Genomic DNA, 69,763 nt, shown 5'->3' on the forward strand with positions numbered 1-69,763 from the left:
ATGTTCTTGTCTCCTTAAGGTCTGTGTGTTGAGAAGAGGGCCTTCTACCGCCTCATTTCCGGACTTCATGCCAGCATCAACATCCATCTCAGTGCAAGATATCTGCTGCAAGGTAAAGATCCTATAAGTTGTGTATGATCGCATTGTACCAGATCCTTTCCTGGTGGAATATTATGCTGATTTATAATTGCTCTTTTTGACGTTCTTGTTCAGACACGTGGATGAATAAAATCTGGGGTCACAATATCACAGAATTTCAGATCCGCTTTGATGCTGCTCAGACCCAGAACGAAGGCCCGAGAAGACTGAAAAACCTATATTTTATCTATTTAATTGGAGCTTCGAGCAATTTCCAAGGTGCTGCCCTTCTTCGAGCGGCAATCTTATTTACTGTATACAGGAAACAAAACGCAGGACCTGCAGACCAAGAACCTTCTTCTGGATATCTCTGCGGGACACCAGGTATGGCTGCCGCCGCGCTCCGGGGCTTTCTAATGATATATATTGTGTTGTCACATCCATTAATGACACTTTCCCATTTATTGTAGAGATTTTCCTCTGCACTTTGATGAAAACTCCCTGTTTGCTGGAGATAAGAAGCAAGCCGACAGATTAAAGGTAACTGAGCAGCGAGCTTATCAGATGGCGACCTGTGCAAGTGACCGGGCTGCCGCCGGTATGATCACACGAATGCGGTCCTGTGCATGTGCTGTAAATGCACCTGCAGATCCTGTCACTCCATTCATTGCACAAACCACAGGCTGCATGAATCCGGACCTAGCTGCACAATTGCACACGTATTTTACTCTGGAAAGTCTCAGTATTATCAGTACAAAAAATAATTAAGGATCTGGACCTTAGGGAGAGACCACACTGCTGCCATCCGTGGACTTGTGTGGGTAAATTTTGATTTGCGACATGGATCAAAAATGCACCGATCACCAGGTGGTTTTTTTTTGTGTTTTGTTTTTTTATCTTTGGACACAAGGTGAACAGCACCATTAATTTTTAAAGGACGTGTGCATGAAAAATATGGCTAACATGTGTATGTGAAAAAAGCTGATGCCTAAATTATCACTAAATGGATTGTCTATTCTAAGACTTTTGTAGTGCTTTAAATGACCTATGTAAGCATTGCTACCCTATGGAGACCCCTGCGCTCCAGTGTCACCTCCTCACCTTTACCTGTGATGTGCTATATGTTGTCCGTTTTCTCTCTTGCAGGAGGACTTCCGACAACACTTCCGGAACATCTCTAGGATAATGGACTGTGTCGGCTGCTTTAAATGTCGACTATGGGGGAAGCTGCAGGTGGGTGGTCTGATATAAGGTGCTATGTTTTGGAGTGTGTGTGTGTGTGTGTGTGTGTATCTTCCCTGTTTTGGGGGTTTATATTATTATTTATTATTATAGACCCATTTTTCTTTGTCGCTCCATTGGGAGACCCAGACAATTGGGTGTATAGCTTCTGCCTCCGGAGGCCACACAAAGTATTACACTTTAAAAAGTGTAACCCCTCCCCTCTGCCTATACACCCTCCCGTGCATCACGGGCTCCTCAGTTTTATGCTTTGTGTGGAAGGAGGCACACATGCACTCATGCTCCCATTTTAGTCAGCAGCAGCTGCTGATTGTATCGGATGGAAGAAAAGAGGGCCCCCCACAGGGCCCCCGCATGCTCCTTCTCACCCCACTACGTCGGCAGTGCTGTTAAGGTTGTGGTACCCATTGCGGGTACAGAGGCTGGAGCCACATGCCGTTTTCCTTCACCATCCCTTAGAGGCTCTGGGAGAAGTGGGATCCTGACCGCTCATACATTCACTGGGACCGGGCTCCCTCCGCAGCCCCTGTGGGAATCTGCCGGACAGGAGTCTATGTATCCTCAGGGACAGGGCCCTGCATCTAAAGGTACTCTGTGTCCCCATGGGGACTGTGCATGGAGCGCTTGTTTCACAGACGCTGCAGCAGCTGCTGGTTTGTGAAGACCGGGACTTCCGCGCCGACCGAGCCTGTTTGTCGGCCGCGGTATTAAATTTAGTCCCCGCTTCATTGCGGCCTAGTACCATAACTCCCGCCCCCCGGGCCTGCCAGTCAGGGGTAAGGGCGGGACGGTCGACCTGACGTCGGCAGTGAGGGCTGGAGCATACTTTAGGTTTCCTCCCCCCCCTCACTGATCACTGTGGGGGCCCCAGATTCCCGCACTTTACTAGTCGCCGCCCACGGCTCCCCTCCTCCCCTGAGAGCTCCGGCAGCCATTTTTACACACATTCTGCCGGTGGAGGATTTCAGGAACGAGCTCTGCAGCTCTGGGAGACCTAAGGCAGGGAATCTGGTGGACACACACTCCGCTTTGAGCGGTCGGTAAGCCACACCGGTCACCCGGTGCTGGTCCCCCTAGGGTGCCGGAGTATATATATTTGTATATTTCTTTGTCGCTCCATTGGGAGACCCAGACAATTGGGTGTATAGCTTCTGCCTCCGGAGGCCACACAAAGTATTACAATTTAAAAAGTGTAACCCCTCCCCTCTGCCCTATACACCCTCCCGTGCATCACGGGCTCCTCAGTTTTATGCTTTGTGTGGAAGGAGGCACACATCCACTCAAGCTCCCATTTTAGTCAGCAGCAGCTGCTGATTGTATCGGATGGAAGAAAAGAGGGCCCTAACAGGGCCCCCGGCATGCTCCCTTCTCACCCCACTAAGTCGGCGGTGCTGTTAAGGTTGAGGTACCCATTGCGGGTACAAAGGCTGGAGCCACATGCCGTTTTTCCTTCCCCATCCCTTAGAGGCTCTGGGAGAAGTGGGATCCTAACCGGTCACCATTCACTGGGACCGGGCTCCCTCCGCAGCCCCTGGGGGAATCTGACGGACAGGAGACTGAGTATCATCAGGGACAGGCCCTGCATCTATAAGGTACTCTGTGTCCCCTTGGGGACGGTGCATGGAGCGCCTGTGTTACAGACGCTGCAGCGGCTGCTGTTTTTTTGTGACGACCGGGACTACCGCGCCGACCGCGCCTGTTTGCCGGCCGCGTTATTAAATTTAGTCCCCGGCTTCTGCGGCCTAGTACCATAACTCCCGCCCCCGGGCCTGCCAGTCAGGGGTAAGGGCGGGACGGTCGACTGGACGTCGGCAGTGAGGGCTGGAGCATACTTAGGTGTTCTCCTCCCCCCTCACTGAGCACTGTGGGGCACCAGATTCCCGCACTTTATTAGTCACGCCCACGGCTCCCTCCTCCCCTGAGAACGCTGGCAGCCATATTTACAATCACTTCTGCCGGTGGAGGATTTCAGAACGAGCTCTACAGCTCTGGGAGGCCCAGGCAGGGAATCTGGTGGACACACTCTCCGCTTTGGGCGGTCGGTAAGCCACACCGGTTACCCGGTGCTGGCCCCCCTTGGGTGCCGAAGTGTATATATATATATATTTGTATACATTTTCTCTGTTCGGCCGCATTGTTTTGCTTTTGGCTATATACCCTCAGTGATCACTCTCAGAGGAGACTACAGCATGTCGTCCGCAAAGAGCAAGGGTGCCAAGGCACAGGCTTATTTTGCAACCTGTACCTCTTGTGCGGCTATGTTACCTGCAGGTTCCACCTACCCTCACTGTGTGCAATGCTCGGCCCCTGTGGCACTCACTCAGCCGGAGCCTCGGGCACTGGTGGGACCCTCGGCTCAGGTAGAACCGCCGGGTTCCACTGTCCAGGTGACAGGGACAGAGTTTGCAGTTTTGGCTGAGAAACTCTGAGTCGCTTTCACAATCCATGGCTCAGTCTATGGACAGATGGTCTGCTAAGATACTAGAAGCCTTGCAGTCCAGATCGGTAACACAGGCCCAGGGCACTGTGAGTTCATCGCCCCCAGGCCCCTCTCTGTCGGTGCAGCAGAGTGCTCCTGGGGTGACACCTAGGTCCCACGGGGAGGACTCCGACACGGACCGCAGTCCCAGACCGGCTAAGCGGGCTCGCTGGGAACCTTCCCCGGCTTCATCACGCTGTTCGGGGTCGCAGCTTGAGGACTCTCTGGAGGATGAGGCGGAGGTCGCAGCTCAGGGCTCTGACCCTGACGTTGCTCTCAATCTTGATACACCTGAAGGGGACGCCATAGTAAATGACCTTATAGCGTCCATCAACCAGGTGCTAGATCTTTCTCCCCCAACTCCACCTATAGAGGAGTCGGCTTCACAGCAGGAGAAACACCAGTTTAGGTTTCCCAAACGTACACGGAGTGCGTTTTTCGATCACTCTAATTTCAGAGATGCTGTCCAGAAGCACAGAGCATTTCCGGACAAGCGCTTTACTAAGCGCCTTAATGACACACGTTACCTTTTCCCCCCTGACGTAGTTAAGGGTTGGGCTCAATGTCCCAAGGTGGATCCTCCAGTCTCTAGACTGGCGGCTAGATCCGTAGTATCAGTGGCAGATGGTTCATCGCTCAAGGATGCCACTGACAGGCAAATAGAGCTCCTGATGAAATCCATCTATGAAGCCATAGGCGCGTCTTTTGCTCCGGCCTTTGCAGCCGTGTGGGCACTCCAAGCTATCTCAGCTTGTCTGTCTGAGATTAATGCAGTCACACGTACCTCTGCTCCGCAAGTTGTGTCTTTGACTTCTCAGGCATCGGCCTTTTCGTCCTACGCCATGAACGCCATCCTGGACTCAGCGAGCCGTACAGCAGTAGCGTCCGCCAATTCGGTGGCAGTCCGCAGGGCCATGTGGCTACGTGAATGGAAGGCAGACTCTGCTTCCAAGAAGTTCTTAACCGGTTTGCCATTTTCTGGCGACCGTTTGTTTGGCGAGCAATTGGATGAAATTATTAAACAATCCAAGGGAAAGGACTCGTCCTTACCCCAGTCCAAACCAAACAGACCTCAGCAACGAAAAATTCAATCGAGGTTTCGGTCCTTTCGGCCCTCAGCCAGGTCCCAATCTTCCTCCAAAGACCGCCGGAGGAACCGCCTCCAAGGCGGCCTCCTCATGACTTTCGGCCTCCCCAAACCGCATCCTCGGTCGGTGGCAGGCTCTCCCGCTTTTGCGACGCCTGGTGGCCACATGTCCAAGACCGATGGGTGAGAGACATTCTGTCGCACGGTTACAGGATAGAGCTCAGCTCTCGTCCTCCGACTCGTTTCTTCAGAACATCTCCGCCCCCCCGAGCGAGCCGATGCACTTTTTCAGGCGGTGAACACTCTGAAGGCAGAAGGAGTTGTGATTCCCGTTCCCATTCAAGAACGTGGTCGCGGTTTTTACTCCAACTTGTTCGTGGTGCCAAAAAAGGACGGATCATTCCGCCCCGTTCTGGACCTCAAACTGCTCAACAGACACGTGAGAACCAGACTGTTCCGGATGGAATCTCTCCGTTCTGTCATCGCCTCGATGTCCCAAGGAGACTTCCTAGCCTCAATCGACATCAGGGATGCTTATCTCCATGTGCCGATTGCACCAGAGCATCAACGCTTCCTGCGTTTCGCCATCAGGGACGAACACCTTCAGTTTGTGGCACTGCCTTTCGGCCTGGCGACAGCCCCACGGGTCTTCACCAAGATCATGGCATCCGTGGTGGCGGTCCTACACTCTCAGGGCCACTCGGTGATCCCTTACTTAGACGATCTCCTAGTCAAGGCACCCTCCCGGGTGGCATGTCAACACAGCCTGACCATTGCTCTGGAGACTCTCCAGAGGTTCGGGTGGATCATCAATTTCCCAAAGTCAAAATTGACACCGAACCAATCACTGACTTACCTCGGGATGGAGTTTCATACTCTCTCAGCGATAGTGAAGCTTCCGCTGGACAAACAGCGTTCGCTGCAGACAGGGGTGCACGCTCTCCTTCGGGCCCAGTCACACCCCTTGAGGCGCCTCATGCACTTCCTAGGGAAGATGGTGGCAGCAATGGAGGCAGTTCCCTTTGCGCAGTTTCATCTGCGTCCACTTCAATGGGACATTCTCCGCAAATGGGACAGGAGGTCGACGTCCCTAGACAGGAACGTCTCTCTTTCACTGGCAGCCAAAACCTCTCTTCAGTGGTGGCTTCTTCCCACTTCCTTGTCGAAGGGAAAATCATTCCTGCCCCCATCCTGGGCTGTGGTCACGACGGACGCGAGTCTGTCAGGGAGGGGAGCGGTCTTCCTCCACCACAGGGCTCAGGGAACCTGGACTCCGACAGAGTCCTCCCTTCAGATCAATGTTCTGGAGATAAGGGCAGTGTATCTAGCCCTAAAGGCGTTCCATCGGTGGCTGGGAGGGCAGACAGATCCGCATACAGTCGGACAACGCCACGGCGGTCGCGTACATCAACCACCAGGGCGGCACACGCAGTCGTCAGGCCTTCCAAGAAGTTCGGCGGATTCTGCTGTGGGCGGAAGCCACAGCCTCCACCATCTCCGCAGTTCACATCCCGGGCGTAGAAAACTGGGAAGCAGACTTTCTCAGTCGCCAGGGCATGGACGCAGGGGAATGGTCTCTTCACCCGGACGTGTTTCAAGAGATCTGTTGCCGCTGGGGAACGCCGGACGTCGACCTCATGGCGTCTCGGCACAACAATTGGCTCCTAGCGTCCTCAGGGTTATCTCAAGATGTCATTGCCACTGTGAGACAAGCCAGGAAACCAACGTCCGCCAAGATCTATCACAGGGCTTGGAGGATCTTCTTATCCTGGTGCTCTGATCAGGGTTTTTCTCCCTGGCCGTTTGCCTTACCCACTTTTCTTTCTTTCCTTCAATCCGGAATGGATAAGGGTTTGTCTCTCGGCTCTCTCAAGGGACAAGTATCGGCGCCTTCCGTGTTTTTTCAAAAGCGTCTAGCCAGGCTTCCGCAGGTCCGCACGTTCCTGCAGGGAGTTTGCCACATAGTCCCTCCTTACAAGCGTCCGCTGGAACCCTGGGATCTTAACAGGGTGCTAACGGCTCTTCAGAAACCACCTTTCGAGCCGATGCGGGATGTCTCTCTATCACGCCTTTCGCAGAAGGTGGCCTTCCTAGTGGCAGTCACATCACTTCGGAGAGTGTCTGAGCTAGCAGCGCTGTCAGGCAAAGCCCCCTTCCTGGTGTTTCACCAGGATAAGGTGGTTCTGCGTCCGGTCCCGGAATTTCTCCCTAAGGTGGTATCCCCTTTTCATCTCAATCAGGATATCTCCTTACCTTCCTTTTGCCCTCATCCAGTTCACCAATGTGAAAAGGATTTGCACTTGTTAGATCTCGTGAGAGCACTCCGGCTCTACATTTCTCGCACGGCGCCCCTGCGCCGTTCGGATGCGCTCTTTGTCCTTGTCGCTGGCCAGCGTAAGGGGTCGCAGGCTTCCAAGTCAACCTTGGCTCGGTGGATCAAGGAACCGATTCTTGAAGCCTACCGTTCTTCTGGGCTTCCGATTCCTTCAGGGCTGAAGGCCCATTCTACCAGAGCCGTGGGTGCATCCTGGGCATTGCGGCACCAGGCTACGGCTCAGCAGGTGTGTCAGGCGGCTACCTGGTCGAGTCTGCACACTTTCACGAAACACTATCAGGTGCATGCCTATGCTTCGGCAGATGCCAGTCTAGGTAGGCGAGTCCTTCAGGCGGCGGTCGCCCACCTGTAAGAGGGGGCCGTTTTTCGGCTCTTTTTATCGAGGTATTCTTTTACCCACCCAGGGACTGCTTTTGGACGTCCCAATTGTCTGGGTCTCCCAATGGAGCGACAAAGAAGAAGGGAATTTTGTTTACTTACCGTAAATTCCTTTTCTTCTAGCTCCTATTGGGAGACCCAGCTCCCGCCCCTGTTCCCTTCGGGCTGGTTGTTCTTTTGTGTACACATGTTGTTCATGTTGAATTGTTCTTTTGGTTCATGGTTTCAGTTCTCCGAACATCCTTCGGATTGAATTTACCTTAGACCAATTTATAAGTTTCCTCCTTCCTGCTTTTGCGCCAAAACTGAGGAGCCCGTGATGCACGGGAGGATGTATAGGCAGAGGGGAGGGGTTACACTTTTTAAAGTGTAATACTTTGTGTGGCCTCCGGAGGCAGAAGCTATACACCCAATTGTCTGGGTCTCCCAATAGGAGCTAGAAGAAAAGGAATTTACGGTAAGTAAACAAAATTCCCTTCATTTTCTCTGTTCGGCCGGGTTGTTTACTTTTGGCTATATACCCTCAGTGATCACTCTCCTAGGAGACAACAGCATGTCGTCCACAAGGAGCAAGGGCTCTAAGGCAAAGGGTTTTTTTGCAACCTGTACCTCTTGTTGGGCTATGTTACCTGCGGGTTCCACCTACCCTCACTGTGAGCAATGCTCGACCCCTGTTGCACTTGCTCAGCCGGAGCCTCGGTCACTAGTGGGCCCCCTCGGCTCAGGCAGACCCTCCTGCTTCCACTGTCCAGGCGGCAGGGACAGAGTTTGCAGTTTTTGGTGAGAAACTCTGAGTCGCTTTCACAATCCATGGCTCAGTCTATGGACAAATGGTCTGCCAAGCTACTAGAAGCCTTGCAGTCCAGACCGGTCCTTACACAGGCCCCGGGCACTGTTGGATCATCGCCTCCAGGCCCCTCTCGGTCTGCGCCGCAGAGTGCTCCTGGGGTGGCCCCTAGGTCTCACGTGGAGGACTCCTGCACGGACCACAGTCCCAGACCGGCTAAGCGGGCTCGCTGGGAATCTTCCCCGACTTCCTCACGCTGCTCGGGATCTCAGCTTGAGGACTCTCTGGAGGACGAGGCGGACGTCGCAGCTCAGGGCTCTGACCCTGACGTTGCCCTCAATCTTGATACACCTGAGGGGGACGCCTTAGTAAATGATCTTATATCGTCCATTAACCAGGTGCTAGATCTTTCTCCCCCACCTCCACCTATAGAGGAGTCGGCTTCGCAGCAGGAGAAACACCAGTTTCGGTTTCCCAAACGTACACGGAGTGCGTTTTTCGATCACTCTAATTTCAGAGATGCTGTCCAGAAGCACAGAGCATTTCCGGACAAGCGCTTTACTAAGCGCCTTACTGACACACGTTACCCCTTCCCCTCTGACGTAGTTAAGGGTTGGGCTCAATGTCCCAAGGTGGATCCTCCAGTCTCTAGACTGGCGGCTAGATCTGTAGTATCAGTTGCAGATGGCTCAAGGATGCCACTGACAGGCAGATAGAGCTCCTGGTGAAATCCATCTATGAAGCCACAGGCGCGTCTTTTGCCCCGGCCTTTGCAGCCGTGTGGGCACTCCAAGCTATCTCAGCTTGTCTGTCTGAGATTAATGCGGTCACACGTACCTCTGCTCCGCAAGTTGCGTCCTTGACTTCTCAGGCGTCGGCTTTTTCGTCCTACGCCATGAACGCCGTCCTGGACTCTGCTAGCCGTACAGCGGTAGCATCCGCTAATTCGGTGGCAGTCCGCAGGGCCATGTGGCTACGCGAATGGAAGGCAGACTCTGCTTCCAAGAAGTTCTTAACCGGTTTGCCGTTTTCTGGCGACCGATTGTTTGGCGAACGATTGGATGAAATTATTATGGAATCCAAGGGAAAGGACTCGTCCTTACCCCAGTCCAAACCGAAGAGACCTCAGCAACGGAAAATACAACCGAGGTTTCGGTCCTTTCGGCCCTCAGCCAAGTCCCAATCCTCCTCGTCCAACAGGCCGGAGAAGGGCCAGAGGAACTCCTATGCGTGGCGGTCCAAGTCACGCCCCCAAAAACCCGCCGGAGGCACTGCCTCCAAGGCGGCCTCCTCATGACTTTCGGCCTCCCCGAACCGCATCCTCGGTCGGTGGCAGGCTCTCCCGCTTTTGCGACGCCTGGTGGCCACATGTCCAAGACCGATGGGTGAGAGACATTCTGTCTCACGGTTACAGGATAGAGTTCAGCTCTCGTCCTCCGACTCGTTTCTTCAGAACATCTCCGCCCCCATCTCGGGCCGGCGCACTTTTTCAGGCTGTGGGCGTTCTGAAGACAGAAGGAGTTGTGATCCCTGTTCCCCCTCAGGAACATGGTCACGTCTTCTACTCCAACTTGTTCGTGGTGCCAAAGAAGGACGGATCATTCCGTCCCGTTCTGGACCTCAAACTGCTCAACAGGCATGTGAGCACCAGAAGGTTTCGGATGGAATCTCTCCGCTCGGTCATCGCTTCGATGTCACAAGGAGACTTCCTAGCATCAATCGACATCAAGGATGCTTATCTCCATGTGCCGATCGCACCCGAACATCAACGCTTCCTGCGTTTCGCCATCGGGGACGAACACCTTCAGTTCGTGGCACTGCCTTTCGGCCTGGCGACAGCCGCACGGGTCTTCACCAAGGTCATGGCATCCGTTGTGGCGGTCCTACACTCTCAGGGACACTCGGTGATCCCTTACTTAGACGATCTCCTAGTCAGGGCACCCTCCCGGGTGGCGTGTCAACACAGCCTGACCGTCGCTCTGGCGACTCTCCAGCAGTTCGGGTGGCTCATCAACTTCCCAAAGTCCAAGTTGACACCGACCCAATCACTGACTTACCTCGGGATGGAGTTTCATACTCTCTCAGCGATAGTCAAGCTACCGCTGGACAAACAGCTTTCGCTGCAGACAGGGGTGCAATCTCTTCTTCGGGGTCAGTCACACCCCTTGAGGCGCCTCATGCACTTCCTGGGGAAGATGGTGGCAGCAATGGAGGCAGTGCCCTTCGCGCAGTTCCATCTGCGCCCACTCCAATGGGACATTCTCCGCAAATGGGACAGGAGGTCGGCTTCCCTCGACAGGAACGTCTCTCTTTCCCTTGCAACCAAGACGTCACTTCAGTGGTGGCTCCTTCCCAACTCTCTGTCGCAGGGAAAATCCTTCCTACCCCCAACCTGGGCTGTGGTCACGACGGACGCGAGCCTGTCAGGGTGGGGAGCGGTTTTTCTCCACCACAGGGCTCAGGGAACCTGGACTCCGATAGTCTTCCCTTCAGATCAATGTTCTGGAGATAAGGGCAGTGTATCTAGCCCTAAAGGCGTTCCATCGGTGGCTGGAGGGCAGGCAGATCCGCATACAGTCGGACAACGCCACGGCGGTCGCGTACATCAACCACCAGGGCGGCACGCGCAGCCGTCAAGCCTTCCAGGAAGTCCGACGGATTCTGCTGTGGGCGGAAGCCACAGCCTCCACCATCTCCGCAGTTCACATCCCGGGCGTAGAAAACTGGGAAGCAGATTTTCTCAGTCGTCAGGGCATGGATGCGGGGGAATGGTCTCTTCACCCAGACGTGTTTCGAGAGATCTGTCGCCGCTGGGGAACGCCGGACGTCGATCTCATGGCGTCACGGCACAACAACAAGGTCCCGGCCTTCATGGCACGGTCTCAAGATCACAGAGCTCTGGCAGCGGACGCGTTAGTTCAGGATTGGTCGCAGTTTCGACTCCCTTAGGTGTTTCCTCCTCTGGCGATGTTGCCCAGAGTGTTACGCAAGATCAGATCCGACTGTCGTCGCGCCATTCTCGTCGCTCCAGATTGGCCGAGGCGGTCGTGGTACCCGGATCTGTGGCATCTCACGGTGGGTCAGCCGTGGGCGCTTCCAGACCGCACAGACCTGCTATCACAAGGGCCGTTTTTCCATCTGAATTCTGCGGCCCTCAACCTGACTGTGTGGCCATTGAGTCCTGGCTCCTAGCGTCGTCTGGTTTATCTCAATTACCTCACTCCGAAGAGTGTCGGAGCTTGCAGCGCTGTCATGCAAATCCCCTTTCCTGGTTTTTCACCAGGATAAGGTGGTTCTGCGTCCTGTCCCGAAGTTTCTCCCTAAGGTGGTATCTCCTTTTCTTCTCAATCAGGATATCTCCTTACCGTCATTTTGCCCTCATCCAGTTCACCAGTGTGAAAAGGATTTGCACTCCTTAGATCTAGTGAGAGCACTCCGGTACTACATGTCTCGCACGGCGCCCCTGCGTCGTTCAGATGCGCTCTTTGTCCTTGTCGCTGGCCAGCGTAAGGGTTCGCAGGCTTCCAAGTCAACCTTGGCTCGGTGGATCAAGGAACCGATTCTTGAAGCCTACCGTTCTTCGGAGCTTCCTCTTCCTTCGGGCCTGAAAGCCCATTCTACCAGAGCCGTGGGTGCGTCCTGGGCATTGCGACACCGGGCTACGGCTCAGCAGGTGTGTCAGGCAGCTACCTGGTCTAGTCTGCACACCTTCACAAAACACTATCAAGTGCATACCTATGCTTCGGCAGACGCCAGTCTAGGTAGGCGAGTTCTTCAGGCGGCGGTTGCCCACCTGTAAGAGGAGGGTCGTTTTTCGGCTCTTTTATTGAGGTATTCTTTTACCCACCCAGGGACTGCTTTTGGACGTCCCAATTGTCTGGGTCTCCCAATGGAGCGACAAAGAAGGGAATTTTGTTTACTTACCGTAAATTCCTTTTCTTCTAGCTCCTATTGGGAGACCCAGCACCCGCCCCTGTGCCCTTCGGGCTGTTGTTCTTTTGTGTACACATGTTGTTCATGTTGAATTGTTCTTTTGGTTATGGTTTCAGTTCTCCGAACATCCTTCGGATTGAATTTACCCCAGACCAATTTATAAGTTTCCTCCTTCCTGCTTTTGCACCAAAACTGAGGAGCCCGTGATGCACGGGAGGGTGTATAGCAGAGGGGAGGGGTTACACTTTTCAGTGTAATACTTTGTGTGGCCTCCGGAGGAAGAAGCTATACACCCAATTGTCTGGGTCTCCCAATAGGAGCTAGAAGAAAAGGAATTTACGGTAAGTAAACAAAATTCCCTTCATTCCATGGCGCTTTACCTAATAAATAATAAAGTGCAATAATCATGGACACAATAGAAGGCACAGACTGGTACAGGAGGAGAGCGGACCCTGCCTGCGAGGACTCGGTGTATAGGGGATGAGTGTATCTATATAGTGTACATTTCTTATAAGTCTAGAATTTAATGTATAAATGACTGAGCAGTCTTGTATCTCGGTCAGGTGAACCCAGTTAGTCAATCTCCCGACATCCTTGGCTACCGCAGGGCAGGTTTCTGGTCCAATATCCCCTTGTCTAGACTGGCCAGATGAACCCGCGTCACCTCTTACCCATCTTAGTAAGAGGTGACGTGGGTTCATCTGGCCAGCGCTTGCGCAGAACGGTGGAGGCAGAGGGGAAAGCGCGGGCACGCGATTATGGGCGGGTACTTGCTGATGACAATCACAGCGCCGCCCATAATCTCACGCCTGCGAAACATGTCACCAGCGGTCACACTGTGCACAGTGCTCAGTCCCGCGAGAGTGGCACAGCGCATGCGCGAGACCTCTGGAGCACTGGGCGGCGTCCTCAGGTAAGAAATTGTGAAATTGAGCAATGGGGGACGGCGTAAAGCGGCAGGAGGCAGAATAACGGACACCAGACAGCCCGCCCCGTGTACAAATAAGATTTGCATACAAAAAGGTACCACTTTATGAAGTGTTTATTTTGGTTTAAAAGGGGGCGCAATAACAATAGGAACCTTGCTAGAATGCAGCCCAGGAGCTGCAGAGGGGGAATCTTTTAGGTTTAGTGCAAATTTTCTGCTGACAGGTTCCCTTTAAACAAAGGAACTGGTGGCAGTCTACCCAGTAACCAGAAATAAATCACCCGTACCGAGTGATCAGTTCTGGCTCCCATTCAGGGTCTTGGGAGAGAGGGGTGGCCCTAAGGTTAGCGTGCACCGGACTCCACCATTTCCCTGGTCCCTGTGACTGTTCTGGGTCACTCAGCCGCCTTCCGCATTGGCGCCCCTCTACCTTGATCAGGTGGTGCGGCTATTGAGAGGATTCTGCCTGAAAAGGGGGTGTCTGTTGAACCCCAAGAATAAGGGTAAGTCACATATATCAGGTTGTTGCTCTGGAGTCGTGCACAGATGGATCTGTTGGCAGATGCGGCCCCCACCTTTGTCACTGACCTCCTCCAGTCTCCGTTCCGTCCTCTCCTATCGTCCCTCCAGCAGCGCTGCGGTCAGGTTATGGTTCACTAATCATTTCCATTTCCTTCCCACAGACTCAGGGCTTGGGTACAGCACTCAAAATCCTTTTCTCAGAAAAACAACTGAGGCGCATGCCTGAGACCGGACCTTGGTATGGATTCCACCTAAAGCGGCAGGAAATCGTGGCTCTTCTCAATGCGTTTGGCAGGTTGGTGCTCCACAGTGTCCAAGGGGAAACGTTAGTAAACGGTGTATGAGAGCTGTTGTATCGGCCCTGAATCTGGGGGAGAATCAAAGCCGATGGATAACATTCACTGATGGCAAGCAGAGATCCTAAAAATAAGACGGCTAATCACTAAGAAGCCTATTTATCAGCACTGGCACCGCTCATGGTGACGCTCTGCCAGTCTTGGGGGCTTTAATGAATTTCTCTCCTTTATCTGAGTGACGTTTGCTCCTGAAATGCTCCGTACATATAAAACTCCTCCTGCAAAAATAAATAAAACAATCTCTTGTACAGCAGCGCCACCCAAAAAAAAATGCTATGCCTCCTGGAAAGTAATGGAAAAAGTGTCCAAAAAGCCCAAAATGAGCGAAGGGCTAGACACACATTACCTTATATTATGTTACACCTCGTTCATTTATCTCACGGTTTTATTTTATGTACTGTATATACCCAAGTACAAGCAGAGCCCCTAATGTTACCGCAAAAAACTGAGAAAACCTATTGACTCCAGTATAAGCCTTGGATTCAAATTTAGAGAAGGAAGATTGGAAAAAATAATTTTTAATGTTAAAATAGGAGTTTATTTTATAATCCTAGTGCGTCTTATATTAGGTCCCCGGTGGGAGCGACGGTGGAGGTTGAGCAGCTCAGGAGGCTGGGTTGGCGATGCTGTGGGTTCGGAGGACAGGGGTGTCCACGGCTCAGGAGGGTCACAGGATGGAAGCTCGGCCATACTTCAGGCCTGGGGGTGTTGCGGGTCGGCGATACTGCGGCTCGGGTGTTGCAGCTGGCTGCAGGCTCCATTGAGCCCGGTGGCGGTAGATGCAATAGACTTTAAGAAAATGGCCACGGAGCCAGCGCATCCGCAGATCGAGGTCTTGGAGAGCCAAGATGTCAATCTGCGCACGTGCCGTTTTTGCGACCATTTCCTTGAGGTCTATCAATGCAACTGCTGGTGGGCGCACAGACGGCCACTGCCAGCCGGCAGGCTCAATGGCGTCCGCCATGACTCCGCTGAGCCCCCAATATCACAAGCCTCCTGAGCCGCGACACCTCCGAGCCAGAGTATTGCCCTCCTTCCACCCTGTGACTCCCGCCGTGCTGACCTGGTAAGCTTTATTCGGATCGTAAGATGCAACCCCTTTTTTTTTTTCCCCAGGGTTTTTTTTTTTTTGGGGGGGGGATGCATGTTATAATCCAGAAGTGGGGCCCTATAAGCAGAGGGGGGCTTTTTTCAGCATAAAAAATGTGCTGAAAAAGTCAGCGTATATACGGTGCATTGATCTCCTTTTATTTTTTTTCCCTTTTTCTGCAGGATTTCTACAAGTATAAAGGAATTGGAAAACTTTAAAAGACTCCTCCAGAACGTGTGACGAGAAAGGGACGAGGATTCGGGAGGACAGAACTTTTTTGCACTATTGAGGCCCCTACATGTTTGACAATAACTCTTGGTCAAAGTCTGAGAATTTTTACAGTCTCGCTGTGAACACTGGTCCTTGAGGGACCTTCCTGTGTATATTGTAAAATAAAAGCTTCAGATTTTCTATTCCGCGTGACTTTCAGCGGCACTTCTACTCCTCCTGATAAAGCGCTAATCGCTTTTTTTTTTTTTTTTAAAAAAAAAGGTCGGGATAGGTTTTTCTATCCTAAGATGTTGCGCCCCGTATACTTTGCCCTTCTTGTCTGCACCCAATATTTTATATATTGGTCCTAAATTCTGCTGCTTAGTGATACATTAGGGGGCAAAAAATAACAAATACCCCTGAAAAAAAACTACCCATGTATTTTAATAGCGGTAGTGATTATCCTTCTCTATCCGATCCAATGCAACCAACTGGTAAAATACAGAGCCGCCCTATTAAATGCAATTGTAGATGTAAGTACTTGTTGTTTTTTTTTTTTTTTATTTTTTTTGTGAATCTGTTCTCCCAGTGGAGGTTTAGGGAGAGATTGAAGGTGTTGTACATATTACTGGTAACTCAGGGACCACTAACAGTTCAGATTCTTCTTGTTCTTCTTCAGTTTCCGTGCAGTCTAAAAGGAAGAGAGAAAGAAAAGTATATACCGTATATATCTATCCGCATGATTTTGCAATGTCTCGCTTACCAAGCATAGGATTGTGCTAATGCTGTCATCTGGTGGAAAATCGCTGAAACTGCATTCCTAAAGTGCTTTTGTTTATATGCACTAGATGGCAGTAGAACTTGAAACCAAACTTAAAAAAAATAATTCCTATTAGTGTCTGCATGTAACTGTCTTGTTTCCTTTTTTAGTTTTCAACCGCCACCCCATCTTCCTTTCTTTTTTTTTTTATCCATTCCATTTGTTTTTACGCTGGGCTTTCTATTAAGATCTCTGAACACATAATTATCTGTATATTATGCCATTTATTACTTGAATTTCTAGCAGTTAATACTTACCACTTTATCTGACGAACAAGCAATGAGAAACAGGGTAACGTTAGTGTAAATTCTCGTGGAGCTGAGACGCTGCAGATTGCCGTAGCCGCGTTGCGTATACAAAAAAAAAATGGAAATTGACCCTTTAGTGCAGATTTTTGATCAATCAAAGGTCAGTTCAAGCAGATTTCACCTTTTTGCATCAAAAACCTCTTGATCTGGTGCGGAAGGGTCCAACATGGACATACCATTTCACCTTTTGCAGTGCATTTCTACACCCAAAAGCTCCTAGTCTGGTGCGGAAAGGGAAAGTGGACATACCAGTGAGGTAAAGGGTATACATTAGGCTAATTACATATTTATTGTGATCACTAGGAAACTCATTGAGCTTTCTTTTTATTATATTATATATAGGATAAGGATGCAGGTAAGGGTACCGTCACACTTTAGCGACGCAGCAGCGATCCCACCAGCGAGCTGACCTGGTCAGGATCGCTGCTGCGTCGCTACATGGTCGCTGGTGAGCTGTTAAACAGGCAGATCTCACCAGTGACCAGCCCCCAGCCAGCAGCGACGTGTAAGCGACGCTGCGCTTGCAGGGAGCCGGCGTCTGGAAGCTGCAGACACTGGTAACTAAGGTAAACATCGGGTATGGTTACCCGATGTTTACCTTAGTTACCAGCGCACACCGCTTAGCGCTGGCTCCCTGCACTCGTAGCCACAGCACACATCGGGTTAATAAGCAAACCTTTGCTTATTTACCCGATGTGTCCTCCGGCTACGTGTGCAGGGAGCAGGAGCCGGTACCTTCAGCGTGAAAGCTACAGACGCTGGTAACTAAGGTAAATATCGGGTAACCACCTTGGTTACCCGATGTTTACCTTGGTTACAGCTTACCACAGGCTGTCAGACGCCGGCTCCTGCTCCCTTCACATTCAGGATTGTTGCTCTCTCGCTGTAACACACAGCGATGTGTGCTTATCAGCGGGAGAGCAACAATAAAAAAAACTGAACCAGCACTGTGTGTAACGAGCAGCGATCTCACAGCAGGGGCCAGATCACTGCTCAGTGTCACACACAGCGAGATCACTAATGAGGTCACAAAAAACGTGACTCAGCAGCGATCTCAGTAGCGATCTCGCTGTGTGTGAAGCACCCCTAAGGGCTCATATTAAGTGTCCGTTTGCAAAACTGATAGCAGACCAATGAGGGCTTGTAGTAAGCATCTGTTTGCAAAACTGATAGCAGATCAATGCAAGTTAATGTGGTTATAACACAGACTGATGCTCTGCATGTGATGCACTCACTATGTATCAGGCTCGCCCAATAGGCGCACAAAAAGCGATCACAGACAGGCTGCCATCCATATGTCATGTGTTTTTCACAAAGGCATTAGTCGATAAAATATATTTGACCTTTTATTAAATTGTTCATATCAAATACAGATGCCCTATGCATGTACAAAGCAGAAATATGGATGGCGTACAGATAAAAAAAATCATTAGTTTGACTATTTTTCATACATTAATGTAAATCCGGCCTTAGTTGCAGTCTTTAAACGTCTCATTTTTACGATGTGACCCCCAAAGACATTGAACTCTGCTGCATCTGTAGGGATGAGGTCTGGTGTGAATGAGTTTATGAATAAACTTTTTTTTTTTTTTTATAATCCTAAAATATTGGATTTTATTCATATTGTCGTCTGTTTTATGCTATAGTATATAAGATATTGTCCAATGTTCAAAATTATCTAGTAGTTTTTAGTTTTCGTCACTTTTTTCCATGTGAATAAAATCACTTATCGGAATAGCTTCACCCAATATTAAGCGTGTATAGGATATTCGCTCCCCACAAAGGCCAGACTAGGGGTAAACCCCATATTGGATTTCACCAGTAATCCTATAGAAAGTTTCTGGCCCTTTACAGTACCTTGTATGTTCATCTGTGGGCTTCGATCAGATTTGCCCCCATGCTTTATACTGCAGCACTAAGTGTCAGATGCCTTGGTCACTGGATTAGTTTTGTGCACTGAAATACTTCAGGAGTACACAATGCTAGAACAGTCCTTATCGTATAGCCATAGTCTGCACCCAGCTGTTGTAAAACTACAACTCCCAGCATGCATCGTATACATCCGAGTAAGATAGAAAGTTGAAAATTTGGCCAATCAATGATGTGCCTGATTCTACTTTGTAATTGCCTGTAGGCATTGAGCAATGATAGTCTGGTAGATAACAGGACTCTTCTAAAGGTCCAGTCACACTAAGCAACTTACCAGCGATCCCAACAACGATACAACCTGATAGGGATCGCTGGTAAGTTGCTAGGAGGTTGCTGGTGAGCTGTCACACTGCGACGCTCCAGCGATCCCACCAGCAACCTGACCTGGCAGGGATCGCTGGAGCGTGGCTACACGAGTTGCTGGTGAGCTCACCAGCAACCAGTGACCAGCCCCCAGTCTCCTAGTTACAGCACACATCAGGTTAATTAACCCGATGTGTGCTGCAGCTAAATGTGCACAGAGCAGGGAGCAGCGCACACTGAGCGCTGGCTCCTTGCTCTAGTTACAGCACACATCGGGTTAATTGCCTGATGTGTGCTGCAGCTATCTGTGCACAGAGCAGGAGCCGGCAGCACAGGCAGTGAGAGCGGAGGAGGCTGGTATCAAAGGTAAATATTGGGTAACCAAGGACAGGGCTTCTTGGTTACCCGATGTTTACATTAGTTACCAGCCTCAGCAGAAGCCGGCTCCTGCTGCCTGCACATTTAGTTGTTGCTGTCTCGCTGTCACACACAGCGATCTGTGCTTCACAGCAGGACAGCAACAACTAAAAAATGGCCCAGGACATTCAGCAACAACCAACGACCTCACAGCAGGGGCCAGGTTGTTGCTGGATGTCACACACAGCAACATCGCTAGCAACGTCACAAAAGTTGTTCGTTACCAGCGATGTTGCTAGCGATGTTGCTTAGTGTGACGGGGCCTTAAGACCATGAAGAGTCCAGCACCTTGAGGTGAGGGGGTTTCTAATTAAACAGCCATATAATGCTGCTCAGCCTCCATTGCTGTTCTGCGGGTACAGAGCGTCTGCAATACCGGGTGACACAACCATGTCCGGGCCATAGATTGTAAGCTCCTGCACCCAGAACAGATGGTGACACTTTCTACTTGTATGTGACATTTGTGTATTTATTAACCCCTTCCCGCTCCATCTGTACAGAACTGTTACAATGTCAGCACATTGAAATAAACTTCATGTTGATGACCAAATGTTTGCATCTTATTCTTTACAACTCGCGGAGATCATGTGATGTTCTTGGATTGTCACCTCCTATTTTCCCTGCACAGGGTCCGAGAAGGCTGTAGAAACGTGCGCTCGTGCTTCATACTCGGTTGCAACCTTTGGTGTAAAATCAATCCGTTTAATTTTAAAAGAACAAATGTATTTTGGCTTGTAGAGCCTGCATGTAATGTGCTGCATTGCATGCTGCATGATCCTGTTCAAATGTGTGGTCTGTGCATCGTACTCAGATGCAGCCTTTATTTCTACATTCATCAGTGTGATTTTAAAAGAAGATGGTTTTTATTAAGATACTGTATAGTTTGGTTCGTAGAGCCTGCATGTAATGTGCTGCAGTGCATGCTGCATGATGCTGTTCTGTCCTCCTGGGCCTATTTTAGCTTCTGTAAAAGTGATGACAAATATTGTAATCTGAGAATAAAATGACATATTTGATACTTGCGATCACTTTTACGGAAACTAAAATAAGCCCAAATGTTCTCTGAGAATAAAATAATGTACTATCAAATTAATGGAAAGCAAAAGTATCATCCAACTGAGGGCTGGATTACTAAGTGCCCTGAAGAGTGGGGAGAAAAACACTGGTGGATCAAATGTGCATGCATTTCATCACAGAAATTGATAGTGACTCCGTCTTGTCCTCCAGTTCCTGGGCGCACTCCTGCCGGGCTAGTGTTGTCAGTAAGTGGGAAGTGACCTCACAGCCCAGCATCCGTCAGCTCCTGGACGGCAGTGGAGGCACCATGTATGAGATCTGGGGGATCTCGAGGAGCAGTCATTGGCATCAATGCTTTCATCATTCAGGACCAGATGAAGCTGGAGTTTCGCTGCAGCAGTGTAAGGATTGGTGCTGATGGGGATTTCATACTGATGGTGACAGCAGGCGAGTTGCTGGTGACTATTAAAGTTTATGACCTTCTAAAGCCGGGGTGGGGAACTTTTGTCCTGCTGGAGGCCATTTGGAAATTCCTACCAACCATCGGGGGCTGCACAAATGTATCAATGTGCAAATGACCCTGCTATATCTGGTCAATTAACTCACCCCTACTGTGGTGACCGTGATGTTTGGTGAGTCTAATCATGTTTCTTCTCACAGCTGCATTTTCAAGTGTGTGTTGGGCTGGAGCACAGTCAACTGTGTGATAAGATTGGTAAATCATATACATCACATAAGACACTGTATATACATTGCTGGAGGCACATATATCACTGGAGAGATGGGGGCATATACATCACATGAGGGGTTGGGGACATGTATATGCCCCCAGCATCTACAATGTGATGTGCATTCCCCAGCATGTCCTGTGAGTTATACATCACAGGAGAGGATGGGGCACAGCCATCACTGGGGGGGGGAGGCAGAGAGCACTTGCAAAGCCCTGACATCAATAGGGGTGTCAGGAGGCACACAGCACTGAGTCTTGCACACAACTTGGGGAGAGGGGGGTGGTACACAAAGCATTGGATGGGGCACACAGCACTGGAGAACAGGTGCCAGACACACAGCATTGGAGGGCAGAGAGCTGGCACACACCGCTGGAAGCGCTAAACCCGCCCACAAGGTAAGTCCTGAGCACGCTGGCACTGGCCAACGGGAGAGCCCTTTGGTACCCACAAGCAGCGCATGTGGTGATGTAAAGGCCCAGCGGCCCACAAGACTGCAGCGGTAGCCCCAGCATTGCCGCCCCCAGGAATCTGCTTGGGGGGGCCACAGAATAGGTCATGGCGGGCCACATCTTTCCCACCCATGTGCTAAAAATCTTCCTCCCAAACCATCACTAACTCCACAGGACTGCTCCAGGCGGCTGATAGTGAAGACCAACTTCTCCAAGCTGGCTGCAGCATCTTCCATACATTGTGTGACTCTGATCACATCTGAGGGCCTGGATTTACTGACAATTCTCATGATTTTTGCTGAATATCAAGGCTCACACCACAGTATAAAAGAATTTATAAAAATCCAGTCTTATCTAGAATTTTTTTTTCTCATGTGTTAATCTTACTCAGCGGCCATTAATAGTTTACAGAATTGTAGTGTGTACATGCATATCGTCCATCACACTGGCTTCCAGGTTTGTTTGTTTTTTTTCTTGCACCAATTGAAATCAGATGAGATTTACCTAATGTCTAAGACAAATGCCAGCATGCTGCAATTTTGACAGATCAATAAAAATAAATTAAAAATCAGTCATCGGCACTGCCACACGTCTGCTTTATACACTTGTCTGAACGAGCCCTTAGTATGTAGAATACAGGCTGTGAGTGCAGGTCCCACCGCAGCAGCCCTCGGGTTTGGTGAATGGAGAACATTACCCCCTTACTGCACTGTGCCCACTGTACAGCTGGAGGATGTTACCCCCTTACTGCACTGTGCCCACTGTACAGCTGGAGGATGCTACCCCCTTACTGCACTGTGCCCACTGTACAGCTGGAGGATGCTACCCCCTTACTGCACTGTGCCCACTGTACAGCTGGAGGATGCTACCCCCTTACTGCACTGTGGCCACTGTACAGCTGGAGGATGCTACCCCCTTACTGCACTGTGCCCACTGTACAGCTGGAGGATGCTACCCCCTTACTGCACTGTGCCCACTGTACAGCTGGAGGATGCTACCCCCTTACTGCACTGTGCCCACTGTACAGCTGGAGGATGCTACCCCCTTACTACACTGTGCCCACTGTACAGCTGGAGGATGCTACCCCCTTACTGCACTGTGCCCACTGTACAGCTGGAGGATGCTACCCCCTTACTGCACTGTGCCCACTGTACAGCTGGAGGATGCTACCCCCTTACTACACTGTGCCCACTGTACAGCTGGAGGATGCTACCCCCTTACTGCACTGTGCCCACTTTACAGCTGGAGGATGTTACCCCCTTACTGCACTGTGCCCACTGTACAGCTGGAGGATGCTACCCCCTTACTGCACTGTGCCCACTGTACAGCTGGAGGATGCTACCCCCTTACTGCACTGTGCCCACTGTACAGCTGGAGGATGCTACCCCCTTACTGCACTGTGCCCACTGTACAGCTGGAGGATGCTACCCCCTTACTGCACTGTGCCCACTGTACAGATGGAGGAGGATGTTACCCCCTTACTGCACTGTGCAGATGGTGGAGGACAGTGTTCTTGGCTGTTAGCTTTTTCTTTGTCGCTCTATTGGGAGACCCAGACAATTGGGTGTATAGCTACTTCCTCCGGAGGCCACACAAAGTATTACACTTAAAAGTGTAAGGCCCCTCCCCTACTGCCTATACACCCCCCGTGGGATCACGGGCTCCTCAGTTTTCATGCTTTGTGCGAAGGAGGCACACATGCACGCATAGCTCCACTGTTTAGTCAGCAGCAGCTGCTGACTTTGTCGGATGGAAGAAAAGAGGGCCCATACTAGGGCCCCCAGCATGCTCCCTTCTCACCCCACTTTTGTCGGCGGTGTTTGTTAAGGTTGAGGTACCCATTGCGGGTACGGAGGCTGGATCCCACATGCTGCTTTCCTTCCCCATCCCCTTAGGGCTCTGGGTGAAGTGGGATCCTATCGGTCTCCAAGCACAGGAGACCGTGCTCCGTCCACAGCCCCTGGGAATCTGCTGGACATGGAGCTGAGTATCGTCAGGGACAGGGCCCTGCTACATTAAGGTACTCTGGGTCCCCGTACAGATCGCGCACACACACCAGCATTGCTGGGTGTGTTAGTGCGCCGGGGACGGCAGCGCGGCGCGCTGGTGCTTTACTCACTGCAGCTTTGCTGAGTGAGTTTCTGTATTAGGAACTGCCGCGCCGGCCGCGGCTGGCGGTTTTTTACACTGCGGCGCGGCTGGGACGTGTGGTGCGCCGGGGAACTTCCGCGCTGGCCGTGCTTATACGACGGCCGCGCTTATAAATCGAGTCCCCGGCTTTTGCGGCCTAGTTCCGTTTCGTTCCCGCCCCCAGGCCTGCCAGTCAGGGGAAGGGCGGGACGCTGGTCAGAACGTCAGCGCTGAGGGCTGGAGTCTGCTTAGCATACTCCAACCCTCCTCACTAGGCACAGTGGGACGCTAGTTTCCCGCACTTTGTCTGGGGCACGCCCACGGCCCGCCCCTCTTCACAGGACGCCGGCAGCCATTCCTGTTTGCAGTCTGAGTGGAGAGGGGACACGAGCTCTGGGAGACCCAGGCACGGGATTCTGGCGGTCACACACCCGCTTTTCAGCGGGCGGTAAGCAGCCCTCGAGGGCTCACCCCACTAGTGCCGCAGTGTTCATTTGTACTTTATGCTTGTATGCTATACATTGCATGGTACGGTCGCTATTCTTGGCTATATACCCTCCTAGATTGCTAGACAACAGCATGTCGTCCGCAAAAAGCAAAGGGGCCAAGACACAGGCTTTCTATGCTACTTGTACCGCATGTAAGGCTGTTCTACCGGCAGGTGCCACTGACCCCCATTGTGTGCAATGTTCGGCCCCTGTAGCACTTGCTCAGTCGGGGCCTCTGCTAGAGGTGGCCCAAGGAGAACCACCTGTGAACACTGTCCAGGTGACAGGGACGGAGTTTGCAGTTTTTGCTGATAAACTGTCGGTGACTATGTCTAAAATCCTTGAGACTTTGCAGTCCAGACCGGTAGCTCAGACCATGGGCACTGTTGATTCCAGGCTCCCTGGTTCCCCTCTTTTGGAACACATCCGTGCTCCGGGGGGGTCCCATGCATCCCGGTGTGATGGCTCTGACACGGACGACAGTCCCAGACAGCCTAAGCGAGCTCGCTATGAGCGACCCTCGACTTCATCTCACTGGTCAGGGTCTCAGCAGGAGGATTCTCTGTTTGATGAGACAGAGGTTGCTGATCAGGATTCTGATCCTGAGACCGCTCTCAATCTGGATACACCTGATGGGGACGCAATGGTGAATGATCTCATAGCGTCCATCAATAGAATGTTGGATATTTCTCCCCCAGCTCCTCCAGTGGAGGAGTCAGCTTCACAGCAGGAGAAATTCCATTTCAGGTATCCTAAGCGTAAATTGAGTACTTTTCTGGATCACTCTGACTTTAGAGAGTCAGTCCAGAAACACCACGCTTATCCAGATAAGCGTTTCTCCAAACGTCTTAAGGATACACGTTATCCCTTTCCCCCTGACGTGGTCAAAGGCTGGACCCAGTGTCCAAAGGTGGATCCCCCAATCTCCAGGCTTGCGGCTAGATCCATAGTTGCAGTGGAAGATGGGGCTTCACTTAAAGATGCCACTGACAGACAGATGGAGCTCTGGTTGAAATCCATCTATGAAGCTATCGGCGCGTCGTTTGCTCCAGCATTCGCAGCCGTATGGGCACTCCAAGCTATTTCAGCTGGTTTGGCGCAGATTGACACGGTCACACGTACATCTGCTCCGCAGGTGGCATCCTTAACCTCTCACATGTCTGCATTTGCGTCTTACGCGATTAATGCTGTCCTGGACTCTACGAGCCGTACGGCAGTGGCGTCCGCCAACTCCGTGGTTTTACGCAGAGCCTTGTGGTTAAGGGAATGGAAGGCAGATTCTGCTTCCAAGAAGTGCTTAACCAGTTTGCCTTTTTCTGGTGACAGACTGTTTGGTGAGAGATTGGATGAAATCATTAAACAGTCCAAAGGTAAGGATTCATCCTTACCTCAGCCCAGACCAAATAAACCACAACAGAGGAAGGGACAGTCGAGATTTCGGTCCTTTCGAGGCTCGGGCAGGTCCCAATTCTCCTCGTCCAAAAGGACTCAGAAGGATCAGAGGAGCTCAGATTCTTGGCGGGCCCAGTCACGCCCAAAGAAAGCAGCCGGAGGAACCGCTACCAAAGCGGCTTCCTCATGACTTTCGGCCTCCTCTCTCCGCATCCTCGGTCGGTGGCAGGCTTTCTCGCTTTGGCGACATTTGGCTGCCACATGTCAAGGACCGTTGGGTGAGAGACATTCTGTCTCACGGGTACAGGATAGAGTTCAGTTCTCGTCCTCCAACTCGATTCTTCAGAACTTCTCCGCCTCCCGACCGAGCCGATGCTCTTCTGCAGGCGGTGTGCTCTTTAAAGGCAGAAGGAGTGGTGATCCCTGTTCCTCTTCAGGAGCAAGGTCACGGTTTTTACTCCAACTTGTTTGTGGTGCCAAAAAAGGACGGATCTTTCCGTCCTGTTCTGGACCTAAAACTGCTCAACAAGCATGTGAAAACCAGGCGGTTCCGGATGGAATCCCTCCGCTCCGTCATCGCCTCAATGTCTCAAGGAGATTTCCTAGCATCAATAGACATCAAAGATGCTTATCTCCACGTGCCGATTGCTCCAGAACACCAGCGTTTTCTACGCTTCGTTATAGGAGACGAACACCTTCAGTTCGTAGCCCTGCCTTTCGGTCTGGCGACAGCCCCAAGGGTCTTCACCAAGGTCATGGCAGCAGTAGTAGCAGTCCTGCACTCTCAGGGTCACTCTGTGATCCCTTACTTGGACGATCTACTTGTCAAGGCACCCTCTCAAGAGGCATGCCAACACAGCCTGAACGTTGCGCTGGAGACTCTCCAGAGTTTCGGGTGGATCATCAACTTTTCAAAGTCAAATCTGACCCCAACCCAATCGATAACATACCTTGGCATGGAGTTTCATACTCTCTCAGCGATAGTGATGCTTCCGCTGGACAAACAGCGTTCACTACAGACAGGGGTGCAATCTCTCCTTCAGGGCTAGTCGCATCCCTTGAGACGCCTCATGCACTTCCTGGGGAAGATGGTAGCAGCAATGGAGGCAGTCCCTTTCGCGCAGTTTCATCTGCGTCCATTACAATGGGACATTCTCCGCCAATGGGACGGGAAGTCGAAGTCCCTGGACAGGAACGTCTCCCTTTCTCAGGCGGCCAAGGATTCTCTTCAGTGGTGGCTTCTTCCCACCTCATTGTCAATAGGAAAGTCTTTCCTACCCCCATCCTGGGCGGTGGTCACAACAGACGCGAGTCTATCAGGGTGGGGAGCAGTTTTTCTCCACCACAGGGCTCAAGGTACGTGGACTCAGCAAGAGTCCACCCTTCAGATCAATGTTCTGGAAATCAGAGCAGTGTATCTTGCCCTACAAGCCTTCCAGCAGTGGCTAGAAGGCAAGCAGATCCGAATTCAGTCGGACAACTCCACAGCGGTGGCATACATCAACCACCAAGGAGGGACACGCAGTCGGCAAGCCTTCCAGGAAGTCCGGCGGATTCTGACGTGGGTGGAAGACACGGCATCCACCATATCCGCAGTCCACATTCCGGGCGTAGAAAACTGGGAAGCGGACTTCCTCAGTCGCCAGGGTATGGACGCAGGGGAATGGTCTCTTCACCCGGACGTGTTTCAGGAAATTTGTCGCCGCTGGGGGATGCCGGACGTCGACCTAATGGCGTCCCGGCACAACAACAAGGTCCCGGCCTTCATGGCACGGTCTCACGATCTCAGAGCTCTGGCGGCGGACGCCTTAGTTCAAGATTGGTCGCAGTTCCGGCTGCCTTATGTGTTCCCACCTCTGGCGCTGTTGCCCAGAGTGCTACGCAACATCAGGTCCGACTGCCGCCGCGCCATCCTCGTCACTCCAGACTGGCCAAGGAGGTCGTGGTACCCAGATCTGTGGCATCTCATGGTAGGACAACCGTGGGCAATTCCAGATCGGCCAGACTTGCTGTCCCAAGGGCCGTTTTTCCATCAGAATTCTGCGGCCCTGAGCCTGACTGTGTGGCCATTGAGTCCTGGATCCTAGCGTCTTCAGGACTATCTCAAGAGGTCATTGCCACCATGAGACAGGCTAGGAAACTATCCTCTGCCAAGATCTACCACAGGACGTGGAAGATATTCTTAACTTGGTGCTCTGCTCAAGAAGTTTCTCCCTGGCCATTTGCTTTGCCTACCTTTCTTTCCTTCCTGCAATCCGGGTTGGAAAAAGGTCTGTCGCTCGGCTCCCTTAAGGGACAAGTCTCTGCGCTATCTGTATTTTTTCAGAAACGCCTAGCACGACTTCCTCAGGTACGCACGTTCCTGCAAGGGGTTTGTCATATCGTCCCTCCTTACAAGCGGCCGTTAGAGCCCTGGGATCTGAACAGGGTTCTAATTGCTCTCCAGAAGCCGCCTTTCGAGCCTTTGAGGGATGTTTCCCTGTCTCGCCTTTCACAGAAAGTGGCCTTTCTAGTAGCGGTCACGTCTCTTCGGAGAGTGTCCGAGCTAGCAGCGCTGTCATGCAAATCTCCCTTCCTGGTGTTTCACCAGGACAAGGTGGTTCTGCGCCCGATTCCGGAGTTTCTCCCTAAGGTGGTATCCCCCTTTCATCTCAATCAGGATATCTCCTTACCTTCTTTGTGTCCTCGTCCAGTTCATCAATGTGAAAAGGATTTGCATTTGTTGGATCTGGTGAGAGCACTCAGAATCTACATTTCCCGCACGGCGCCTCTGCGCCGCTCGGATGCACTCTTTGTCCTGGTCGCCGGCCAGCGTAAAGGGTTGCAGGCTTCCAAATCCACCCTGGCTCGGTGGATCAAGGAACCAATTCTTGAAAGCTACCGTTCTGCGGGGCTTCCGGTTCCATCAGGGCTGAAGGCCCATTCTACCAGAGCCGTGGGTGCGTCCTGGGCATTGCGGCACCAGGCTACGGCTCAGCAAGTGTGCCAGGCGGCTACCTGGTCGAGTCTGCACACTTTTACCAAGCATTATCAGGTGCATACCTATGCTTCGGCGGACGCCAGCCTAGGTAGACAAGTCCTTCAGGCGGCGATTGCTCACCTGTAGGAAAGGGCCGTTTTTTATGGCCCTATCACGAGGTATTATTTTACCCACCCAGGGATTGCTTTTGGACGTCCCAATTGTCTGGGTCTCCCAATAGAGCGACAAAGAAGAAGGGAATTTTGTTAACTTACCGTAAATTCCTTTTCTTCTAGCTCTAATTGGGAGACCCAGCACCCGCCCCTGTTTTTTTGTATACACATGTTGTTCATGTTGAATGGTTTCAGTTCTCCGATATTCCTTCGGATTGAATGTGCTTAAACCAGTTTATTGGCTTTCCTCCTTCTTGCTTTTGCACTAAAACTGAGGAGCCCGTGATCCCACGGGGGGTGTATAGGCAGTAGGGGAGGGGCCTTACACTTTTAAGTGTAATACTTTGTGTGGCCTCCGGAGGCAGTAGCTATACACCCAATTGTCTGGGTCTCCCAATTAGAGCTAGAAGAAAAGGAATTTACGATAAGTAAACAAAATTCCCTTCTTTGTGAAGATGTTGGGGGGGGGGGGGGGGGAGAGTTTGTTTTGTTTATCCTGACTGCACCCAGTGAACAAGCTCCAAAACTGACATTTGGGGGGTTTGAGTCTGGTGAGAAAGAGTACAGACCTCAGCACCATCTTAAAAATGGAGCATGTGTGCCCGGCCTCCCCTCACTTTAGAACAGAGGAGCACAATTTGGCCCAAGGAGAGAGGCAGGAGTGTTAATACTGTCTGGTGGCGTTCCGCTCTTGGACTCCCTCCTGTGGTCGCTGTGGTTAGCTTCTGTTCCCCAGTTCTACACACCTGGTTTGCAGCTCAAACCTTGATTTTGGATATATGTGTGTGCTGTTTATCTTTGCCAGTTGTCTGAAGTTCCAGAGACTGTAGGAGTCTGTCTCTTGTCCCTCTGGCTTCCCCGCTACCAAGCTAAGCTAAGTTCATGGTTTTGCTTCATACTTTGTGTGTTATTTGCTTATGCTTCTGTGAATTCTCTGAAGGTTTGTTTGTATCGTATCCGGTTTTGTTTGTGCCTTCAGATAAGGAAGACTTATCTTCCTAGTGAGTCTTTGGTATTTAATTTAGCAAGGGTCAGTGGGGTAATTGCTAGTTTTCTCCTACAATTTCACCAGTCTTGTACGGATTGTGAACATGCGAGTATTAGATTACTCCTTTTTTCCCCACACATTCCGTATAAGAAGTTTTGATAGGGTTTTTCATACCGACCGGAACAGTTCCCTATCCTGTCTTTTGTATTTAGTATAGTGTGCCCTCTCTTTGCTCCATCTTGCTCTTACTGTGCATGTCTTTTCATCTTCGCTCAGTCTGTACATGTGGGAGGCTGCCTATTTTCTGTTCTGTTCTGAGGCAAGATTTTTCACTTTCTGCCTTGTAGGTTATGTAGTCCTCCGGCTGGGTTTGAGGCATCTAAAATTGTCAGGTATGTTGCCTGGCTACTTCTAGTGTGGTGTTAAGTTCAGGGCTTGTGCTCGGTACTTTATTACCTACGACTCTGGTGGATTGTACTCATTGTAGTCATTTAACATCGGATCATAACACAGGAGATGCGTGTGCGTAATATATATATATATATATATATATTATATATAAACAAAAAGGGATAGTCCCATCTCCAAGGGCCTATCCCAATGTGTAGTCAGATGTAATAGCAAATCTCTCCAGTTAGCAATGTATTATAGTTTTCCTGATTTCATTGTCTTACCTCATGTGCAGGGCATTGCAGGACCTTAGATATCCATGGTTATGACCACAAGCAGCTAGTTACATGACTGTGTGGTTGTAACTATGGATACCTCAGGTCCTGCAACTATGAGACAGGAATACCCTGTTAAATGTTTCTCCTTTAGACATGATTACAGTTGAATACTTGTTGCCCTGATAGGCAGAATTAAGCAGCCCTCGTCAGCTCCCCCTGAAAAGCAGTGTCATGTCGTCAGTGTGACCTCATCACAATCACCGACGGAGGCAGCAAAGACTGACCTGTAGGTGCTGAAGAATTAATCTTCTAGGTGGGATGTATGTTACTATGAGGGCACATTATGGGGCAACCAGGAACAAATTTTAGGGGAGGGGGGTGGCTATTTTGTGCCAAAGCACACTGAGGGGCACAGCCTGGGACAGTTATTCATGGGGCATTATATTTAAGGGCACCATGTTGGGATGTGTTGCAGAAAGTCAGAGAAGATGGAAGTGTGGAGAGATTAGCTCTGGGAATAAAATCTCATCATAGCATCTGAACTACAACAAAAGGGTTGGAAATGCCTTCACTCAGAGGTCACCTATAAGAAAAAAAAAAAAAAAAAAAAAAGAAAAAAGAAGGGAATTTTGTTACTTACCGTAAATTCCTTTTCTTCTAGCTCCTATTGGGAGACCCAGACGATTGGGTGTATAGCACTGCCTCCGGAGGCCACACAAAGCAATTACACTAAAAAGTGTAAGGCCCCTCCCCTTCTGGCTATACACCCCCAGTGGGATCACTGGCTCACCAGTTTTAGTGCAAAAGCAAGAAGGAGGAAAGCCAATAACTGGTTTAAACAAATTCACTCCGACGTAACGTCGGAGAACTGAAAACCATTCAACATGAACAACATGTGTACCCGAAAAACAACCAAAAATCCCGAAGGACAACAGGGCGGGTGCTGGGTCTCCCAATAGGAGCTAGAAGAAAAGGAATTTACAGTAAGTAACAAAATTCCCTTCTTCTTCGGCGCTCCATTGGGAGACCCAGACGATTGGGACGTCCAAAAGCTGTCCCTGGGTGGGTAAAGAAATACCTCATGTTAGAGTTGCAAGACAGCCCTCCCCTACGGGGAGGCAACTGCCGCCTGCAGGACTCTTCTACCTAGGCTGGCGTCCGCCGAAGCATAGGTATGCACCTGATAATGTTTGGTGAAAGTGTGCAGACTCGACCAGGTAGCTGCCTGGCACACCTGTTGAGCCGTAGCCTGGTGTCGTAGTGCCCAGGACGCACCCACGGCTCTGGTAGAATGGGCCTTCAGCCCTGATGGAACCGGAAGCCCAGCAGAACGGTAGGCTTCAAGAATTGGTTCTTTGATCCATCGAGCCAGGGTGGCTTTGGAAGCCTGCGACCCTTTGCGCTTACCAGCGACAAGGACAAAGAGTGCATCCGAACGGCGCAGGGGCGCCGTGCGGGAAATGTAGATTCTGAGTGCTCTCACCAGATCTAACAAATGTAAATCCTTCTCATAGCGATGAACTGCATGAGGACAAAAAGAAGGCAAAGAGATATCCTGATTAAGATAAAAAGAGGATACCACCTTCGGGAGAAACTCCTGAATGGGTCGCAGCACTACCTTGTCCTGGTGGAAGACCAGGAAGGGAGCCTTGGATGACAGCGCTGCTAGCTCAGACACTCTCCGAAGAGATGTGATCGCTACCAAAAAAGCCACTTTCTGTGATAGTCTAGAAAGTGAAACCTCCCTCAGAGGCTCGAAGGGCGGCTTCTGGAGGGCAACCAGTACCCTGTTCAGATCCCATGGATCTAACGGCCGCTTGTACGGGGGTACGATATGACAAACCCCCTGCAGGAACGTGCGTACCTTAGAAAGTCGTGCTAGACGCTTCTGAAAAAAGACGGATAGCGCCGAGACTTGCCCTTTAAGGGAGCCGAGCGACAAACCTTTTTCTAACCCAGATTGCAGGAAAGAAAGAAAAGTAGGCAATGCAAATGGCCAGGGAGACACTCCCTGAGCAGAGCACCAGGATAAGAATATCCTCCACGTTCTGTGGTTCCAAGTAAGGGATCACAGAATGTCCCTGAGAGTGCAAGACTGCTACCACTGCCGCCATGACCTTGGTGAACACCCGTGGGGCTGTCGCCAGACCAAATGGCAGAGCTACGAACTGAAGATGGTCGTCTCCTATCACGAAGCGTAGAAAGCGTTGGTGCTCTGTAGCAATCGGCACGTGGAGATAAGCATCTTTGATGTCTATTGATGCTAGGAAATCTCCTTGAGACATTGAGGCAATGACTGAGCGGAGGGATTCCATCCGGAACCGCCTGGCGTTCACATGCTTGTTGAGCAGTTTTAGGTCCAGAACAGGACGGAATGAGCCGTCCTTTTTTGGCACCACAAAGAGATTGGAGTAAAAACTTTGTCCTTGTTCCCGAAGAGGAACAGGGACCACCACTCCTTCTGCTCTTAGAGAATGCACCGCCTGCAGAAGAGCATCTGCTCGGTCGGGATGTGGGGAAGTTCTGAAGAACCGAGGCGGAGGCCGAGAACTGAACTCTATCCTGTACCCGTGAGACAAAATGTCTGTTACCCACTGGTCTTTGACCTGTGGCAGTCAAATGTCGCAAAAGCGGGAGAGCCTGCCACCGACCGAGGATGCGGAGGGAGGCGGCCGAAAGTCATGAGGCAGCCGCCTTGGAAGCAGTACCTCCGGCTGCTTTCTTGGGGCGTGAGTGAGACCGCCAGGAATCAGAGCTCCTTTGCTCTTTCTGAGTCCCTTTGGACGAGGAGAATTGGGACTTGCCCGAGCCTCGAAAGGACCGAAACTTTGACTGCCACTTCCTCTGTTGAGGTTTGGTTGATCTGGGCTGGGGTAAGGAAGAGTCCTTACCTTTGGACTGTTTAATGATTTCCGCCAATTGCTCACCAAACAGTCTGTCTCCAGATAGTGGTAAGCTGGTTAAACATTTTTTAGAAGCAGAATCTGCTTTCCATTCTTTTAACCACAAGGCTCTGCGCAAAACTACAGAGTTGGCGGATGCCATTGAGGTACGGCTCGTAGATTCTAGTACCGCATTGATAGCGTAGGTCGCAAACGCAGTCATTTGCGTAGTTAAGGACGCCACTTGCGGCACTGCTGGACTTAAGAGTCCACCTGTGCAAGACCAGCTGAAATAGCTTGGAGCGCCCACACGGCCGCGAATGCTGGAGCAAACGACGCGCCAATAGCTTCATAGACAGATTTCAACCAAAGGTCCATCTGTCTGTCATTGGCATCTTTAAGTGAAGCCCCATCCTCCACTGCAACTATGGATCTAGCTGCAAGCCTGGATATTGGAGGGTCCACTTTTGGACACTGGGTCCAGCGCTTGACCACGTCAGGGGGAAAGGGATAACGTGTATCCTTAAGACGTTTGGAAAAACGCTTGTCCGGATAAGCATGGTGTTTCTGGATTGATTCTCTGAAGTCAGAGTGGTCCAGAAAAGTACTCAATTTACGCTTGGGATACAGGAAATGGAATTTCTCCTGCTGTGCAGCTGCCTCCTCTGCTGAAGGGGCTGGTGGAGAAATATCCAACAGCCTATTGATGGCCGCTATAAGGTCATTTACCATGGCGTCACCATCTGGCGTATCCAAATTGAGTGCGGTGTCAGGACCAGACTCCTGATCACCCACCTCTGTCTCATCATATAGAGACCCTTCTCGCTGAGACCCTGACCCGCGTGACGACGTGGAGGGTCTCTCCCAGCGAGCTCTCTTAGGCGGCCTGGGACTGTCATCAGAATCAGAGCCCTCAGCCTGTGATGCCTGGGACCCCCTCGAAGTACGGATTAGTTCCAACTGAGGGGGACCTGGGAACATAGCCACAGCAGAGTCCAAGGTCTGAGCCACTGGCCTGGCCTGCAAGGTCTCCAGGATTTTTGTCATAGTCACAGACATTTTATCAGCAAAGACTGCAAATTCTGTCCCCGTCACCGGGGCAGGGTTCACAGGCGCCTCTGCCTGGGCTACCACCACCATATGCTCTGGCTGACGAAGTGCCACTGGGACTGAACATTGCACACAATGAGGGTCGTTGGAGCCTGCTGGTAGATTAGCCCCACATGCTGTACAAGCAGAGTATACAGCCCGTGCCTTGGCACCCTTGCGTTTTGTGGATGACATGTTGCTGTCTCCTCAGAGCAATATAGGGGTATACAGCCAAGAAGCGACCGTACAGTGCAATATATATATATATAATCTGGTACAGGAAAAAGTACACCAATACACTGTGGCACTAGTGGGGCCAGCACTAATGTGCTGCTTACCGCCCGCTAAACGCGGGTGTGTGGTCGCCAGAAATCCCTAGTCTGGGTCTCCCAGAGCCTGTGTCCGTCCTCCAGCCAGACTGCATGCAGGAATGGCTGCCGGCGTCCTGTGGAGGGGGGGGGCGGGCCCTGGGCGTGCTCAGACCAAAAGCCGGAAACCTGCGTCCCACTGTGCCTAGTGAGAGGGCTGGAGCATGTAAATAAGGCTCCAGCCCTCGGCGCTGATGATTGCACAGAGTCTGTCCCATTCCCTGATTGACAGGGAGGGGGCGGGAACGAAGCGGAGCTAGGCCGCAAAAGCCGGGGACTAAATTTATAAGCGCCGCCGCCGTAAAAGCGCGGTCGGCGCTAAGTCCCCGGCGCACTACAAGTCCCAGCCGCGCCGCCGCTCCGAGAGTGGCCGGCGCGGTAGTTCCCAGCACATGAATCCACACAGCTAAGCTGCTGTGATCCAAGCCCAGCGTGCAGCGCTACTGTCCCCGGCGCACTAACACACCCAGCAAGTCTGGCGTGTGCGTGCCTGTCTGTACGGGGACACAGAGTACCTGAAAGTTGCAGGGCCTTGTCCCTGAACGGTACCCCGGCTCCTTATCCAGCAGGTTCAATGGGTCTGTGGACGGAGCCCGGCCTCAGGGCTTGGAGGCCGGTAAGATCCCACTTCCTCAGAGCCCCTCAGGGGGATGGGGAAGGAAAGCAGCATGTGGGCTCCAGCCTCTGTACCCGCAATGGGTACCTCAACCTTACAAACCACAAGTGGGGTAAGAAGGGAGCATGCTGGGGGCCCTAGTATGGGCCCTCTTTTCTTCCATCCGATATAGTCAGCAGCTACTGCTGACTAAACAGTGGAGCTATGCGTGGATGTCTGACCTCCTTCGCACAAAGCAGAAAACTGGTGAGCCAGTGATCCCACTGGGGGTGTATAGCCAGAAGGGGAGGGGCCTTACACTTTTTAGTGTAATTGCTTTGTGTGGCCTCCGGAGGCAGTGCTATACACCCAATCGTCTGGGTCTCCCAATGGAGCGCCGAAGAAAAAAAGTGTACCTGGATGTTAAAGTTTGTGATACCACTGGTGTCATTAGTACTGTGGTTCCTGTATGGGCCACAGTCTTAAGATTATTGCCAAGTTATCTTCATTGCTAATGACATACTGGGAGTTACAGATTCACATGATATTAGTGTATATGGGGCTGACCTGTAACTGATGGCTGTACAAGGCTTGGTGCTGTATTCATGTACTGACCTTGGTTCTGGTGCTGTATTCATGTACAGACAGTTCTGATCATTTAATAATCCAGAACATGCTTCCCGTTAAAATTGAAAAATCATCAAAATGTAGGTTTGAGATTGGAGGATTTGGCTGTGGTTATGCTCCAAAAAACACAAGTGTAAAACTCCTAAACTTACACTGAGAAGGAGTGAGATTTTTTTTCCTCCTCCAAAAAAAAAACAAAAAAAAAAACCCAAAAGCTTACATCTGGTGATTTATTAGCCATTACCCCTTTGTGGAAGGCCAGACAAGACATGTAACCTGTAGTATTTTTTTTTTTTAAAGCAACTGAATGTGGTACAATGTAGCCAGCGTTGGACGCTCACAAATAGGCAGTGGAGACAGCATTAGTGCAGATAGTTTATTTCAGTACGGTAGTGCTTCATTACAGGTTTAGTAAAATTACTCAGTACATTCATCGGCCACTGCGGGCTTAAACCAGCAAGTAGAAAAAACACTGGTGTAGAAAAAAAAAATCCTCTGCTCGCAGAGGAGGTTGACAACATTGCAGTTTGATATTGGTAGACAATGGGTTAAAGAAGGAAACCAGGAGGAGAGTGACAGCAGCCAATCAAATGACAGCTCTTAATTCACACCATCTGATTGGCTGCTGGGAGACTCCTTTCCTTTGTGACAATTAGAGGCCCATTTTTTGTTTACCAAGCAAAATGGCCACCACCAGTCTACGGAGAGCAGTCCGAGTAAACCGCTCTAATACCAGGACATTAAAATCTAGCCTTTATTATACAATTATTTCTTACACAAGGGAGAGGGGCTAACATAGAAATAAAGGGAAAAATATATAAAAAATACATACACAATACACCCTCGAACTAATCCGGCTCTTAAAGTGCATCAAAATACAGGGGTTCAGGAGCCAATCTCAAGTCTTTGGCGATAACAGGTTTTATATAAAACGCGGGCGTGCTCCAGACCGGACAGAATGACTGCGAACATCAAAAGATCAGGGTTACACCGCCGTATACTCCATCCACGCAGACATCACATCCTAGTGCAACAATTAGACTGGGCAGAAGGGGTTCATTTATCCCCCCACCTTTAATTATGGTTCATTATTACTGCCTTTGTAAGGAAACCATCAGCAAGCTGCTGTTGACTGATCTGACATCTTGATGCTGCATGGGGCAAGGTCAACATTAAAAATTGAAGCCCCTTAACCTAAAAATATAATGGGTTTGGATAAGTCAGCGTCTTGACATCAAACCCTAATCCATTAACAGCAGCTTGTTGACAGTTTCCAATAAACTAATAAAAGCTATAAGGCGGCGTCCATATATTCTGCAGAATTCAATATTGCAGCTTGGCTCCATGCAATAGAACCAAGCTGCAATACCAAACCCAACCTATATACAGGAGGTGGCGCTGTTCCCTCCCCATAATGTAAACTAGAAAAGCCAATGAAATCTGGGCATTAGAAATGGCGATTCATGAGGACAAATGTGCACAAGAATTTTAAATAGTGGCCCCCCCGAGAAGCAGCTGACATGAAGGCGGCCATTGTACAGGACACAATGCAGGGGTTGTTCATTTGTTTGCAATACTGAATTTCTAAGAAATTAACGCAGCAAGAAACTTTACAGTCAGTTATTTGGAAATTGAAATTATTCCCCCACCCCCCCCCCCCCCTTTACAGTTCCTAGTAATTTTTTTTGCGTGTGCTATACCCTAAAAATCCAGCAGGGGGAAGCACTTTAGTCATAACATGGGCATAGATTTGCTTTTCAGGAACAGAGGCAAAATTATTCAGAGGCCTGTGCATACATAGTCACAGGAGGAGGAGATTTATGAAGAGCATTAAAGGGGGGGGGGGGGGGGGGAATAGCACCCCTGTTCACAGGTTACATGGTGTATTGCAGCCAGTCCTTATTAGTCAGTAGATCTGCAATACCAGACATATCCTGAATACGAGGGTGGTGTCCGCACCATTTTCAGGCAGGGCATATGTTTGATGACCACCATCCCTTTAAGAAAGGCCCTTTACACATTATGTCCTGCTATGGCTGTAAAGGCTCTTGCACAACACTAAGACTATATCTGTAGACATAAGATAACCCGATCCACAGTAATCCAGTGCCAAAGTCATATGCAAATTAAACAGGAAGTGCACTGGGGTGTGTCTGCACTTTATGCAACTACATAGAAACACCCCCAATGCACTCCCTGCCTCATTTGCATATATTACACACTAGAAGTCTCATAATGGGCACATCAGATCTTTATATAAATATATGGCCATAAAATGTACAAAACGTGCCATCAGGAAAACAGTTAAAACAAGAAAAAAAAAACCTGCTGTGGATTATCCCACCACATTTCACCCTGTGCCATGTGAAGGGTTAAAATTCAGCACATTTTGCACAGATCTGCAGCACACTATGCTCAGATTTTGCCACTGTAGACAAGTTGTGTGCATGTAGCCTTAAAGGGATGGTTTAGGGGGGGGAGGGGGGGGCCCCTTTGGACAGATCTTATTGCAGCTTAGCTTAATTGAAGCAGCAATATGCAGACAAGGAGACATTAATACAAAGATGGACGGAGATGACAGTGCTCCACCACTAGGGGGAGCTCATTGCATCAGGTCATTATGGAGTGCAATAGAATTAGACACCAGCTCCCCCTAGTGGTGACAGGGGGTCAGAGTTATAAAGCCTGAATGTAGGGGCAATAATCGAAAGGAAATAAATCTAAAGTAATAACTTTTCATAATGATCACAGCTGCCTGCAGATTAGTAGCCAGACTGCCTTTACAATAGGAATGATAAAATATCCTAAATACTCCCCAGAGATCAGACAGCAACCATAGCCACAGACCTCTGCTTCTCTTTAAATGCCACCCTCAACCCCCCCCCCCCACATCTTTTCTTCAGCAAGCGTTGTGCAGGCACTTCTACACCTCCTCATCCTTGTCATATCAGTACAGACCACTAGTTTGCGCCTCTTTTTTTTGCCTCGATTGTATTAATGCGCCGCTCTGCCGGCTTCAGCAGGTGGAGCAGAATTTCACTACTCAGCTGTGTCCGCCCGCACCGCTCCACCGGTCAGCAGCTCCGATTCTATCAGGACTTTGCAATGGAGCCTTCTGTTTTGGCGACTTGGTTTTCCGGTGTCTAGAGACTGCAGGAATAAAGTCTGCTTGAAGAGCAGGAGCTGCCGGCTGTTATTATGGACGTTCCCATGTAAGGGGCAATAAGGAAAAAAAAAAAAAAAAAAATTTAAAACGGAATGTGTATTTGCAGATGCGGCGTTAACGTAAACAAGTTTTGGACGCGCCTTTCTGTCACATGACAGGCGGCAGCGGAAGGTGCACAGACCGCCCGGTCAGCGGGGTCACGCCAGTGTATTCGCTCCACATGTAAACAGGATCGGAGTCCCAGACGCGCTCAAAGGCGGTGCCAGTGCGCAGCTGCTGGTCGGACATATTGCTCCATACCATCCAGATGTTTTGGGAGTGGATGAAAAACTGGAAGACAAAGAAAGATAGTCAGAAATGGCAATACAGTGCTGGAAAACAGCAGAGGTCCAGAGGGTCCAGCACCCACCTTGCTCTCTCGGGTCTGGTACCCGCCAGTCTGGGCAAGTCGTCATCACTGTCGTATCTTCTAGGATTGTCAAAAAAGTAAGCCCTTGACCCGAAGCTGTGACTATTTACCATACCAGCTGGTTCCTAGGACAGGAAAGTGTATAATTAGTGGGGGGGGGGGAGGGGTTATATTGCCAGTAATTTTCACATAGTGATAGGCTGCTAATCAGTGGCAATCGTGCACACATCCTGCAATGCTGTGCTCACAAGATAGCAACAAGAGCCACTGAACAAACCCTTAAGACTTCCCATGATGGGGTGGGCACAGATCTTCTGAACTGCCCATTTAACCAAGTGTAAAGGAGCCACAGCTCTTTGGTACCTTTCCAGTTCTCCCCTCTGTAGTGGCGCCTACAGAGGCCGTGCAAGAAACTGCAGCCCATCCCAGAAACCACACCCCAGCAATCAGTGTCATCCATTCCCCCATCTAAGTGTCGGTGTATGTATCCAGGTCCAGCATGGATCGGCCAAAGAGCAGGACTCACCAGATTTTGGTTCAGCTTCTTCGCCCGAAAGAAATAAGTCATCAGGCTCATTGGCAGGAACTCGCAGAAGAAGAGAATAAGCACAAATATCAGATATTCCAGACTATTAGAGTCTTCTGTAACAGCCTGGGAGGGGAACAATAAGAGCGGTCAGCAAAAACCCCTCACCACCACATGTAGCACCCTCCATCCCCACTATAGATATGGCCAGATTAAAAGTCAAGGGGTCACCCTGCATTAGAAAACAAATATGGCCACTTTTTAATATCATACAACCTGTGGACAGAATAGGTAGTTTTATCTTTGGAAGAAAGTAATCATGTTATATTCTAATAAAGAACATGCCTTTTAATTACACACTATTTTATGTGGTTGAAGGAACCAAAGAGTACAGCTCTCCTGAATCACTAAACATTTACCACTAGGGGGAGCTCCCTGTATACAGAGATACAGGATAAGATCCTGTCTGCAGCCACCACTAGGGGGAGCTCCCTGTATACAGAGATACAGGATAAGATCCTGTCTGCAGCCACCACTAGGGGGAGCTCCCTGTATACAGAGATACAGGATAAGATCCTGTCTGCAGCCACCACTAGGGGGAGCTCCCTGTATACAGAGATACAGGATAAGATCCTGTCTGCAGTCACCACTAGGGGGAGCTCCCTGTATACAGAGATACAGGATAAGATCCTGTCTGCAGCCACCACTAGGGGGAGCTCCCTGTATACAGAGATACAGGATAAGATCCTGTCTGCAGCCACCACTAGGGGGAGCTCCCTGTATACAGAGATACAGGATAAGATCCTGTGTGCAACCACTAATTATAATCCCAGACACCATGTAGCAATGTTGATGACTTACATGACCGGAGACCCCGCTCCATCCATAGCTGAAGGGACTTGGTTTGCTTTCTGGCTGGATGGAAACCACAACCAGGTTGTACAGGGCTCTCAGAAGATACAGTGCACTGATAATGGAGCCCGTTATAACGGCCTGGCTGCCGGAGGTGCCCTGGAGAAAAAAAAATATATAGATAAGACTTCAGATTAGTCAGAGGCAATCCCTTTAAGAAAATCTTTTAAGAGGCCCATCAGCAGTGACTTTCCAGTGCATTACAGCTTTGCTCCAGCTAGACACCTCACCTGCTGCAGTCAGTGTAAAGGCTGCGTTACACGCTGCGACATCACTAGCGATCTCGTTAGCGATGTGACACCAGATCGCACATACAATTTTCTGAGATCGCACATAGGTCATTTTTGTAGCGCCGGTCACATGTGCGATCTCAGCAAATCGTATGTGCGATCTGGTGTGTTACATCGCTAACGAGATCGCTAGTGTGTAAAGCACCCTTAAGACCCACCTCCCTGCACTGTAGAGGCACGGACAATTCATCAGTACAGGCTGCTGTGAAAAGCATCGGTGTCCCTATGACAACACCGATTGTCTTCTATAGTAGAAGCCTCACCTTTGATTCTAGGTAGACGTGCGCATTAGACATGTTGGAGATCCTATAGGTGTTACTGGCCAGAGAGATGGAGCAGATGGCAAAGAGACAGTCACTGAATATCATCCTGATCATGGTGATCCACCCGCGCTGGTCATCGGCCTCATCACCCAGCAAAATGCAAGACAAGTTCACTACTAGGAAGGCAAGACTAGTGAAGAAGAAGCCGAGGTGTAGAGGGATCCTGGACGGGGGAAAAGAAAAGTCAATCCAGAAGATGGAAGTTATAGAAAACCTCTCCTAACATCACCCCCAATCCAAGGGGCACGGTCTGAAATGTAGGGGGCACATTATCAGGTCCCCAGCACAGGATATGCCATAAGTGTTTGCTAGTTGAAGGTCTCCCACCACTAAGACCCTCACCCGATGCCAGCCCCCTCCACCAACTAGGAGACCTTGGAATCCGAGGGCAGGAAATTTTCATAATTCCTTTTAAAGGACAGATGTAGACAAAAAAAAAAAAAAAAAAAAAGGCGGGGCAGCCACTGCCTCTTTCTAGCATAGTCAGAAGGGGTCACGTTTTTGACATGGTGGTCCCACGCCTCCCATTTGTGGCATATTCTATAGATCTGCTCCTTGAGAAATTACAAGACTCAGTGGAGATTGTGTAAATCCAAAGCTAAATGAAGGAAGAACACCCTCCCAAAAACCTCCCACCTTAGACACCCGCTATAATGAGACCCCAGACCCCGATACTTACTTGTATCTGTTGAATTCTTGGGAACAACGAGCTTTAAAAATCACCTGTAAAGAAAGGACGACATTAGACGTGATCCATGACATTGGCCAAGGTGGCTACATGCACCATACAGAATATTGGTTAATGTCGCTGAATCTAATGGCAGAGGATGAGTGGGGTTCTTGAAAGACTGAATTAGTGACAGCAGGTATAGGGTTCAGTTGTTCTGGGGCTTCCTTAACCATTTCACAGTCTGTCATTGTAAAATCTGGCGTCTTTTGTCCAGGATACATCATATTTGGTGGAGGATGCGGGCACAAAAGATAGGACTCATTATCAGGCTTCAACTGGACCACAGCAGGTGGTGGTGGGGGGGGGGGGGGATACATCTTATGGGAGCGGGGTGCCATAATAAGGACAAGGCGGTCCTACAGGTTTAGAAATACAGACGCTCGTCCTCCAGAGCTTATAAAGAGCAGCAAAGTCTATTAATGTTCTGGCTTCCAAACAAAAGTCACCATAAGCTGCTGTAATGTAAGCTTAAAAATGACGGAACCCCATGAGATAAGGGGGTTGCATTTCCAAAATAAAGCCTGCCGCCCCCAGCCAGCCCGGGGCGAGTTACCTGCTCACCGATGTGCAGGGCGAGTTTTATAGAGCCATGAAAGAAGAAAATAATGGAGTGGAGCCCCGCCACATCTGGGTGGAGCACAGCTGTGTACGTGTGTGCATGCTATTGTCCATCCATCAAGGCAGAGACTGGGCCCTCATTTTTTATCATTGCTGCTTATAAAAAAAAAAAAAAAAAAAAAAAAAAAACACAACACCAACCACAAAAGAAGGGAAGGAGACCTACACTTAAAGGGGATGTCCACTAGAACACAACAAACCAAAGCAGCTACAAGCCGACATTGAGGTGCGACGTAACCGAGCGGGCAGGAAAGTAACCCTGGGAATATGGACACTTAGGCTGGTTTCACACTTGCGTTGAGCGGCATCCGTTGCATTGCGTTGTGTGACAGATGCGTTGCATATAGTGGCACAACTGATGCCAAGGATACTGCAAAACGGAATCAGTTGCAGCTTTTTTTTTCTCAACAATTACTCAACTGAGCATGTGCAGTTGTGTAAAAACGGATCAGTTACAGGAATCCATCAAATGACGGATTCTGCCACCATAGGCTTCATTATAAAAATGAATGACGCCGACGGAATCCAGCACATTGCGTTTGACGCTCTGGGAAGCGCAGAAATACATTACATGCCGTGTTCTTTCCACCCGGCGGATGCAATGCAGCGTCGGATGCGACGCAGGACCATCAGTCGCAATGCATAAATAAAGGGCATTCCATAAAGACTTGCAAGACAAGCCAATTTCCGCAGCAAGTGGAGATTAAGAAAATAATGTGAAATGCTGCCGCCAAAATAAGCCAGGTGTGAACACAGCCCTCGTACATAAGAGGCAACAGCTCCGCACTCGTTCCTATGAGGAGCAGACAATCCCTGAACTATGGGGGTCTCCATCACCAGTAGTTCTAACGGCAGCATTTCCCCTCCAGGGGACAGGACACGTACGGACAAACCAATGGCCACAGCTTCACCTTTATCATCAGTGAGAAGCGACAAACTCAGCTCTGCTGCAAGATCACAACGAGACGAGCCGGAGACGGCTGCGGGGTAAGAAACCCGTGCAGACAAATCCCAAACCCAGGAGACGTAACCCCAAGAGGAGCGATAACTGCTCAGCAGCCATCGCTACACAGGAAGTCAGTACACCCCAATAGCTGCATGGTGAGGAGAGGGTTAACCAATGAGGTCACCCAATAATCACTGGCAAACAGCGCCCTCTGCAGGCCAAAGAGCAAAACAAGGAATTATCACTGCTGCACAGAGAAAACAAAACATCCATCCATTATAGGACATTACAACGCCACCTAGAGGCCAGAGCAGGAACTGCACTGAAGGTTTACAATGACAAGAGATCACCCCCTGCAGGACAGAGGCAGACCCTGGGGTGCAAAGAGTTAAGCAATGATGTCACCTACTGCACAAAAAATAAATAAAATTTGCACCTAGAGGCCAGATAATGAATTGCAATAATACAAATACAGCACGCCCCCTGCAGGCCACAGGGTGAACAAGCAGCAAAACAAAGTCCCTATAGTCTGCAAGGAACGCGCGCCCCCTGCAGGCGATGAGGAGTAAAGCAGTGACATCACCTGCTGCAAGAAAGCATCTTCAGGGACATGAGTGCGAGTCACCTAAACCTGCAGGCGCGATAATGAATGCACTGCAGACGAGAACGCGCCCCCTTCAGGCCACAGGGAGACTGCAGGAACACAGCCTCACAGCTGCAGGGGATGAGGGGTTAAGCGGTGACGTCAGCCCTGCTGCACTGGAGAAAACAAGCCGCCACCTGCCGGCCACGCGGGGCACTGCAGCCGCTGACAATAGTCGGCAGAGACGCCCCCTGCACTCACCTGTGAGAAGTAGAGGGTGAGCAGACACAGGGAGGAGAACTGCAGGCAGATGGGGGCGCAGTACAGCAGCCAGTGCGGGAACGCCTGCAGGACGCGGGCCTGGGCGCAGCTGCTCGCATAGAAGGAGAACAGCACGGTCCGGAAGCCGGCCCACAGCAGGCACAGGAACAGCAGCAGGCTCTGGTAACTCAGCCGCTTCTGCTGGTAGTGCAGCAGCAGCCACAGCTGCACGTACACCGCCACGAAGAGCAGGGAGCACAGCGCCGTGCACAGCACCGTCAGCCCCAGCTCCACTGCCCACGGGACGGCCGCCGTCATGTCGAGTCAGCGCCCTGCGAGCATCTCCCCTGCACCCCGCGCTCCACAACAACTCCACTGGAAGACATCAGCTGAGCCCGACCATTTCAGCTACTCTGCGCGCAGCTGATTGGCCGCACCGAACTCCGCCCACCTCCACTTATGCTTTCCTATAGGACGATGCGTCTGTCAATAATATTAGATAGGACCCGCCTCTCTAGAGCATGGACGGGGCCGCCACACGATTGGGCAAGGACGACTCCGCCCATCAGAAAAATCAAGGATTTGATTAGTTAATTAGGACGTCTGTCACTTCTTTTGTCTAAGCCGTAGAAACCGCCCACTGGCGGATGATTGGTCCGTGGGGGATCGCTATGGCGACGGAAGGGCGGGCCTTTGAGGCGGCGACGCTGTCAGGTCATGTGGCGAGTGGTACCCGGCGAATGAGTGAGCGGAACTACAACTCCCGGCATGCACCGGCGGACTGCAGGACGACCGAGCTGTGGAGACCGGAGACCTCTGCTGTCAGTGACCGGGGACGGGGAATGGCAGGCGGCGTATTGTACGGAGGCAGCGTCTCCCGGGCGCAGTGTGGCGGCGTATTGTACGGAGGCAGCGTCTCCCGGGTGCAGTGTGGCGGTGTATTGTACGGAGGCAGTCTCCCGGGTGCAGTGTGGCGGGGTATTGTACGGAGGCAGTCTCCCGGGTGCAGTGTGGCGGGGTATTGTACGGAGGCAGCGTCTCCCGGGTGCAGTGTGGCGGTGTATTGTACGGAGGCAGCGTCTCCCGGGTGCAGTGTATTGTACGGAGGCAGTCTCCCGGGCGCAGTGTGGCGGGGTATTGTACGGAGGCAGCGTCTCCCGGGCGCAGTGTGGCGGGGTATTGTACGGAGGCAGCGTCTCCCGGGTGCAGTGTGGCGGTGTATTGTACGGAGGCAGCGTCTCCCGGGTGCAGTGTATTGTACGGAGGCAGTCTCCCGGGCGCAGTGTGGCGGTGTATTGTACGGAGGCAGCGTCTCCCGGGTGTAGTGTGGCGGGGTATTGTACGGAGGCAGTCTCCCGGGCGCAGTGTGGCGGGGTATTGTACGGAGGCAGCGTCTCCCGGGCGCAGTGTGGCGGGGTATTGTACGGAGGCAGCGTCTCCCGGGTGCAGTGTGGCGGTGTATTGTACGGAGGCAGCGTCTCCCGGGTGTAGTGTGGCGGGGTATTGTACGGAGGCAGCGTCTCCCGGGCGCAGTGTGGCGGTGTATTGTACGGAGGCAGCGTCTCCCGGGCGCAGTGTATTGTACGGAGGCAGCGTCTCCCGGGTGCAGTGTGGCGGGGTATTGTACGGAGGCAGCGTCTCCCGGGCGCAGTGTATTGTACGGAGGCAGCGTCTCCCGGGTGCAGTGTGGCGGGGTATTGTACGGAGGCAGCGTCTCCCGGGTGCAGTGTGGCGGGGTATTGTACGGAGGCAGCGTCTCCCGGGTGCAGTGTGGCGGGGTATTGTACGGAGGCAGCGTCTCCCGGGTGCAGTGTGGCGGGGTATTGTACGGAGGCAGCGTCTCCCGGGTGCAGTGTGGCGGGGTATTGTACGGAGGCAGCGTCTCCCGGGCGCAGTGTGGCGGCGTATTGTACGGAGGCAGCGTCTCCCGGGTGCAGTGTGGCGGTGTATTGTACGGAGGCAGTCTCCCGGGCGCAGTGTATTGTACGGAGGCAGCGTCTCCCGGGTGCAGTGTGCGGTGTATTGTACGGAGGCAGCGTCTCCCGGGTGCAGTGTGGCGGTGTATTGTACGGAGGCAGTCTCCCGGGTGCAGTGTGGCGGGGTATTGTACGGAGGCAGCGTCTCCCGGGCGCAGTGTGGCGGCGTATTGTACGGAGGCAGCGTCTCCCGGGTGCAGTGTGGCGGGGTATTGTACGGAGGCAGTCTCCCGGGCGCAGTGTGGCGGGGTATTGTACGGAGGCAGCGTCTCCCGGGTGCAGTGTGGCGGGGTATTGTACGGAGGCAGTCTCCCGGGTGTAGTGTGGCGGTGTATTGTACGGAGGCAGCGTCTCCCGGGTGTAGTGTATTGTACGGAGGCAGCGTCTCCCGGGTGCAGTGTGGCGGGGTATTGTACGGAGGCAGCGTCTCCCGGGTGCAGTGTGCGGGGTATTGTACGGAGGCAGTCTCCCGGGTGCAGTGTGGCGGGGTATTGTACGGAGGCAGTCTCCCGGGTGCAGTGTGGCGGTGTATTGTACGGAGGCAGCGTCTCCCGGGTGCAGTGTGGCGGGGTATTGTACGGAGGCAGCGTCTCCCGGGTGCAGTGTGGCGGTGTATTGTACGGAGGCAGTCTCCCGGGTGCAGTGTGGCGGTGTATTATACGGAGGCAGCGTCTCCCGGGCGCAGTGTGGCGGTGTATTGTACGGAGGCAGTGTCTCCCGGGTGCAGTGTGCGGTGTATTGTACGGAGGCAGCGTCTCCCGGGTGCAGTGTGCGGTGTATTGTACGGAGGCAGCGTCTCCCGGGTGCAGTGTGCGGTGTATTGTACGGAGGCAGCGTCTCCCGGGTGCAGTGTGGCGGGGTATTGTACGGAGGCAGTCTCCCGGGTGCAGTGTGGCGGGGTATTGTACGGAGGCAGTCTCCCGGGTGCAGTGTGGCGGGGTATTGTACGGAGGCAGCGTCTCCCGGGTGCAGTGTGGCGGTGTATTGTACGGAGGCAGTCTCCCGGGTGCAGTGTATTGTACGGAGGCAGTCTCCCGGGTGCAGTGTGCGGGGTATTGTACGGAGGCAGCGTCTCCCGGGCGCAGTGTGGCGGTGTATTGTACGGAGGCAGTCTCCCGGGCGCAGTGTGGCAGTGTATTGTACGGAGGCAGTCTCCCGGGTGCAGTGTGGCGGTGTATTGTACGGAGGTAGTCTCCCGGGTGCAGTGTGGCGGGGTATTGTACGGAGGCAGCGTCTCCCGGGCGCAGTGTGGCAGTGTATTGTACGGAGGCAGTCTCCCGGGCGCAGTGTGGCGGTGTATTGTACGGAGGCAGTCTCCCGGGTGCAGTGTGCGGTGTATTGTACGGAGGCAGCGTCTCCCGGGTGCAGTGTGGCGGGGTATTGTACGGAGGCAGTCTCCCGGGCGCAGTGTGGCGGTGTATTGTACAGAGGCAGTCTCCCGGGCGCAGTGTGGCGGTGTATTGTACGGAGGCAGCGTCTCCCGGGTGCAGTGTGGCGGTGTATTGTACGGAGGCAGCGTCTCCCGGGTGCAGTGTGGCGGTGTATTGTACGGAGGCAGCGTCTCCCGGGTGTAGTGTGGCGGTGTATTGTACGGAGGCAACGTCTCCCGGGTGCAGTGTATTGTACGGAGGCAGCGTCTCCCGGGTGCAGTGTATTGTACGGAGGCAGCGTCTCCCGGGTGCAGTGTGGCGGTGTATTGTACGGAGGCAGCGTCTCCCGGGCGCAGTGTGGCGGTGTATTGTACGGAGGCAGCGTCTCCCGGGTGTAGTGTATTGTACGGAGGCAGCGTCTCCCGGGCGCAGTGTGGCGGTGTATTGTACGGAGGCAGCGTCTCCCGGGTGTAGTGTATTGTACGGAGGCAGCGTCTCCCGGGTGCAGTGTGGCGGGGTATTGTACGGAGGCAGCGTCTCCCGGGCGCAGTGTGGCGGTGTATTGTACGGAGGCAGTCTCCCGGGCGCAGTGTGGCGGGGTATTGTACGGAGGCAGCGTCTCCCGGGCGCAGTGTGGCGGGGTATTGTACGGAGGCAGTCTCCCGGGTGCAGTGTATTGTACGGAGGCAGCGTCTCCCGGGCGCAGTGTGGCGGGGTATTGTACGGAGGCAGCGTCTCCCGGGTGTAGTGTATTGTACGGAGGCAGTCTCCCGGGTGCAGTGTGGCGGGGTATTGTACGGAGGCAGCGTCTCCCGGGCGCAGTGTGGCGGTGTATTGTACGGAGGCAGTCTCCCGGGCGCAGTGTGGCGGTGTATTGTACGGAGGCAGCGTCTCCCGGGCGCAGTGTGGCGGGGTATTGTACGGAGGCAGCGTCTCCCGGGTGCAGTGTGGCGGTGTATTGTACGGAGGCAGTCTCCCGGGTGCAGTGTGGCGGTGTATTGTACGGAGGTAGTCTCCAGGGTGTAGTGTATTGTACGGAGGCAGCGTCTCCCGGGCGCAGTGTGGCGGTGTATTGTACGGAGGCAGCGTCTCCCGGGTGTAGTGTATTGTACGGAGGCAGTCTCCCGGGTGTAGTGTATTGTACGGAGGCAGTCTCCCGGGTGTAGTGTATTGTACGGAGGCAGCGTCTCCCGGGTGTAGTGTATTGTACGGAGGCAGCGTCTCCCGGGTGCAGTGTGGCGGGGTATTGTACGGAGGCAGCGTCTCCCGGGCGCAGTGTGGCGGTGTATTGTACGGAGGCAGTCTCCCGGGCGCAGTGTGGCGGGGTATTGTACGGAGGCAGCGTCTCCCGGGCGCAGTGTGGCGGGGTATTGTACGGAGGCAGTCTCCCGGGTGCAGTGTATTGTACGGAGGCAGCGTCTCCCGGGCGCAGTGTGGCGGGGTATTGTACGGAGGCAGCGTCTCCCGGGTGTAGTGTATTGTACGGAGGCAGTCTCCCGGGTGCAGTGTGGCGGGGTATTGTACGGAGGCAGCGTCTCCCGGGCGCAGTGTGGCGGTGTATTGTACGGAGGCAGTCTCCCGGGCGCAGTGTGGCGGGGTATTGTACGGAGGCAGCGTCTCCCGGGTGCAGTGTGGCGGTGTATTGTACGGAGGCAGCGTCTCCCGGGTGCAGTGTGGCGGTGTATTGTACGGAGGCAGCGTCTCCCGGGTGCAGTGTGGCGGGGTATTGTACGGAGGCAGCGTCTCCCGGGCGCAGTGTGGCGGGGTATTGTACGGAGGCAGCGTCTCCCGGGTGCAGTGTGGCGGGGTATTGTACGGAGGCAGCGTCTCCCGGGTGCAGTGTATTGTACGGAGGCAGTCTCCCGGGCGCAGTGTGGCGGGGTATTGTACGAAGGCAGCATCTCCCGGGCGCAGTGTGGCGGGGTATTGTACGGAGGCAGCGTCTCCCGGGTGTAGTGTATTGTACGGAGGCAGTCTCCCGGGCGCAGTGTGGCGGGGTATTGTACGGAGGCAGCGTCTCCCGGGCGCAGTGTGGCGGGGTATTGTACGGAGGCAGCGTCTCCCGGGCGCAGTGTGGCGGGGTATTGTACGGAGGCAGCGTCTCCCGGGTGCAGTGTGGCGGGGTATTGTACGGAGGCAGCGTCTCCCGGGTGCAGTGTGGCGGGGTATTGTACGGAGGCAGCGTCTCCCGGGTGTAGTGTGGCGGGGTATTGTACGGAGGCAGCGTCTCCCGGGCGCAGTGTGCGGTGTATTGTACGGAGGCAGCGTCTCCCGGGTGCAGTGTATTGTACGGAGGCAGCGTCTCCCGGGTGTAGTGTGGCGGTGTATTGTACGGAGGCAGCGTCTCCCGGGTGTAGTGTGGCGGGGTATTGTACGGAGGCAGCGTCTCCCGGGCGCAGTGTGCGGTGTATTGTACGGAGGCAGCGTCTCCCGGGTGTAGTGTGGCGGTGTATTGTACGGAGGCAGCGTCTCCCGGGTGCAGTGTGCGGTGTATTGTACGGAGGCAGCGTCTCCCGGGTGCAGTGTGGCGGTGTATTGTACGGAGGCAGTCTCCCGGGCGCAGTGTGGCGGGGTATTGTACGGAGGCAGCGTCTCCCGGGCGCAGTGTGGCGGGGTATTGTACGGAGGCAGCGTCTCCCGGGCGCAGTGTGGCGGGGTATTGTACGGAGGCAGCGTCTCCCGGGTGTAGTGTGGCGGGGTATTGTACGGAGGCAGCGTCTCCCGGGCGCAGTGTGGCGGGGTATTGTACGGAGGCAGCGTCTCCCGGGTGTAGTGTGGCGGGGTATTGTACGGAGGCAGCGTCTCCCGGGCGCAGTGTGCGGTGTATTGTACGGAGGCAGCGTCTCCCGGGTGTAGTGTGGCGGTGTATTGTACGGAGGCAGCGTCTCCCGGGTGCAGTGTGCGGTGTATTGTACGGAGGCAGCGTCTCCCGGGTGCAGTGTGGCGGTGTATTGTACGGAGGCAGCGTCTCCCGGGTGCAGTGTGGCGGTGTATTGTACGGAGGCAGCGTCTCCCGGGTGTAGTGTGGTGGTGTATTGTACGGAGGCAGCGTCTCCCGGGTGCAGTGTGCGGTGTATTGTACGGAGGCAGCGTCTCCCGGGTGTAGTGTGGCGGGGTATTGTACGGAGGCAGCGTCTCCCGGGCGCAGTGTGGCGGGGTATTGTACGGAGGCAGCGTCTCCCGGGTGTAGTGTGGCGGGGTATTGTACGGAGGCAGCGTCTCCCGGGCGCAGTGTGCGGTGTATTGTACGGAGGCAGCGTCTCCCGGGCGCAGTGTGCGGTGTATTGTACGGAGGCAGCGTCTCCCTGGTGCAGTGTGGCGGGGTATTGTACGGAGGCAGCGTCTCCCGGGCGCAGTGTGGCGGTGTATTGTACGGAGGCAGTCTCCCGGGTGCAGTGTGGCGGTGTATTGTACGGAGGCAGCGTCTCCCGGGTGCAGTGTGGCGGTGTATTGTACGGAGGCAGCGTCTCCCGGGTGCAGTGTGGCGGTGTATTGTACGGAGGCAGCGTCTCCCGGGTGCAGTGTGGCGGTGTATTGTACGGAGGCAGCGTCTCCCGGGTGCAGTGTGGCGGTGTATTGTACGGAGGCAGCGTCTCCCGGGTGCAGTGTGGCGGGGTATTGTACGGAGGCAGTCTCCCGGGTGCAGTGTGGCGGTGTATTGTACGGAGGCAGTCTCCCGGGTGCAGTGTGGCGGTGTATTGTACGGAGGCAGTCTCCCGGGTGCAGTGTGGCGGGGTATTGTACGGAGGCAGCGTCTCCCGGGTGCAGTGTGGCGGTGTATTGTACGGAGGCAGCGTCTCCCGGGTGTAGTGTGGCGGTGTATTGTACGGAGGCAGCGTCTCCCGGGTGCAGTGTATTGTACGGAGGCAGCGTCTCCCGGGTGCAGTGTGGCGGTGTATTGTACGGAGGCAGCGTCTCCCGGGCGCAGTGTGGCGGTGTATTGTCCGGAGGCAGCGTCTCCCGGGTGTAGTGTATTGTACGGAGGCAGCGTCTCCCGGGCGCAGTGTGGCGGTGTATTGTACGGAGGCAGCGTCTCCCGGGTGTAGTGTATTGTACGGAGGCAGTCTCCCGGGTGTAGTGTATTGTACGGAGGCAGCGTCTCCCGGGTGTAGTGTATTGTACGGAGGCAGCGTCTCCCGGGTGCAGTGTGGCGGGGTATTGTACGGAGGCAGCGTCTCCCGGGCGCAGTGTGGCGGTGTATTGTACGGAGGCAGTCTCCCGGGCGCAGTGTGGCGGGGTATTGTACGGAGGCAGCGTCTCCCGGGCGCAGTGTGGCGGGGTATTGTACGGAGGCAGTCTCCTGGGTGCAGTGTATTGTACGGAGGCAGCGTCTACCGGGCGCAGTGTGGCGGGGTATTGTACGGAGGCAGCGTCTCCCGGGTGTAGTGTATTGTACGGAGGCAGTCTCCCGGGTGCAGTGTGGCGGGGTATTGTACGGAGGCAGCGTCTCCCGGGCGCAGTGTGGCGGTGTATTGTACGGAGGCAGTCTCCCGGGCGCAGTGTGGCGGGGTATTGTACGGAGGCAGCGTCTCCCGGGTGCAGTGTGGCGGTGTATTGTACGGAGGCAGCGTCTCCCGGGTGCAGTGTGGCGGTGTATTGTACGGAGGCAGCGTCTCCCGGGTGCAGTGTGGCGGGGTATTGTACGGAGGCAGCGTCTCCCGGGCGCAGTGTGGCGGGGTATTGTACGGAGGCAGCGTCTCCCGGGTGCAGTGTGGCGGTGTATTGTACGGAGGCAGCGTCTCCCGGGCGCAGTGTGGCGGTGTATTGTACGGAGGCAGCGTCTCCCGGGTGTAGTGTATTGTACGGAGGCAGCGTCTCCCGGGCGCAGTATGGCGGTGTATTGTACGGAGGCAGCGTCTCCCGGGTGTAGTGTATTGTACGGATGCAGTCTCCCGGGTGTAGTGTATTGTACGGAGGCAGTCTCCCGGGTGTAGTGTATTGTACGGAGGCAGCGTCTCCCGGGTGTAGTGTATTGTACGGAGGCAGCGTCTCCCGGGTGCAGTGTGGCGGGGTATTGTACGGAGGCAGCGTCTCCCGGGCGCAGTGTGGCGGTGTATTGTACGGAGGCAGCGTCTCCCGGGCGCAGTGTGGCGGTGTATTGTACGGAGGCAGTCTCCCGGGCGCAGTGTGGCGGGGTATTGTACGGAGGCAGCGTCTCCCGGGCGCAGTGTGGCGGGGTATTGTACGGAGGCAGTCTCCCGGGTGCAGTGTATTGTACGGAGGCAGCGTCTCCCGGGCGCAGTGTGGCGGGGTATTGTATGGAGGCAGCGTCTCCCGGGTGTAGTGTATTGTACGGAGGCAGTCTCCCGGGTGCAGTGTGGCGGGGTATTGTACGGAGGCAGCGTCTCCCGGGCGCAGTGTGGCGGTGTATTGTACGGAGGCAGTCTCCCGGGCGCAGTGTGGCGGGGTATTGTACGGAGGCAGCGTCTCCCGGGTGCAGTGTGGCGGTGTATTGTACGGAGGCAGCGTCTCCCGGGTGCAGTGTGGCGGTGTATTGTACGGAGGCAGCGTCTCCCGGGTGCAGTGTGGCGGGGTATTGTACGGAGGCAGCGTCTCCCGGGCGCAGTGTGGCGGGGTATTGTACGGAGGCAGCGTCTCCCGGGTGCAGTGTGGCGGGGTATTGTACGGAGGCAGCGTCTCCCGGGTGCAGTGTATTGTACGGAGGCAGTCTCCCGGGCGCAGTGTGGCGGGGTATTGTACGGAGGCAGCGTCTCCCGGGCGCAGTGTGGCGGGGTATTGTACGGAGGCAGCGTCTCCCGGGTGTAGTGTATTGTACGGAGGCAGTCTCCCGGGCGCAGTGTGGCGGGGTATTGTACGGAGGCAGCGTCTCCCGGGCGCAGTGTGGCGGGGTATTGTACGGAGGCAGCGTCTCCCTGGTGCAGTGTGGCGGGGTATTGTACGGAGGCAGCGTCTCCCGGGCGCAGTGTGGCGGTGTATTGTACGGAGGCAGTCTCCCGGGTGCAGTGTGGCGGTGTATTGTACGGAGGCAGTGTCTCCCGGGTGCAGTGTGGCGGTGTATTGTACGGAGGCAGCGTCTCCCGGGTGCAGTGTGGCGGGGTATTGTACGGAGGCAGCGTCTCCCGGGTGCAGTGTGGCGGGGTATTGTACGGAGGCAGCGTCTCCCGGGTGCAGTGTGCGGGGTATTGTACGGAGGCAGCGTCTCCCGGGTGCAGTGTGGCGGGGTATTGTACGGAGGCAGTCTCCCGGGTGCAGTGTGGCGGGGTATTGTACGGAGGCAGTCTCCCGGGTGCAGTGTGGCGGGGTATTGTACGGAGGCAGCGTCTCCCGGGTGCAGTGTGGCGGTGTATTGTACGGAGGCAGTCTCCCGGGTGCAGTGTGGCGGGGTATTGTACGGAGGCAGCGTCTCCCGGGTGCAGTGTGGCGGTGTATTGTACGGAGGCAGTCTCCCGGGTGCAGTGTGGCGGTGTATTGTACGGAGGCAGCGTCTCCCGGGCGCAGTGTGGCGGTGTATTGTACGGAGGCAGTGTCTCCCGGGTGCAGTGTGCGGTGTATTGTACGGAGGCAGCGTCTCCCGGGTGCAGTGTGCGGTGTATTGTACGGAGGCAGCGTCTCCCGGGTGCAGTGTGGCGGGGTATTGTACGGAGGCAGTCTCCCGGGTGCAGTGTGGCGGGGTATTGTACGGAGGCAGTCTCCCGGGTGCAGTGTGGCGGGGTATTGTACGGAGGCAGCGTCTCCCGGGTGCAGTGTGGCGGTGTATTGTACGGAGGCAGTCTCCCGGGTGCAGTGTGGCGGGGTATTGTACGGAGGCAGTCTCCCGGGCGCAGTGTGGCGGGGTATTGTACGGAGGCAGCGTCTCCCGGGCGCAGTGTGGCGGGGTATTGTACGGAGGCAGCGTCTCCCGGGTGCAGTGTGGCGGGGTATTGTACGGAGGCAGTCTCCCGGGTGCAGTGTGGCGGTGTATTGTACGGAGGCAGCGTCTCCCGGGTGCAGTGTGGCGGTGTATTGTACGGAGGCAGCGTCTCCCGGGTGCAGTGTGGCGGTGTATTGTACGGAGGCAGCGTCTCCCGGGTGCAGTGTGGCGGTGTATTGTACGGAGGCAGTCTCCCGGGCGCAGTGTGGCGGTGTATTGTACGGAGGCAGTCTCCCGGGCGCAGTGTGGTGGTGTATTGTACGGAGGCAGTCTCCCGGGCGCAGTGTGGCAGTGTATTGTACGGAGGCAGTCTCCCGGGTGCAGTGTATTGTACGGAGGCAGTCTCCCGGGTGCAGTGTGCGGGGTATTGTACGGAGGCAGCGTCTCCCGGGCGCAGTGTGGCGGTGTATTGTACGGAGGCAGTCTCCCGGGCGCAGTGTGGCAGTGTATTGTACGGAGGCAGTCTCCCGGGCGCAGTGTGGCGGGGTATTGTACGGAGGCAGCGTCTCCCGGGTGTAGTGTATTGTACGGAGGCAGTCTCCCGGGTGCAGTGTGGCGGGGTATTGTACGGAGGCAGCGTCTCCCGGGCGCAGTGTGGCGGTGTATTGTACGGAGGCAGTCTCCCGGGCGCAGTGTGGCGGGGTATTGTACGGAGGCAGCGTCTCCCGGGTGCAGTGTGGCGGTGTATTGTACGGAGGCAGCGTCTCCCGGGTGCAGTGTGGCGGTGTATTGTACGGAGGCAGCGTCTCCCGGGTGCAGTGTGGCGGGGTATTGTACGGAGGCAGCGTCTCCCGGGCGCAGTGTGGCGGGGTATTGTACGGAGGCAGCGTCTCCCGGGTGCAGTGTGGCGGGGTATTGTACGGAGGCAGCGTCTCCCGGGTGCAGTGTATTGTACGGAGGCAGTCTCCCGGGCGCAGTGTGGCGGGGTATTGTACGAAGGCAGCATCTCCCGGGCGCAGTGTGGCGGGGTATTGTACGGAGGCAGCGTCTCCCGGGTGTAGTGTATTGTACGGAGGCAGTCTCCCGGGCGCAGTGTGGCGGGGTATTGTACGGAGGCAGCGTCTCCCGGGCGCAGTGTGGCGGGGTATTGTACGGAGGCAGCGTCTCCCGGGCGCAGTGTGGCGGGGTATTGTACGGAGGCAGCGTCTCCCGGGTGCAGTGTGGCGGGGTATTGTACGGAGGCAGCGTCTCCCGGGTGCAGTGTGGCGGGGTATTGTACGGAGGCAGCGTCTCCCGGGTGTAGTGTGGCGGGGTATTGTACGGAGGCAGCGTCTCCCGGGCGCAGTGTGCGGTGTATTGTACGGAGGCAGCGTCTCCCGGGTGCAGTGTATTGTACGGAGGCAGCGTCTCCCGGGTGTAGTGTGGCGGTGTATTGTACGGAGGCAGCGTCTCCCGGGCGCAGTGTGCGGTGTATTGTACGGAGGCAGCGTCTCCCGGGTGTAGTGTGGCGGTGTATTGTACGGAGGCAGCGTCTCCCGGGTGCAGTGTGCGGTGTATTGTACGGAGGCAGCGTCTCCCGGGTGCAGTGTGGCGGTGTATTGTACGGAGGCAGTCTCCCGGGCGCAGTGTGGCGGGGTATTGTACGGAGGCAGCGTCTCCCGGGCGCAGTGTGGCGGGGTATTGTACGGAGGCAGCGTCTCCCGGGCGCAGTGTGGCGGGGTATTGTACGGAGGCAGCGTCTCCCGGGTGTAGTGTGGCGGGGTATTGTACGGAGGCAGCGTCTCCCGGGCGCAGTGTGGCGGGGTATTGTACGGAGGCAGCGTCTCCCGGGTGTAGTGTGGCGGGGTATTGTACGGAGGCAGCGTCTCCCGGGCGCAGTGTGCGGTGTATTGTACGGAGGCAGCGTCTCCCGGGTGTAGTGTGGCGGTGTATTGTACGGAGGCAGCGTCTCCCGGGTGCAGTGTGCGGTGTATTGTACGGAGGCAGCGTCTCCCGGGTGCAGTGTGGCGGTGTATTGTACGGAGGCAGCGTCTCCCGGGTGCAGTGTGGCGGTGTATTGTACGGAGGCAGCGTCTCCCGGGTGTAGTGTGGTGGTGTATTGTACGGAGGCAGCGTCTCCCGGGTGCAGTGTGCGGTGTATTGTACGGAGGCAGCGTCTCCCGGGTGTAGTGTGGCGGGGTATTGTACGGAGGCAGCGTCTCCCGGGCGCAGTGTGGCGGGGTATTGTACGGAGGCAGCGTCTCCCGGGTGTAGTGTGGCGGGGTATTGTACGGAGGCAGCGTCTCCCGGGCGCAGTGTGCGGTGTATTGTACGGAGGCAGCGTCTCCCGGGCGCAGTGTGCGGTGTATTGTACGGAGGCAGCGTCTCCCTGGTGCAGTGTGGCGGGGTATTGTACGGAGGCAGCGTCTCCCGGGCGCAGTGTGGCGGTGTATTGTACGGAGGCAGTCTCCCGGGTGCAGTGTGGCGGTGTATTGTACGGAGGCAGCGTCTCCCGGGTGCAGTGTGGCGGTGTATTGTACGGAGGCAGCGTCTCCCGGGTGCAGTGTGGCGGTGTATTGTACGGAGGCAGCGTCTCCCGGGTGCAGTGTGGCGGTGTATTGTACGGAGGCAGCGTCTCCCGGGTGCAGTGTGGCGGTGTATTGTACGGAGGCAGCGTCTCCCGGGTGCAGTGTGGCGGTGTATTGTACGGAGGCAGCGTCTCCCGGGTGCAGTGTGGCGGGGTATTGTACGGAGGCAGTCTCCCGGGTGCAGTGTGGCGGTGTATTGTACGGAGGCAGTCTCCCGGGTGCAGTGTGGCGGTGTATTGTACGGAGGCAGTCTCCCGGGTGCAGTGTGGCGGGGTATTGTACGGAGGCAGCGTCTCCCGGGTGCAGTGTGGCGGTGTATTGTACGGAGGCAGCGTCTCCCGGGTGTAGTGTGGCGGTGTATTGTACGGAGGCAGCGTCTCCCGGGTGCAGTGTATTGTACGGAGGCAGCGTCTCCCGGGTGCAGTGTGGCGGTGTATTGTACGGAGGCAGCGTCTCCCGGGCGCAGTGTGGCGGTGTATTGTCCGGAGGCAGCGTCTCCCGGGTGTAGTGTATTGTACGGAGGCAGCGTCTCCCGGGCGCAGTGTGGCGGTGTATTGTACGGAGGCAGCGTCTCCCGGGTGTAGTGTATTGTACGGAGGCAGTCTCCCGGGTGTAGTGTATTGTACGGAGGCAGCGTCTCCCGGGTGTAGTGTATTGTACGGAGGCAGCGTCTCCCGGGTGCAGTGTGGCGGGGTATTGTACGGAGGCAGCGTCTCCCGGGCGCAGTGTGGCGGTGTATTGTACGGAGGCAGTCTCCCGGGCGCAGTGTGGCGGGGTATTGTACGGAGGCAGTCTCCTGGGTGCAGTGTATTGTACGGAGGCAGCGTCTACCGGGCGCAGTGTGGCGGGGTATTGTACGGAGGCAGCGTCTCCCGGGTGTAGTGTATTGTACGGAGGCAGTCTCCCGGGTGCAGTGTGGCGGGGTATTGTACGGAGGCAGCGTCTCCCGGGCGCAGTGTGGCGGTGTATTGTACGGAGGCAGTCTCCCGGGCGCAGTTTGGCGGGGTATTGTACGGAGGCAGCGTCTCCCGGGTGCAGTGTGGCGGTGTATTGTACGGAGGCAGCGTCTCCCGGGTGCAGTGTGGCGGTGTATTGTACGGAGGCAGCGTCTCCCGGGTGCAGTGTGGCGGGGTATTGTACGGAGGCAGCGTCTCCCGGGCGCAGTGTGGCGGGGTATTGTACGGAGGCAGCGTCTCCCGGGTGCAGTGTGGCGGTGTATTGTACGGAGGCAGCGTCTCCCGGGCGCAGTGTGGCGGTGTATTGTACGGAGGCAGCGTCTCCCGGGTGTAGTGTATTGTACGGAGGCAGCGTCTCCCGGGCGCAGTATGGCGGTGTATTGTACGGAGGCAGCGTCTCCCGGGTGTAGTGTATTGTACGGATGCAGTCTCCCGGGTGTAGTGTATTGTACGGAGGCAGTCTCCCAAGTGTAGTGTATTGTACGGAGGCAGCGTCTCCCGGGTGTAGTGTATTGTACGGAGGCAGCGTCTCCCGGGTGCAGTGTGGCGGGGTATTGTACGGAGGCAGCGTCTCCCGGGCGCAGTGTGGCGGTGTATTGTACGGAGGCAGTCTCCCGGGCGCAGTGTGGCGGGGTATTGTACGGAGGCAGCGTCTCCCGGGCGCAGTGTGGCGGGGTATTGTACGGAGGCAGTCTCCCGGGTGCAGTGTATTGTACGGAGGCAGCGTCTACCGGGCGCAGTGTGGCGGGGTATTGTATGGAGGCAGCGTCTCCCGGGTGTAGTGTATTGTACGGAGGCAGTCTCCCGGGTGCAGTGTGGCGGGGTATTGTACGGAGGCAGCGTCTCCCGGGCGCAGTGTGGCGGTGTATTGTACGGAGGCAGTCTCCCGGGCGCAGTGTGGCGGGGTATTGTACGGAGGCAGCGTCTCCCGGGTGCAGTGTGGCGGTGTATTGTACGGAGGCAGCGTCTCCCGGGTGCAGTGTGGCGGTGTATTGTACGGAGGCAGCGTCTCCCGGGTGCAGTGTGGCGGGGTATTGTACGGAGGCAGCGTCTCCCGGGCGCAGTGTGGCGGGGTATTGTACGGAGGCAGCGTCTCCCGGGTGCAGTGTGGCGGGGTATTGTACGGAGGCAGCGTCTCCCGGGTGCAGTGTATTGTACGGAGGCAGTCTCCCGGGCGCAGTGTGGCGGGGTATTGTACGGAGGCAGCGTCTCCCGGGCGCAGTGTGGCGGGGTATTGTACGGAGGCAGCGTCTCCCGGGTGTAGTGTATTGTACGGAGGCAGTCTCCCGGGCGCAGTGTGGCGGGGTATTGTACGGAGGCAGCGTCTCCCGGGCGCAGTGTGGCGGGGTATTGTACGGAGGCAGCGTCTCCCGGGCGCAGTGTGGCGGGGTATTGTACGGAGGCAGCGTCTCCCGGGCGCAATGTGCGGTGTATTGTACGGAGGCAGCGTCTCCCTGGTGCAGTGTGGCGGGGTATTGTACGGAGGCAGCGTCTCCCGGGCGCAGTGTGGCGGTGTATTGTACGGAGGCAGTCTCCCGGGTGCAGTGTGGCGGTGTATTGTACGGAGGCAGTGTCTCCCGGGTGCAGTGTGGCGGTGTATTGTACGGAGGCAGCGTCTCCCGGGTGCAGTGTGGCGGGGTATTGTACGGAGGCAGCGTCTCCCGGGTGCAGTGTGGCGGGGTATTGTACGGAGGCAGCGTCTCCCGGGTGCAGTGTGCGGGGTATTGTACGGAGGCAGCGTCTCCCGGGTGCAGTGTGGCGGGGTATTGTACGGAGGCAGTCTCCCGGGTGCAGTGTGGCGGGGTATTGTACGGAGGCAGTCTCCCGGGTGCAGTGTGGCGGGGTATTGTACGGAGGCAGCGTCTCCCGGGTGCAGTGTGGCGGTGTATTGTACGGAGGCAGTCTCCCGGGTGCAGTGTGGCGGGGTATTGTACGGAGGCAGCGTCTCCCGGGTGCAGTGTGGCGGTGTATTGTACGGAGGCAGTCTCCCGGGTGCAGTGTGGCGGTGTATTGTACGGAGGCAGCGTCTCCCGGGCGCAGTGTGGCGGTGTATTGTACGGAGGCAGTGTCTCCCGGGTGCAGTGTGCGGTGTATTGTACGGAGGCAGCGTCTCCCGGGTGCAGTGTGCGGTGTATTGTACGGAGGCAGCGTCTCCCGGGTGCAGTGTGGCGGGGTATTGTACGGAGGCAGTCTCCCGGGTGCAGTGTGGCGGGGTATTGTACGGAGGCAGTCTCCCGGGTGCAGTGTGGCGGGGTATTGTACGGAGGCAGCGTCTCCCGGGTGCAGTGTGGCGGTGTATTGTACGGAGGCAGTCTCCCGGGTGCAGTGTGGCGGGGTATTGTACGGAGGCAGTCTCCCGGGCGCAGTGTGGCGGGGTATTGTACGGAGGCAGCGTCTCCCGGGCGCAGTGTGGCGGTGTATTGTACGGAGGCAGCGTCTCCCGGGTGCAGTGTGGCGGGGTATTGTACGGAGGCAGTCTCCCGGGTGCAGTGTGGCGGTGTATTGTACGGAGGCAGCGTCTCCCGGGTGCAGTGTGGCGGTGTATTGTACGGAGGCAGCGTCTCCCGGGTGCAGTGTGGCGGTGTATTGTACGGAGGCAGCGTCTCCCGGGTGCAGTGTGGCGGTGTATTGTACGGAGGCAGTCTCCCGGGCGCAGTGTGGCGGTGTATTGTACGGAGGCAGTCTCCCGGGCGCAGTGTGGTGGTGTATTGTACGGAGGCAGCGTCTCCCGGGCGCAGTGTGGCGGTGTATTGTACGGAGGCAGTCTCCCGGGCGCAGTGTGGCAGTGTATTGTACGGAGGCAGTCTCCCGGGTGCAGTGTATTGTACGGAGGCAGTCTCCCGGGTGCAGTGTGCGGGGTATTGTACGGAGGCAGCGTCTCCCGGGCGCAGTGTGGCGGTGTATTGTACGGAGGCAGTCTCCCGGGCGCAGTGTGGCAGTGTATTGTACGGAGGCAGTCTCCCGGGTGCAGTGTGGCGGTGTATTGTACGGAGGTAGTCTCCCGGGTGCAGTGTGGCGGTGTATTGTACGGAGGTAGTCTCCCGGGTGCAGTGTGGCGGGGTATTGTACGGAGGCAGCGTCTCCCGGGCGCAGTGTGGCAGTGTATTGTACGGAGGCAGTCTCCCGGGCGCAGTGTGGCGGTGTATTGTACGGAGGCAGTCTCCCGGGTGCAGTGTGCGGTGTATTGTACGGAGGCAGCGTCTCCCGGGTGCAGTGTGGCGGGGTATTGTACGGAGGCAGTCTCCCGGGCGCAGTGTGGCGGTGTATTGTACGGAGGCAGTCTCCCGGGCGCAGTGTGGCGGTGTATTGTACGGAGGCAGCGTCTCCCGGGTGCAGTGTGGCGGTGTATTGTACGGAGGCAGTCTCCCGGGTGCAGTGTGGCGGTGTATTGTACGGAGGCAGCGTCTCCCGGGTGCAGTGTGGCGGTGTATTGTACGGAGGCAGCGTCTCCCGGGTGTAGTGTGGCGGTGTATTGTACGGAGGCAGCGTCTCCCGGGTGCAGTGTGCGGTGTATTGTACGGAGGCAGCGTCTCCCGGGTGCAGTGTGGCGGTGTATTGTACGGAGGCAGTCTCCCGGGCGCAGTGTGGCGGGGTATTGTACGGAGGCAGCGTCTCCCGGGCGCAGTGTGGCGGGGTATTGTACGGAGGCAGCGTCTCCCGGGCGCAGTGTGGCGGGGTATTGTACGGAGGCAGCGTCTCCCGGGTGTAGTGTGGCGGGGTATTGTACGGAGGCAGCGTCTCCCGGGCGCAGTGTGGCGGGGTATTGTACGGAGGCAGCGTCTCCCGGGTGTAGTGTGGCGGGGTATTGTACGGAGGCAGCGTCTCCCGGGCGCAGTGTGCGGTGTATTGTACGGAGGCAGCGTCTCCCGGGTGTAGTGTGGCGGTGTATTGTACGGAGGCAGCGTCTCCCGGGTGCAGTGTGCGGTGTATTGTACGGAGGCAGCGTCTCCCGGGTGCAGTGTGGCGGTGTATTGTACGGAGGCAGCGTCTCCCGGGTGCAGTGTGGCGGTGTATTGTACGGAGGCAGCGTCTCCCGGGTGTAGTGTGGTGGTGTATTGTACGGAGGCAGCGTCTCCCGGGTGCAGTGTGCGGTGTATTGTACGGAGGCAGCGTCTCCCGGGTGTAGTGTGGCGGGGTATTGTACGGAGGCAGCGTCTCCCGGGCGCAGTGTGGCGGGGTATTGTACGGAGGCAGCGTCTCCCGGGTGTAGTGTGGCGGGGTATTGTATGGAGGCAGCGTCTCCCGGGCGCAGTGTGCGGTGTATTGTACGGAGGCAGCGTCTCCCGGGCGCAGTGTGCGGTGTATTGTACGGAGGCAGCGTCTCCCTGGTGCAGTGTGGCGGGGTATTGTACGGAGGCAGCGTCTCCCGGGCGCAGTGTGGCGGTGTATTGTACGGAGGCAGTCTCCCGGGTGCAGTGTGGCGGTGTATTGTACGGAGGCAGCGTCTCCCGGGTGCAGTGTGGCGGTGTATTGTACGGAGGCAGCGTCTCCCGGGTGCAGTGTGGCGGTGTATTGTACGGAGGCAGCGTCTCCCGGGTGCAGTGTGGCGGTGTATTGTACGGAGGCAGCGTCTCCCGGGTGCAGTGTGGCGGTGTATTGTACGGAGGCAGCGTCTCCCGGGTGCAGTGTGGCGGGGTATTGTACGGAGGCAGTCTCCCGGGTGCAGTGTGGCGGTGTATTGTACGGAGGCAGTCTCCCGGGTGCAGTGTGGCGGTGTATTGTACGGAGGCAGTCTCCCGGGTGCAGTGTGGCGGGGTATTGTACGGAGGCAGCGTCTCCCGGGTGCAGTGTGGCGGTGTATTGTACGGAGGCAGCGTCTCCCGGGTGTAGTGTGGCGGTGTATTGTACGGAGGCAACGTCTCCCGGGTGCAGTGTATTGTACGGAGGCAGCGTCTCCCGGGTGCAGTGTATTGTACGGAGGCAGCGTCTCCCGGGTGCAGTGTGGCGGTGTATTGTACGGAGGCAGCGTCTCCCGGGCGCAGTGTGGCGGTGTATTGTCCGGAGGCAGCGTCTCCCGGGTGCAGTGTGGCGGTGTATTGTACGGAGGCAGCGTCTCCCGGGTGTAGTGTATTGTACGGAGGCAGTCTCCCGGGTGTAGTGTATTGTACGGAGGCAGCGTCTCCCGGGTGTAGTGTATTGTACGGAGGCAGCGTCTCCCGGGTGCAGTGTGGCGGGGTATTGTACGGAGGCAGCGTCTCCCGGGCGCAGTGTGGCGGTGTATTGTACGGAGGCAGTCTCCCGGGCGCAGTGTGGCGGGGTATTGTACGGAGGCAGCGTCTCCCGGGCGCAGTGTGGCGGGGTATTGTACGGAGGCAGTCTCCTGGGTGCAGTGTATTGTACGGAGGCAGCGTCTACCGGGCGCAGTGTGGCGGGGTATTGTACGGAGGCAGCGTCTCCCGGGTGTAGTGTATTGTACGGAGGCAGTCTCCCGGGTGCAGTGTGGCGGGGTATTGTACGGAGGCAGCGTCTCCCGGGCGCAGTGTGGCGGTGTATTGTACGGAGGCAGTCTCCCGGGCGCAGTGTGGCGGGGTATTGTACGGAGGCAGCGTCTCCCGGGTGCAGTGTGGCGGTGTATTGTACGGAGGCAGCGTCTCCCGGGTGCAGTGTGGCGGTGTATTGTACGGAGGCAGCGTCTCCCGGGTGCAGTGTGGCGGGGTATTGTACGGAGGCAGCGTCTCCCGGGCGCAGTGTGGCGGGGTATTGTACGGAGGCAGCGTCTCCCGGGTGCAGTGTGGCGGTGTATTGTACGGAGGCAGCGTCTCCCGGGCGCAGTGTGGCGGTGTATTGTACGGAGGCAGCGTCTCCCGGGTGTAGTGTATTGTACGGAGGCAGCGTCTCCCGGGCGCAGTGTGGCGGTGTATTGTACGGAGGCAGCGTCTCCCGGGTGTAGTGTATTGTACGGAGGCAGTCTCCCGGGTGTAGTGTATTGTACGGAGGCAGCGTCTCCCGGGTGTAGTGTATTGTACGGAGGCAGCGTCTCCCGGGTGCAGTGTGGCGGGGTATTGTACGGAGGCAGCGTCTCCCGGGCGCAGTGTGGCGGTGTATTGTACGAAGGCAGTCTCCCGGGCGCAGTGTGGCGGGGTATTGTACGGAGGCAGCGTCTCCCGGGCGCAGTGTGGCGGGGTATTGTACGGAGGCAGTCTCCCGGGTGCAGTGTATTGTACGGAGGCAGCGTCTCCCGGGCGCAGTGTGGCGGGGTATTGTATGGAGGCAGCGTCTCCCGGGTGTAGTGTATTGTACGGAGGCAGTCTCCCGGGTGCAGTGTGGCGGGGTATTGTACGGAGGCAGCGTCTCCCGGGCGCAGTGTGGCGGTGTATTGTACGGAGGCAGTCTCCCGGGCGCAGTGTGGCGGGGTATTGTACGGAGGCAGCGTCTCCCGGGTGCAGTGTGGCGGTGTATTGTACGGAGGCAGCGTCTCCCGGGTGCAGTGTGGCGGTGTATTGTACGGAGGCAGCGTCTCCCGGGTGCAGTGTGGCGGGGTATTGTACGGAGGCAGCGTCTCCCGGGCGCAGTGTGGCGGGGTATTGTACGGAGGCAGCGTCTCCCGGGTGCAGTGTGGCGGGGTATTGTACGGAGGCAGCGTCTCCCGGGTGCAGTGTATTGTACGGAGGCAGTCTCCCGGGCGCAGTGTGGCGGGGTATTGTACGGAGGCAGCGTCTCCCGGGCGCAGTGTGGCGGGGTATTGTACGGAGGCAGCGTCTCCCTGGTGCAGTGTGGCGGGGTATTGTACGGAGGCAGCGTCTCCCGGGCGCAGTGTGGCGGTGTATTGTACGGAGGCAGTCTCCCGGGTGCAGTGTGGCGGTGTATTGTACGGAGGCAGTGTCTCCCGGGTGCAGTGTGGCGGTGTATTGTACGGAGGCAGCGTCTCCCGGGTGCAGTGTGGCGGGGTATTGTACGGAGGCAGCGTCTCCCGGGTGCAGTGTGGCGGGGTATTGTACGGAGGCAGCGTCTCCCGGGTGCAGTGTGCGGGGTATTGTACGGAGGCAGCGTCTCCCGGGTGCAGTGTGGCGGGGTATTGTACGGAGGCAGTCTCCCGGGTGCAGTGTGGCGGGGTATTGTACGGAGGCAGTCTCCCGGGTGCAGTGTGGCGGGGTATTGTACGGAGGCAGCGTCTCCCGGGTGCAGTGTGGCGGTGTATTGTACGGAGGCAGTCTCCCGGGTGCAGTGTGGCGGGGTATTGTACGGAGGCAGCGTCTCCCGGGTGCAGTGTGGCGGTGTATTGTACGGAGGCAGTCTCCCGGGTGCAGTGTGGCGGTGTATTGTACGGAGGCAGTCTCCCGGGCGCAGTGTGGCGGTGTATTGTACGGAGGCAGTCTCCCGGGTGCAGTGTATTGTACGGAGGCAGTCTCCCGGGTGCAGTGTGCGGGGTATTGTACGGAGGCAGCGTCTCCCGGGCGCAGTGTGGCGGTGTATTGTACGGAGGCAGTCTCCCGGGCGCAGTGTGGCAGTGTATTGTACGGAGGCAGTCTCCCGGGTGCAGTGTGGCGGTGTATTGTACGGAGGTAGTCTCCCGGGTGCAGTGTGGCGGGGTATTGTACGGAGGCAGCGTCTCCCGGGCGCAGTGTGGCAGTGTATTGTACGGAGGCAGTCTCCCGGGCGCAGTGTGGCGGTGTATTGTACGGAGGCAGTCTCCCGGGTGCAGTGTGCGGTGTATTGTACGGAGGCAGCGTCTCCCGGGTGCAGTGTGGCGGGGTATTGTACGGAGGCAGTCTCCCGGGCGCAGTGTGGCGGTGTATTGTACGGAGGCAGTCTCCCGGGCGCAGTGTGGCGGTGTATTGTACGGAGGCAGCGTCTCCCGGGTGCAGTGTGGCGGTGTATTGTACGGAGGCAGTCTCCCGGGTGCAGTGTGGCGGTGTATTGTACGGAGGCAGCGTCTCCCGGGTGCAGTGTGGCGGTGTATTGTACGGAGGCAGCGTCTCCCGGGTGCAGTGTGGCGGGGTATTTTACGGAGGCAGTCTCCCGGGTGCAGTGTGGCGGTGTATTGTACGGAGGCAGTCTCCCGGGTGCAGTGTGGCGGTGTATTGTACGGAGGCAGTCTCCCGGGTGCAGTGTGGCGGGGTATTGTACGGAGGCAGCGTCTCCCGGGTGCAGTGTGGCGGTGTATTGTACGGAGGCAGCGTCTCCCGGGTGTAGTGTGGCGGTGTATTGTACGGAGGCAACGTCTCCCGGGTGCAGTGTATTGTACGGAGGCAGCGTCTCCCGGGTGCAGTGTATTGTACGGAGGCAGCGTCTCCCGGGTGCAGTGTGGCGGTGTATTGTACGGAGGCAGCGTCTCCCGGGCGCAGTGTGGCGGTGTATTGTACGGAGGCAGCGTCTCCCGGGTGTAGTGTATTGTACGGAGGCAGCGTCTCCCGGGCGCAGTGTGGCGGTGTATTGTACGGAGGCAGCGTCTCCCGGGTGTAGTGTATTGTACGGAGGCAGCGTCTCCCGGGTGCAGTGTGGCGGGGTATTGTACGGAGGCAGCGTCTCCCGGGCGCAGTGTGGCGGTGTATTGTACGGAGGCAGTCTCCCGGGCGCAGTGTGGCGGGGTATTGTACGGAGGCAGCGTCTCCCGGGCGCAGTGTGGCGGGGTATTGTACGGAGGCAGTCTCCCGGGTGCAGTGTATTGTACGGAGGCAGCGTCTCCCGGGCGCAGTGTGGCGGGGTATTGTACGGAGGCAGCGTCTCCCGGGTGTAGTGTATTGTACGGAGGCAGTCTCCCGGGTGCAGTGTGGCGGGGTATTGTACGGAGGCAGCGTCTCCCGGGCGCAGTGTGGCGGTGTATTGTACGGAGGCAGTCTCCCGGGCGCAGTGTGGCGGGGTATTGTACGGAGGCAGCGTCTCCCGGGTGCAGTGTGGCGGTGTATTGTACGGAGGCAGCGTCTCCCGGGTGCAGTGTGGCGGTGTATTGTACGGAGGCAGCGTCTCCCGGGTGCAGTGTGGCGGGGTATTGTACGGAGGCAGCATCTCCCGGGCGCAGTGTGGCGGGGTATTGTACGGAGGCAGCGTCTCCCGGGTGCAGTGTGGCGGTGTATTGTACGGAGGCAGTCTCCCGGGTGCAGTGTGGCGGTGTATTGTACGGAGGTAGTCTCCCGGGTGTAGTGTATTGTACGGAGGCAGCGTCTCCCGGGCGCAGTGTGGCGGTGTATTGTACGGAGGCAGCGTCTCCCGGGTGTAGTGTATTGTACGGAGGCAGTCTCCCGGGTGTAGTGTATTGTACGGAGGCAGTCTCCCGGGTGTAGTGTATTGTACGGAGGCAGCGTCTCCCGGGTGTAGTGTATTGTACGGAGGCAGCGTCTCCCGGGTGCAGTGTGGCGGGGTATTGTACGGAGGCAGCGTCTCCCGGGCGCAGTGTGGCGGTGTATTGTACGGAGGCAGTCTCCCGGGCGCAGTGTGGCGGGGTATTGTACGGAGGCAGCGTCTCCCGGGCGCAGTGTGGCGGGGTATTGTACGGAGGCAGTCTCCCGGGTGCAGTGTATTGTACGGAGGCAGCGTCTCCCGGGCGCAGTGTGGCGGGGTATTGTACGGAGGCAGCGTCTCCCGGGTGTAGTGTATTGTACGGAGGCAGTCTCCCGGGTGCAGTGTGGCGGGGTATTGTACGGAGGCAGCGTCTCCCGGGCGCAGTGTGGCGGTGTATTGTACGGAGGCAGTCTCCCGGGTGCAGTGTATTGTACGGAGGCAGCGTCTCCCGGGCGCAGTGTGGCGGGGTATTGTACGGAGGCAGCGTCTCCCGGGTGTAGTGTATTGTACGGAGGCAGTCTCCCGGGTGCAGTGTGGCGGGGTATTGTACGGAGGCAGCGTCTCCCGGGCGCAGTGTGGCGGTGTATTGTACGGAGGCAGTCTCCCGGGCGCAGTGTGGCGGGGTATTGTACGGAGGCAGCGTCTCCCGGGTGCAGTGTGGCGGTGTATTGTACGGAGGCAGCGTCTCCCGGGTGCAGTGTGGCGGGGTATTGTACGGAGGCAGCGTCTCCCGGGCGCAGTGTGGCGGGGTATTGTACGGAGGCAGCGTCTCCCGGGTGCAGTGTGGCGGGGTATTGTACGGAGGCAGCGTCTCCCGGGTGCAGTGTATTGTACGGAGGCAGTCTCCCGGGCGCAGTGTGGCGGGGTATTGTACGGAGGCAGCGTCTCCCGGGCGCAGTGTGGCGGGGTATTGTACGGAGGCAGCGTCTCCCGGGTGTAGTGTATTGTACGGAGGCAGTCTCCCGGGCGCAGTGTGGCGGGGTATTGTACGGAGGCAGCGTCTCCCGGGCGCAGTGTGGCGGGGTATTGTACGGAGGCAGCGTCTCCCGGGCGCAGTGTGGCGGGGTATTGTACGGAGGCAGCGTCTCCCGGGCGCAGTGTGCGGTGTATTGTACGGAGGCAGCGTCTCCCTGGTGCAGTGTGGCGGGGTATTGTACGGAGGCAGCGTCTCCCGGGCGCAGTGTGGCGGTGTATTGTACGGAGGCAGTCTCCCGGGTGCAGTGTGGCGTTGTATTGTACGGAGGCAGCGTCTCCCGGGTGCAGTGTGGCGGTGTATTGTACGGAGGCAGCGTCTCCCGGGTGCAGTGTGGCGGTGTATTGTACGGAGGCAGCGTCTCCCGGGTGCAGTGTGGCGGTGTATTGTACGGAGGCAGTCTCCCGGGTGCAGTGTGGCGGTGTATTGTACGGAGGCAGCGTCTCCCGGGTGCAGTGTGGCGGTGTATTGTACGGAGGCAGCGTCTCCCGGGTGCAGTGTGGCGGTGTATTGTACGGAGGCAGCGTCTCCCGGGTGCAGTGTGGCGGGGTATTGTACGGAGGCAGTCTCCCGGGTGCAGTGTGGCGGTGTATTGTACGGAGGCAGTCTCCCGGGTGCAGTGTGGCGGTGTATTGTACGGAGGCAGTCTCCCGGGTGCAGTGTGGCGGGGTATTGTACGGAGGCAGCGTCTCCCGGGTGCAGTGTGGCGGTGTATTGTACGGAGGCAGCGTCTCCCGGGTGTAGTGTGGCGGTGTATTGTACGGAGGCAACGTCTCCCGGGTGCAGTGTATTGTACGGAGGCAGCGTCTCCCGGGTGCAGTGTATTGTACAGAGGCAGCGTCTCCCGGGTGCAGTGTGGCGGTGTATTGTACGGAGGCAGCGTCTCCCGGGCGCAGTGTGGCGGTGTATTGTACGGAGGCAGCGTCTCCCGGGTGTAGTGTATTGTACGGAGGCAGCGTCTCCCGGGCGCAGTGTGGCGGTGTATTGTACGGAGGCAGCGTCTCCCGGGTGTAGTGTATTGTACGGAGGCAGTCTCCCGGGTGTAGTGTATTGTACGGAGGCAGCGTCTCCCGGGTGTAGTGTATTGTACGGAGGCAGCGTCTCCCGGGTGCAGTGTGGCGGGGTATTGTACGGAGGCAGCGTCTCCCGGGCGCAGTGTGGCGGTGTATTGTACGGAGGCAGTCTCCCGGGCGCAGTGTGGCGGGGTATTGTACGGAGGCAGCGTCTCCCGGGCGCAGTGTGGCGGGGTATTGTACGGAGGCAGTCTCCCGGGTGCAGTGTATTGTACGGAGGCAGCGTCTCCCGGGCGCAGTGTGGCGGGGTATTGTACGGAGGCAGCGTCTCCCGGGTGTAGTGTATTGTACGGAGG

General features: G+C 55.4%; 2 protein-coding genes across 2 annotated transcripts; one reads left to right on the plus strand and one right to left on the minus strand.

The window, feature by feature from the left end:
- Positions 1–18: 18 nt before the first annotated feature.
- Positions 19–19,752, plus strand: LOC142271936 (ERO1-like protein alpha; the record flags this gene model as incomplete). The annotated part of the gene is given in 8 exon segments (XM_075332488.1): positions 19–112; positions 214–335; positions 337–447; positions 449–462; positions 549–618; positions 1,225–1,311; positions 13,931–14,064; positions 15,398–19,752. Coding segments are annotated over 8 exon segments (690 nt in total), but the record flags the coding sequence as incomplete, so codon positions are not given.
- Positions 19,753–36,120: 16,368 nt separating this feature from the next.
- LOC142271935 (integral membrane protein GPR137C-like) lies at positions 36,121–44,935 on the minus strand. Its single transcript, XM_075332487.1, has 7 exons — positions 44,523–44,935; positions 42,064–42,107; positions 41,325–41,547; positions 40,721–40,870; positions 39,860–39,985; positions 39,334–39,458; positions 36,121–39,254 (listed from the first exon to the last, which is right to left on the minus strand). Exons 1-7 carry the CDS (start codon positions 44,838–44,840, stop codon positions 39,122–39,124), a joined length of 1,119 nt encoding a protein of 372 aa, XP_075188602.1. The 5' UTR covers positions 44,841–44,935; the 3' UTR covers positions 36,121–39,121.
- Positions 44,936–69,763: the final 24,828 nt, after the last annotated feature.

This window comes from Anomaloglossus baeobatrachus, unplaced genomic scaffold (genome assembly GCF_048569485.1).
Source record: "Anomaloglossus baeobatrachus isolate aAnoBae1 unplaced genomic scaffold, aAnoBae1.hap1 Scaffold_3407, whole genome shotgun sequence".
Taxonomy (NCBI): domain Eukaryota; kingdom Metazoa; phylum Chordata; class Amphibia; order Anura; family Aromobatidae; genus Anomaloglossus; species Anomaloglossus baeobatrachus.

Excerpts from the sequence above, each read along its gene's own strand:
- LOC142271935 (XM_075332487.1), bottom strand. The coding sequence starts at position 44,840 with ATGACGGCGGCCGTCCCGTGGGCAGTGGAGCTGGGGCTGACGGTGCTG. Across the intron at positions 42,108-44,522 it reads TCACCCTCTACTTCTCACAG|GTGATTTTTAAAGCTCGTTG; the intron begins GTGAGTGCAGGG and ends CTTTCTTTACAG. Across the intron at positions 41,548-42,063 it reads CAAGAATTCAACAGATACAA|GATCCCTCTACACCTCGGCT; the intron begins GTAAGTATCGGG and ends TCCCCCGTCCAG.